This window comes from Artemia sp. Qi Xiang Cuo, chromosome 11, assembly GCF_049724085.1.
Source record: "Artemia sp. Qi Xiang Cuo chromosome 11, ASM4972408v1, whole genome shotgun sequence".
Taxonomy (NCBI): Eukaryota; Metazoa; Arthropoda; class Branchiopoda; order Anostraca; family Artemiidae; genus Artemia; species Artemia sp. Qi Xiang Cuo.
The window spans coordinates 10,199,090-10,271,178 of record NC_142804.1 but is presented as its reverse complement, the minus strand read 5'-3'; the positions used below and the strand labels follow the sequence as shown (position 1 = coordinate 10,271,178).

At 35.0% G+C, this 72,089-nt stretch overlaps 3 protein-coding genes across 4 annotated transcripts in view; all 3 read right to left on the bottom strand.

Annotated features, from left to right (window-relative positions):
- LOC148946623 (uncharacterized) overlaps window positions 1–12,492 on the bottom strand; it is an 18,985-nt gene extending 6,493 nt beyond the window's left edge. The window contains exons 1-2 of the mRNA XM_089096280.1: window positions 12,465–12,492; window positions 4,045–4,188 (exon numbers count right to left, since the gene is read on the bottom strand). Coding sequence (XP_088952406.1) covers window positions 4,045–4,188; window positions 12,465–12,470 — 150 coding nt within the window. The 5' untranslated portion in view covers window positions 12,471–12,492. The remainder of the gene's footprint in view (window positions 1–4,044; window positions 4,189–12,464) is intronic.
- Window positions 12,493–22,540: 10,048 nt separating this feature from the next.
- LOC148946622 (ragulator complex protein LAMTOR5-like) lies at window positions 22,541–51,092 on the bottom strand. Of its 2 annotated transcripts, none has more exons than XM_089097063.1 (4): window positions 50,963–51,092; window positions 28,738–28,799; window positions 24,759–24,870; window positions 22,541–22,666 (listed from the first exon to the last, which is right to left on the bottom strand). In XM_089097063.1, exons 1-4 carry the CDS (start codon window positions 51,031–51,033, stop codon window positions 22,603–22,605), a joined length of 309 nt encoding a protein of 102 aa, XP_088953189.1. In that variant the 5' UTR covers window positions 51,034–51,092; the 3' UTR covers window positions 22,541–22,602. The 2 variants fall into 2 exon arrangements, with proteins under 2 accessions (XP_088953189.1, XP_088953190.1); XM_089097064.1 differs by lacking the exon at window positions 50,963–51,092 and adding an exon at window positions 50,170–50,216.
- A 10,355-nt stretch (window positions 51,093–61,447) lies between these two features.
- Window positions 61,448–61,852, bottom strand: LOC148946621 (uncharacterized). Its single transcript, XM_089096368.1, has one exon. It carries the CDS (start codon window positions 61,850–61,852, stop codon window positions 61,448–61,450), a length of 405 nt encoding a protein of 134 aa, XP_088952494.1.
- Window positions 61,853–72,089: the final 10,237 nt, after the last annotated feature.

The following is a 72,089-nucleotide window of genomic DNA, read 5'->3' as shown; positions in this document are numbered from 1 at the left end:
AAACAACAACAAAAACCAATAAAAAAAACAAAAATTAAAGGATGAATAAAATTCAATAAAAGCCAAAAATCATAAGAATTAAAACCAAATACCTAACAACCATAAACGTGAGTCATTTACCAATATCCGCGATTTGCAAAAAATCCGGAAATTTGTACTGCCATTGACGGATACTAGCGAATAACTGAGAAATAAAAGAAAAAAAATAATCATTCACTCAAAACAAAACGAAACAGCAATTGAATGAGTTAGAGAACTATGTCATCTGATTTCCGGTTTCAATAATTGCATTCCTTGCAGACACCCTTTGAGACCTAAATGGTTGTTGACGTGTCTGATTATGTGACTGGGAAAGTGGTAAAAGGTTTATATCGGGGACTAGTAAAGTATCGGCTTCTCTTTTGAGAAGCCGACACCCCAACATTGGGGTAACGATACTTCGAAACTGTTGTAAAAGGTAATTGGCCCTCTTTTAACTGATTCGTCCAATTTATAGAACCTTAGTTTTGGTCAAAATTCAGCATTTAAAATTTAACAGAAATGTCAGCTTTCAAGATTCTTTGTCTGTGAGTTACTTGGGACAGGAGGCTAATATGGGACACTATGTCACTTTAGGTACAGAGGAGACATGGAGCCGACTATATTTAACATACGGTAAGAGTTATATATTTTTATCTACGTCAAACACAGAAGCTACAACCCCATAAACAAGAGTAAAAATTCTGTAAAAGTGGAAATTCTACGCAGAAAGGAAGCTATTAATAAGAAATCCAACTAAAAAACACACACATGAAAATTGACTAAAGAAAGCATAATGGTGCTAGTGCCGTAGCTGGGGTTTTATTTTATTTTTTTTAGTTTTATGTATCTTTTCAGGGAGGGGGACTGTGTGAATAAAACTTATGTGACAGATCTGAATAAAAAAAAGGGCAAATATACACATGGTGCCTTATGATTCACCGAAGTGCAACACAAAAATCCCTTCAATGCAAAAAAAAATGATTCAGTCATGCGAGAAGAAAATTTCTCTTTTTTTTTTTTTTTTTTTTTTTTTTAACAGGAATTGTTTGAGGTGGTGTTATATCACAGTTTGATTAAATACATCAAATATTATGAATCGAACAAGGCTAACACAAAGTACCAAAATTTGTGTTATTTTTTTAATCTTCATTTATTGAAAAAAAATATATATAGATTGGATAAGATATGATAAGATAAGATATTTATTTCAAAAGGATCACTATCACAAGCCCACAAAGGGCCGAATTTAGACTTCGGAGTCGAAAATATAAATGGTTGCACTAAAACTGGCAAAAATGAAACAACAACAACGAAATAGAAAAATCATAATGAACAATCATTTAACAGTAAATAATTAAAACTGTAAAAAGTCAATTAAAAAGTTAAAAAGATAAAAACTGGTCAAACTAAACTTACAAAAATACGAATCGGAAAAAGAATTAGAACGGACATAAAAAAAGGAAGGGGGGGGAGGGAATAAGCGAATATACACAGAAAAAAAGAGCGAGACAGAAATGCATATAAATTAAAAGGGACACTAAGAAAGTGTCAATAATCCAACTACAGTAAGTCAATAAAAGAGTTAAAAAATAAAAACTGGTCAAGGAGGGGGGACAAAAAAAGGGAAAAAAAGAAACTATTGGGACATTTTATTCATTTTTCCTGTAATAAAGGGGACGAAAGTTCTTTCGTATCTCAAAGTAACGCAGTGACTGGGGGACAAAACAGGGATGGGATCAGAAACAGCTCGAGGCGGCCGTAATCTGTATGGGGAGTGACGTTTGGGGAAAATACTTGCCGTCCGAGGGTTTGTTATGGCATTTTTTGCAAAACAGAGGCACAAATTATTTCTTCGTCTCTCGAGGGTCTCTAGGTTTGAAATATTTAACAAACGCAAATATGGTATCTTGCCCTCTTTAAAAATAATTCTTAGAGCTCTCTTTTGGACATTTTCAATTTTTGTGTTGCTTCATTTGAGAGGCCAGGGTGCCACACAGGACAAGTGCACTCTAATTTGGGACGAACAAAAAAAATGTATACCTGTAGCAAATTTGATTGGGGGCAACTGAATTTGTTTAAAGGTTTAAGAAGGAAAAGCAAGGAGTTTGCTTGTTGGAGGGTATTACTTATATGGACATTCAATATTACTTTGGAAAAAATAGTAAGATTAATGAGTTTAATAGATGTGACAGAGGTTTCAGGAGGAATAGGAGCAAGAAAAGGGGGAGGGGATTTAAGGAAACTTACTGAGACTATTGCGGAGTTAGAAGGGTTAACTGTCATGTCAAGGGAAGACGCCTCACATGCAATATCCTGGAGTATACCCATTAGGTTGCTAAAAATATTTTTATGGCATATCTCTAAAACTCCCAAGTCATCGACAAATTTACATCTATTGTCATAAAGGATTGAAAGGCTATTAATCATACGAGAAAAAAAGAGAAGGCTTAGAATAGTTCCCTGAGGAATTTCATTAAATATGGGGAGATGATCTGAGAAACAATTTAGATATTTAACTGCTTGAGATCTATTAGAAAGAAAAGAGGCAACGAGCTTAACAAGGAAAGTTTCAATGTGGAATTCATTTATAAGTTTATCTATGAGTAAATTGTGGTTAATCAAATCAAAAGCATTTTGAAGATCAATAGAAATTAGATTAAGCCAAGTGTTAGGTTTTTCAAGTAATTTACCCATGGTATCAACAAGATGGAACAGGTAATGAGAGGTTGACGTGGATTTGAGATTACCAAACTGTCTAAGATCAATGAGGGGGAGGACTTTCATCTTAAGCCAGTCTGCGAGAAAACTTTCATACAATTTTGAAAAAATCGAGATGAGGGTAATAGGACGAATGCCGTCAAAGCCAGGCTTCCCATTTTTCTTTTTGATTGGGGTAATAAAGCCTTGTTTCCAATATTGAGGAAACTGTCCAGATTCGGTAATTTCATTGAACAGGGTGGATAGGGGTTTTGAGAGGTAATCACTGAAAGCTTTAATCAGAGGAACAGAAATATCTAAAGGGCAAATGCTTGATCGTTTTATTTTTTCAATTTTTTTTACAACATCAAGTGGAGAAATATGTGGGAGTGAAAAAGGAACAAGAATATCTGGAAATTCGTAAGATAGTGGTGGGAGACTCTGGACAATAGAAGCCCGAAACTTATTGAGGTTATTAGCTGTGGTCTTTGGAGGTTCATTTATATTAAAATTTAGATGTTCTTGACTCTTGCCGGTAAGTTTTTAATTTCAGAGTACCAGTTCTTTGGTTTATCATGGCACAAGTATTTAATTTTATTTTTATAATAGGCTCGGGCAGCTTTTCTAATTTGACTTTTTAATTCCTTTCTTAACTTATTTGCTTCAGCTAAATTACCCCTCTTAAATAAGCTTATTTTCGTGCGGATTAATATTTTTATGTGATTATTTATGTAAGGTTTATCACTGGAGCACTTTCGGATTTTTTTTCTGGGAAACATAATGAGTAGGAATCAATTAGTTTTTTGTGAAAAATCAAAATTTTGTCATCTAGGTTATTAGAATTATAAAGGTCTGACCAACTTTCACTGGTCAGCCATGATCCAAAAGAAAAAAGTCCTGTGTCACTGAGGGGACGGCAAACCCCAATGGAGGTAGTAAAGGAATGTTCAATGGCTGAGGAGGGAGAAAAAAGAAGACAATAGTGGTAACTGCCTCCTAGTGGTGGCAGTGCTTGCGGGGACTTGTAATACTTACTCATGAAGAGCTGAATCATATCACTCAGAACACCTTTTTCAACCAGGCCCTTAAGTTTGCTTAGCTGCAAACGTTTGTTCCGGAAGGCTCAAAATGTGTGACTGTTTCTTATTCAAGTCGTACTTAAAATTTCATTTGGGTTCAGGGTTGTCGATTGTTGATAATTTAGGGGAAAGGGGGATAAAATGTGTATTTTTCAATATGTGCGAGGGGGGGATTTCGTTGTTGTATTGTTTTCTTTAATTGAAATGCCAAGAAAATGCATTTTAACCATTTTAATTATTCAAGCACCTGTGTACACCTAGATCTATCTTCAACAGTTATTTCAGGTTCACAATCAGAATCAGCAGTCTTTTCAAAAGCTTGCACGTCTAAACAGGCCACCACGAACGACCGATCCTCTCTTCCTTTGTTTGGCTTGATATTAACCAAGATCTAAAACGATGATTAAGACTGAGAAGAAACTTTTGGCGAAACAATGGGCATTTTATATTATTAAAAGGACCTTCTTTAAAAACAAAAGTGAAGCACAACAGAAACACTAGAACGAACAGACGATGGGGACTACAACCCCTTTCCCAAAGCCTTCCATAACTACTCTAAAGTCAAATGCATTCTTGACCGGTTTTATGATCGGTATTAGGGATTTAGAAGAGGGGAGGGTCAGATACCCTCTTATGTTGAGAATACTTTCTGATCATTTTGAGTTGTAATATCGTCCCCTTTCGTCTCATGTTTTTTTTTTTTTTTATTCCTTTTAGTTTATAGTATTGTGTTGAGTTTATTGTAAAAATAAAGGGATTGTATATCCACCACGGCTAGGCCCCTTATTAGGCTAAAGTCTAAATTTTGTATAACATTGATTTGAAAATATACAATCTTCACGTAAAAATGTTGCTGCACTTCAAGTGGAGTCAGCCTCCACTAAATGAAGGTGATTTCAAATAGTTAACCATAATGCAGGACCTTGTATCAATAAAATTGGCTAAAGGACTTATATTACTACTACTACTACTACTACTGACAACTCACCGCAGCATCAAGCAGCCTGAGGCCAACACAGCTACGCACATTCCTTCTCCAGCCCAGAAAAATTCAAAGCCTCCCTCTTTACACCCTATTTGGAGGTTCCTATTTTCCTTAAATCCATCCTTACAACATCCTCCCACCCCAACTAAGGGTGACTTGATTTCCATCTAGCCCTAAACTGTTGACCAAAAGAGCAATTTTCGGCAATCTGTCCATCCTTCATGCGCAGGATGTGCCCTACACGTCTCAAACCCTCTTTCATTATAGCCCTAGAAAGCAGGATGGAACCACACTTTTTGTACAGCCAACTGTTCGAAATACGGTCAGTCAGCTGGGCTCCCAAAACAATCCGCAGGCAATTTCTCTGGAAAACCTCCTCCATATCTTCTCTTCCCCCTCTAGCAGATCTTTCTCTATTTTTAGAAAATGAAAAAATATATTGAGGGCAGGATAACCCACCCCCTTCCGATATACGTAATAGTATTTGTTTTTTACTATTACGAGGTATATATATGTTTAATATATTTATGGTAATAGTATATGTTATATACGTTTGCGAGGTATTGAGTATGCTCTCTTCAATACCTCGCTCTTTACGCTAAAGTTTTTTTTTAGAACTTTTAAAAAAGCTTATTATTCTAATTAAACGGCCTTTGTGATTCAGTAGTCATTCTTAAATAACTTGAACAAAAAAAACGTTAGCATTAAGTGCCAGGCATTGAGGACAGGATAACCCCCCCCCCATATAAGTAACAGTTTAATGCTGCTCCTTACTTTCAGCTGAAAAAAACTGTTCCATGGTTTGGAAAATTGTGAAAAATAATAGAGGAAAAATAAGAATTCTGACTCTCCCCATCTATGCCCTTCGGAGAATCAATGGACTGGCTACTACGCTTTTTGTGCACCAGATTCCCAGCTTGAAAATCCGGCTTTATAGTAGCTTACTCCAGTGCCTGTAATGCCATTAGCAAAGTAAAAAAATACTCAAAGGAAATTGATTATATTTATATGGGAAAGACCCATTTCAGTGCAATTTTTGAAATACTAGTGATTGATGATATAAACCGAGTGTGTTACACGCCAAGCCGCCAGTTTGGTTTCAAAAAGGGTAGCAGTATAGAATATGTGCACCATCTTATGTATAATATCCATATGGAGTGTGCGCGAATCGACTATTCTATTGTTATTCCAGGTTTAGATGAAAGCCAAGCATTCGATTCCGGTATTCAAAGCCAACTCCTTTTAAGCGCATATAACGGCAGTCTTGAAAAGTGGGTAGTCCTTACATTCTGTGATATGTGTCGAAAACTTGCCGTGAAAATCAAAAATAGTCTACCGATTGGGATAAAAACAACTTCTACTATTATCCCAGTTCAAATGAGGATTCTTCAATAAGCCATGTTTTCGCCACCTTGTTTCGATAATAGTATAGTCGAGGCTCAGCACGTCGGCTGTCCAAAGACAAAACCGTGAATTTCACTTTTTGACATTTTGAGTTGGGATATCACCACATACTATTTCTACTATACTCTTTCCATTGATGCAGTTTAAATTTGTCTATCGTGGCTTCTTCTATTATATGTCCATTTTGTAAATTGCGGTAAAACTATGAAAATATTGTCGGCAGTTTGCAGCAAAACCGTGAATGTGGCCATTGAATCCATTTTAAAACCGTGAATGTATTTTCACCAATTAGAATGCTTCTAAAAATGAAGAATTCATGTATTCACGATTTTGTCTTGTAATATTCGCAATTTTTATCTAGTGATAGTGTAAACTCTTCAATAGAAACTGTGTAAGAAATGTCCTTCTAATTTTAGAATTAATAACAAGTTGCTATGAATCCGGCTTAAGCCAATGCCTTTTCAGGGTATGTTGAACCCAATGAACTTATCTTTGTAATCCTTTCCCTGTACACAATTTCCTTATTTTGCAATAGAAACCCTTTCTTAGAAGGGTTGAATTTGGCTACGTTTGTTTGACAAATAAGGGAAACATATCTTTTGATATAGCGTGAGACTGACGATAGAAGTCAGTTGGGGTTTTGGCTTTGCTCAAGCTTTTCGTATGCATGTAGAATGTAAGTCTAATGTGTTCCTTGCTCTTTCTTAATTTTATTATGTTAAAATCCTAGTAAATGGGTATATATCCCTATTCTTTAATATTTTTATTAAATTCCTCTAAGCAGGAACATGTTGGCCTTAATATTTTAGTTATAATGTTTGCTATTCTTTAATAATAATAAATTTTACTTCTAGAAATTATATGAACAAGAATCGATGTTTGATTGTTAATAATAATTATTGAATTTTGATTTATAATGAAATAACTAACTAAAAATTTCTCTTCTTTAATAATAAAATATTAGTTTTTCTTATACATGTGTTGTCTTGTATATTTTACAACGATGATTAGGATTTTGTCAAGACATCTCTCTCACTTTGTACATTTTATCCATTGTGGCTTATTTAGTGGTTCTCGGGTCTCATGGCTGTGTTTGGTCATGGAGTAATCACCCTGAGAGGACCCCCCCCCCTTTACAACTGTGAGCCAAAAAATATTCTTGTGCGTACTTGGGTACAAAATGACTCAGTGGTGCGCGAACTGCACAAGATTGTAGAGAAAGTTAAAAGAAAGGACGGTTTGCTGACTGAACAACGTGGTGGGAACCGCTATATCAACGTAAAAGAAGAAATCAGACATCATATATGCATTTTTCACCCAATCCCATGTCGCTATAGAAGACAAAAGGCGCCCAATAGGTTTTATCTTGATTGCTTTCTTTCAGTTAATTCTATGTACAAAGACTTCCACAAGATATTTACAGGTGTAAAGCCTCAGTTGAAGTATATAGGAAGATTAAGTAGTAAATGAACATGTATTTGAAGAAGCCAATATCCGATATGTGTGACATATGCTTCGGCCATGACAACAAAGCGTAGAACGTGACATTACAGGTATTAAAACCTTGATGTGGGAAAGCGAAATATCAAAATCAAGAGTAGCCATAGGTGTCTATGCTGAGAGGAAAGTGTATGAACCGAGTAATAAAGAATTTTTTTTTTGCGTTGACATGCAGGAATAACTGCTCCTGCCCATGATGCTACAGAAAAAGGAGCATTTTTTTACAAGTCAACTCGTTTTCTTCAACTAAAAATTTTACCATGTGAATCCAAAACTGAACGAAAATTTTGTTTGCGTCGATTGGCACGAAGGTGTTCAGAAACTTGACGCTGACATCGTGGCAAGTGCATTCGTCGAAGTCATTGGGAACTTCTCGGGCGTTGAAATGTATGAGTTTTGGGCTTACAACAGCAGAGCTCAAAGTAAGAACTGGACCTGAAGCCGCAGGGATCAGAAGGAAACTCGTCTCAATTTTCTTACCACAGGCGATACTCACATGGCTGCTGATAGTCTGCATGAAAATATCGAAAAGAGACTTTGTGCAGTTTGATAGATAGATTACTCTGAAAGCCTTTTCACTGTTGTCAAAGAGTCCTGACGCACGGTAGAAGTACTACCAACACAAATTGTAGATTTCCGAACGGGGAAAAGCGAAAAGAAGTCGGGCAAGCTCCTGTTTAAAGTAACTAATACTGTGAAAGTCAATTTTTTTTCAGAGGACATTTTTGTTTTTTTGGAAACTTGCCCAAAGGCAAATTTTGCCAAGATTTTTACTCCAAATGTTATTTCTTGAAGAAAAGCACGAAGAAAAAAAGGCCTTTACCTGAATGTACTTTGTTTTACTTTTTCAACGATTTTACTTGGAGATTTAAATTATCAGTTTATCTTTCAAATCAAAAGTTCTTACCTTCTATACTCAAATAATAGAACATCCACGATTTGCCATGGCTTTCCGGGGCAAACCTAGCAATGTTAAATTTTCTCCGCTAAATTCAAAGTTTTGCTCCACCTTTCTTAGAAATCTCTCGGCAAAACCTGGAATGTGATTCCATTTTTTCTCATTATCTCTGTGTAAGAGTAAATTTTCAACGTGAGAATAAAATAGAGGAATCAGGCTTAACATTCTCATAGTATAATTTTTTTCCTAGAAATCGAATCGAGAAAAAAGATGGAGCGATTTTTAGTTTTTGAAATTTCAAAACCGTTTCTGAAAAATAAGAAAAAGCCACATTATGTCTTTCGACAGCCGACGTGGTTAAGCTGAGTTTTCTGTATCTTGGTCAAGATCTCTCTTTATTGGATTATCACGACAATATTTTATATTTAAATTGTTCTTTTTCCAGTTTTAAAGAGTTTTATGGCGTTGAAAAGCTTATTAGAAAGTAGGTCTGTCTTTCAACGAGACTAAAACAGAGTTCATTGTCTCCAATCATAAAGGAAGTGTTCTTGCCCCAGAAGTGAAGCTTTATGACAAGATATTAAAATCTTCTTCAATTATAATGATCTTGGTCTACCTGTGGGTTGTAATATTAAATTGACTCGTCTTTTGTTAATAGATTATTTTACTAGTAAAGTCCGAAAAGCTTACGACAAGATAACGGAAGCTTCATATAGTCGACGTATTCGGGCCCACATATTTTCGGTGATGGTTACACCACATGTGTTGGCACTCTCTCCTTTTTTAATTCTACTGTTTGATAAGAATAAACGTACAGTGCGTTCTTGTTACTACCGTTTTTGTAAATTTATTTTGCGCTTGCCTGCTTGGAAGCGTAACGCAACTATTATCAATCAATATAACATGCTGGACCCGTACTTGGTTGTCCAGGAAAAACTAGAGAACTTTAATATGAGTTAAATGGAAAAAAAACAGTGTGAGGATTTGCGATATTAGTGTCCATTTGGCATTCTGCTTGTATATATTTGTGCATTTCTTATTTGATGGTTTTTTTTTTTGCAGGTATCTTCCTTTTTATTACTCTACTAGTGACATTATCCCTTATTTAGTGGGAAATAAAGTTAATTCAATCATTGATCTTCAAACCTATTCTAGCATCATGAGCTCGCAGTACCTCTAGAAGTTCATTCATTTCAACCACATTTTCATCTAGGATGCTTAAATCATCAGCATAATCTAAGTCCAGGAAAGTTTTTCTTCCCCATTTGATTCTGTGTTCTTCCATTGCTTGTCCTGTGCTCCTTAAGGTAAGGTCTGTCAAGATGATCCACATAAATGGGAATAGATGACAGCCCTGCTATTCCTGATTTAATACGAAACCAGCGATTAACCTACCTTAACCACAGCAGTGTTATTCTTGTACATAACACTAATCACTTTAAACTATTTTCATGGTATACAATACAAGAATATGACTTTCGTTAAAGCTCTTCTATCAGCTGAATCGAATGCTTGATTACAATCTATAAAACTGAGGACTAAAAACATTTGGTGACTTAAAATGTTTGATGACAGGCAATTCTCAATTGTTAACCTAAGCCCAAGAATTTGTCCGACACTTCCTCTAACCTTCCTAAAACCGTACTTTTCTCTCTTAAAACTTTGTCAACAGTATCTGTAACTCTAAATAGTATCATCATACTAAGTAATTTGCTACCTACAGAAACCAGGCTGGTGCTTCTATAATTACTGCAATCGCTCTTATCACCTTTCTTATACAGGGGGTTCCAAAAATCGCAAGGTACTTTCCATGTTTCAAAAATCATATTCATAATCTTCAGTAAAGTGTTTCTAACCTAATAGCCACCATATTTAAGAAACTCATTTATCACACTATCATTATCTGGGGCTTTATTATTTTTTTTATTCTGTTAGTGCTGTCAAAAATTCTTCTTCAAAAAATAAATCTTCCTTCACATCCAAGGTGTCACAAACTTTTTCATTTTCATTTAGACGTTTTCCTGTAACTCTATCCCAGTTTAGTACATTCTTAAAATGCTCTGCCCATCTCTCTTTAACTCGTCCTCTATCACTAATTGTGAACCTGGTGGTCTCGGTTCCTATCTTTAACTTGGAAGATTCAGATTTACTACTCTTTCTCAATTTATTAACATGCCAGTACAATATTTTACTATTATGCCGTCTTGCTGTATTTTTCCAGATCCTCGGCAATTTTACCCATAACCTCCAGTTCACTCCTCCTTAGCTCATATTTTAATACTTTTTCCACTTTCTTTACATTTCTCTTATTTTCGCATGATCCATCATTCAGACAATTTTTGTACAAGCCCCTTCTCATCTCTCTTAAACATGAAGCATTTTCATTTATATTTACGTCTGCATTCCTTACTTTCTTCCCTAAGACGGCATCAAGAACTTCACAAATTATTTTCCAAAAATTATTCAATCTATCTTCCGAATTGTCAATTTTTAAACTCTCCAGTTTAGTATTCAACTATTCCTATAAAAGTTCTCTCAAATTTTCATCCTAGAGTCTACCAGTGTCAGAGCTTCCCAGAAGGCAGTTACCCTTCCAAATTTCAGCTTTAAATTATCCCTAACAACTACTAAGATGGCCATCTTTATTTTTAACATTAATAATAGCATGCCTATATACCCTAGCATCTTGTGTTGCTCTCGCCAGTCTTCAGTTTAAAATAATATAATAAATTAGGTTATCTGGTGGAGCATCCATCAAGCAGGGCACGTGACGCATATCTTTAGAAGGGCTTGTGGTAAAAAAAAGACGTAAATTGCAAGACTTACCAAAGTTAGATACGGATTTTTACTTAGAAATGTAATATCCTTCCAGGATCCAGGGAGGAGGTGGGGTTAAAGTATATATGGTTTTCCAATTTTTAGTAGATGTTAACGTTAATCAGATGCAGAACCGGATAAGTAGGGTCCATAAGAAGGGTACGTTCATTCTGTTACTACTATACTAGCATTATTTGATAAGTTTTTCTTTTGCTTTATTTGTCATTTTCTACTTTTCTCTTTTTTTCCTTTTATGTCATACTCCTCTTGTCATGTATTTTCACACCAGGTCGTAAAATTTTACATTAAAAGGAAAGTAGAAGGAGATAATTTTAGATCTTTCTTTGTCCTTAATATATATGAAAAAAAGCGTCTGAAGATTTGTTACGAAAATTAATAATTATTACTTCGATTTTATTTAAATAAGTCAGTGTTATAATTTCAAAGAAAATGAATGACATTCTAATATCCAGCAGGATAAAAATAGCAACAGAAGAATTTGAAAACTTATTTGATCGTTTAAGATTAGAAAGAAGAAAGACAGAGAGAGAGAGAGAGAGAGAGAGAGAGAGAGAGAGAGAGAGAGAGAGAGAGAGAGAGAGAGAGAGAGAGAGAGAGAGAGAGAGAGAGAGAGAGAGAGAGAGAGAGAGAGAGAGAGAGAGAGAGAGAGAGAGAGAGAGAGAGAGAGAGAGAGAGAGAGAGAGAGAGAGAGAGAGAGAGAGAGAGAGAGAGAGAGAGAGAGAGAGAGAGAGAGAGAGAGAGAGAGAGAGAGAGAGAGAGAGAGAGAGAGAGAGAGAGAGAGAGAGAGAGAGAGAGAGAGAGAGAGAGGGAGAGAGAGAGAGTGAGCTTAGTAATTTTGCTAAACGTATCTATATTGTGTGTTTCGCCCTACTCTGAGGCTGAGTGAAATCCTTGCTGAAAATAATACCAAGAATTATTTAAATTGTCCTTTTGATTGTTATGGACCAATCTTTGCAGGAACTCTTTAGATACCTTTTAATGTGTACACGCAACAGATAATATTTGTATAAAAAATTATGAATATTATATAAAGATCTCTTACTTTCATAGGAAACGTCTTGTTTCTCGTCAACATTTCCTTTGTTTTATCCCTAAATTCTTTGATGCAGTGGAAACAGATCTTTTGCCAGGCTATAATAAAATAGTTTGTTTATTTGTTTCTAGGGGGAACTTTTATAATTGCTTAAGGTTGTTATAGATTTAGATCTGTTTTTCATATCAACTGGATTATTCTGTAGATATCTCTGCTAACATAGTACACTATTAGAAAAGTCCACCGAAGGTGGAGGTTAAAAACAATTTTCAAACAGTTTATGATAACGAGATGTAAGTAAGAACCGACGCGGCTCAATAATAATCGAAGCTCTAAATAACAGAGTTTTCATAGGGATAGATACATCAAAAGAATTGAATTTTTATGCTGATTAAATAGGTAAAGCAAGTGTTTTCTTAACTGAGAGTAAGCAGCAACATTACAACTCAAAACTACCAGAAATTATTTCGTATATGAAGGGTTACTCTCTCCTCAATACATTGCTCTTTACGCTAAAGCTGTTAGCACTTTCAAAAAGGCTTCCTATTCTAATAAAACGGCCCCTGAGTTTCAGTATAAATTCTTAAGAAATTGGAACACAGTCAAGCTTTAGCGTAAAGAGCAAGGTATTGAGGAGGGGGAAACCATTCATATACGGAATATTTTCTGTTCGTTTTGAGTATTAATGCTCTTCCTTACTTTCAGTTAAAAAAAAAATCTTGTTTTCTTATCTAATTTCTGATCGTTTTACAAATATTGCCGTTAAATCTGTCTCACCCTCCATGAAATATACACCCCACCCCCCTCAAAGGAAACTCCTCCGTGGAAATTACATCCAAAACAAAGTACACACCTCCCTCCCCCCGTCAAATGCCCTCCAAACAGTTCCATTCATGCTGAAAACCCCCTCCCAGTAAAGTTTCTTGCAGACGATTCAGCAGGAAAAATCCTCCTTAGCATACTTACGTTTGAAAAAGACTTTAATTTCTGATCAGTTTCTCAATCACTCCGAAAAAGATCCCTCCCGTCGAATTTTTTTCCGGATATCAAAAGACGCAGAAAATATACCCCGGAAAATTCCCTTGGAACATCTCCACGTGTAAAAATCGAGTTGGCAAAGAGAATTTAAGACAGTTAAAAAAAAGAATGTGTAGAAAATCTGTCAAACCCTCCAGTGTAAAATTTCCCCTAGAAAATGCATCCCCCGGAAATCTCCCTCACCAAGGAAGATTCTCCCTATACAAATCCAACCCAAGCACAGAATTCCCCTCCCCCTGAAAAATGTCTGCATACTTCCCAATAACAAATACTATATGAAAATAATGGGCAAAGTTTATAACTTGCAGGCCTCTCCCCACGGACTGTGGGGGGGGGTCATTTTATCCCTAGAGACATAGTTGTTTGATCTTTTAACTATACTGAAAAAATGGTTATCTCAAAAGTAAAATCAGATAGCTTTGGGGGGAAAGGGGCGTGGAAGGGGGGGGGGGGGGCGATTTGCCCTACAATTTTTTTTGTTCACTTAAAAAGGGCACCAGAATTTTTAACTTCCGTTTGAATTCACCCTTTTCCGATCTTCAGGGACCTTTATTTCGATACGATCACCCCTAAAAAAAAAAACACACAAATAAACACACGTCCATGATCTTTCTTCTGGCAAAAATAGCAAAATGCCACATTTTTGTATAGAGGAGCTTGAAATTTTTACAGTAGGATTCTCTAGTAAACTGAATCTTATCGTGTCACTTTCATTAAGATTCTTTGAATCTTATGTGGTGTTTCACTACTGTTTCGAAAATCAGAACAAATTCTCTCAGGCTCTCAACTTTCGATGGGTTACACTAAAATTGATGAATCTATTGTATTTGGAAAAAATAAGATGATTCTTTTGATGTATCTATTGATATCAGAGCGATTCCAGTTTTTAGAGTTTGGATTACTATTTAGCCGGTTCGCTCCTTACTTACAGTTCGTTACCACGAACTGTTTGATTCTAAATATGTAAGACCAATGTAGTAAGAACAAGAGTAATAACAACACAGCCTTGCTCTCATTTTGAGGCAATGCTGTTGAATATTTCTAGTATTTGTATGAAAAGAATGAAAACAGAGGAGTACAAGTTTAAGAAAACATAAAAAGACCCGTGCTTCCTCTCCAATGTATCGCAAACTTCGCTATATTCCATAGTTTGACATCTTGTTCATATGATTCAGTTATACTTTTCTTGTTCATTTCAAGTTCAAGCCACCGCAGGTTGTGATGTGATTTTCTCTCAGAGACAAGCTACTTATCTGTATTTTGCATCGCATATATTTTTTAAATACCCAAATCAGACACCTTGCAACAGTGTAGTGGATAAGGCCACGCCCGGAAACAGTCGGGACGGAAGTTCAATCCCGCCTGTTGCAAGAAAAAAACCAATTACGTCATGGAGTAAACTAATTTTTATTTATTATATTTTGTTAAATAAGCTATTTAAGTATTCTCAAATTAATTCTGTTTTGAATTTCAATCAATCCATTTTTTAAAGTATTTCTAGAATTGAAATTTTTGTACTTTGGTCAAATGTCTCATTAAATCAAATTAAAGAAAAAAATCCCTCTATTAAATTTCAAATACCTTTGACACGTTCCCACAACTTGTCTTTATTACTTTTTGGGAAAAAAAAATATGATATAATACTTTATAATGCATACTTTTTTCCTGACAAAACACGTAGAAAGTAAAACAACAAGTCCTTGTATTCCTTTCTATAGTTTAATTTGTGGCTCTCAGTCAAATGTGATATAATGAGAGAAAATCAATCAAAATAAATCAAAGTATTAATAAGTGCTAGTTCAGTGTTTACTAGTTTTATTTTATTATTATTATTATTAGGGCGCAAGAAGAGGGATTAAGACGGTGAATATATTTATACCTTGTAAATATTTTGCCTGTTTTAATAATAAACAAATAAAAAAATAAAAAAAATCAAAGATAGAAGCGCTATTTAGGTGGAATTGTCTAAGACAGTCTTATGGATAAAAATGATTCTGATTTTGACAATAAAAGTAAATAAACCATGTTGCCCTTAAAACCTACATAATTCAGGACTGTTTTTCATCTTCTTGCCAAATTTACTTCGCTCTTTTGATAACAACACATCAAATAAATATTAGAGCGAGGACACATTAAATTAGTATCACTAAGCTTGATTTTGATTGATAAAGCCTTTATTTTAAAAAGGGAAAAAAAGAAGAAAATAACAATGATGCTGAGCTTAGTTTTGGCCATTTTAGATAAATTCTTTTCCTTATTATTGTCAAACATGCAAACTAGTCTTACTTAATACATCAAAAACTAAATTTTTGTTCCAAATTAAGAAAAATCCCATATTGACTTTAGAGAGTTTAATTCTGCAATTTGTTTTTATAGAAATTTTAGTTAATTTATGGATGAATATTTAAGTTCTAGAGTATCTAAAATTTTTATTATCTCAGTTCACGATTTATCTGGGATGGATGATTTTTCGCCTAACATAGTTCATTTAATCACCTGGAAAGACTTCCTGTTTGATTACCATGCAATGAGAGAGCATCATTCGAATTAAAACAATTTTTTATACAGCCTTTACGGCTCCGTCACAAGTGATGATAAGCCGCTAGTCTTGGTAATTGCCATGCAATTTACTTTTAAGGTATTTATTATACCTTCTGTTGGACAACTCAAGAGAGGGATTTTCCGGGATTACTCCTACTCGGAGGCCATCCCATATGGCGAAGGATCGTCGAGCGAAACTTGCTTCAAGTATTTTTGGCGGGGTGTGCCCTGTACTATTTAGTCCTGTCTAGCTGGACTTTGGTGAGCTAATCGCAAAGCCTTTATTTTATCTGGAATCAGTTTAAGAGAGGACATATTCCATGACTGGTCTGCTACAAGACGTGAATAGTGTTGAAATGGACTCTTTAGAAAGGAGGCTTTTGCATCTTCGGATGACTCCTAGTTTCTGGGAGCAGGGGGATCTCACATGATATCCGACGAGATATCATAAGATACGATATACTCAGTCCACATGACAACGAGATACCTCAACCCACATGATATCCGACGAGAAATGAACTCCAAGAAAACGTAGTGTATCAACTTGTGTTGTTGCCTCTCCTTCGAAAAAAGAAGCAGGATGATCTTTCACATTCCACGCCTTCAAAATTAAGAGCTCTTTTGTTGTTGATGCATTGAAACTGAAAAACCACTTATCTGCCCTCACCTCAATTGTTTAAAAATTGCTCCTCATGGAGATTTCTTGGATATTGGTCTAACACGAAGGAGATCTTTGTCGTCGTGTCATCAGCAAGGTTGTGAAATATTTTCACAAGGCTATGGTTTTATGGATTTTTTCCTGGACTGTTTATGAACACCAGGAAAAGAAAACACTTTTATCATAATTAAGGTAAATCAAATCATATAAGGGTTAACATAAAGATGAAAGTTTTTGCTTCAAAATGAATAAATCAGCAAACACACCGTCCTCTGTCTGTTATGACATTGATTTTAAAATATTTCTGCATAACCCGAAATTGCATGAATTTGAACTTGAGTAAGGTTTAAAGTCAAGAGTTCTTTATTTGTCTCACTTTTGATGCAACACTTGGTAAGTAAACCACTCTTGTTTTTTTGCAGGATTTCATATGTGGTAACCGTGCCTGTAGCAAAATTGTACGCCACCCATGTTTAAATAGGATTTTAATATTTGTCACGGACAGTCTTTTCTCTTAATGGAATTTTTATTCCTATGCCATATCCAATGGGTACCAACCATATTTCCAAAACTTATCAACTGTGAAGTGCGCAACATACATTGCCTGTTCTAAATTCGTTGCTGATCTGGATATATCTATTAAAGCCGTCCTGGCTAAGTGGCTGGCGAGCTGGGTTGGCAATCCTGTAACAGGTTCCATTCCTGGCGTGGCCAACAATTTGGTTTAGGACGGGGGTCAGCGGCGTGACTCTGTAAGTTCATCCAGCGTCGACCCAGTTCTAACCGAGTAACTGGAGGAATGTGGGGAACGTAAGCAGGAAGGGTGTGCGAAAGCGCAAGATGGCTGGCCCCCAGCCCCCTTTGCACTTCCTGGCTGAAGGGTCACGAAATGGAGATCAGCACCGCCGGGTTGGACCTTGAGTGTATAGTGCTATTATGCTTAGTTACTTACTATTTATCTTTTGGGAATGAATTTAATATATTCTCTTGCTTTTAAAAATTAGTGGTGTTCAAAGCTATTACAGCCACTTAAAGTAAATTATTGGGAACAAAGTTAAACAGATGGCTAAATTTTCATTTATGGAAAAAAAATAACGGAAAACGCACAAATTACATAGAAGAATGTTTTGATCGTTACATTTTATCGGGGGGGGGGGGGGGCTTAAAGGCTCCTTTTAATTTAAAAAGTATTATTAAAGAAAGGATCGGTATGTAACTCGATTTCGTGACGTTTAAGGTTATTAAAAATTGCTATCGGGCATATCTGTTGAAATTGCTGACATCATGCATGGTCCGGTTTGAGGCTGTTGCATGTTTTGGCTCCTCTGAACGTGACATAAGGCATAAGATAATAATCTATTATTTTGCCGGATTTTAACTATATGATATGAAAACTGACCCCCTAATTTTCGATAAAGAATTACTCGGGACCTAATTTTATTTAATTTCTTGAGTTTAATTTTAGTGTTCGTGTAGTACTTCGTTCTAGCTTAATGGCCATTTATTCCTCCGTATTTCACAAAAGTAATTCCTTTAAAGCAGTAAGCCATTAATTGCTTTAAAAGCCGCTTCAACCCTTGCTGAATTTGCCAAGTCAACGATTTGTTTCGTGTATACAACGTAAAAATGATACTTATATGCCAATCTATATAAATATAATAACAATATATTTGAACTCTGAACACATACAAAAACGCACCTAAGATTCCCAAAATAGCAAATAAAAGAAGTAATTTTTTTTCATCTTGAACCCTTACTGAATTCAAAGCATATTTGTCATTTAAACTTCAACCCTATCTCTTTTGACAATGAATAAAAAGACAATACACCACTGTTTTTTCCAAAACCCCTCAAAATTTAGATTTCCCTTCTAAAACCGTAGGCTTAATAACAGTTTTACCAAGATAGGTGTTAATCCCTTGGCTCTAATTATCAGATAAATATATTTTTTTACAGTTTAATACAACTCCCTCTTTAAATTCGTTGCTTAAACTCCGTCTGTAAGGATCTTTGCCCATCAGGGCTTGTGCAACCACCTGTACCAAGCCATCTAAAGGAGGAGGGTTAGGCGATAGGCTAATTCGCTTTCCCTGTAAAACCAGGATCATTTCAGAAATTATAACGAAAAGCCTCAGAATGTATTTGCTCTCTCAGGAAACGACTATCGATCGTCTCCGGAGACAATTTTTCACGCTGAACCAACCTTGTCATCTTGATTTTTGGATTGTCCTGACTTTAAATTTTGGCACCCGGTCGCTTAGAGGGCGTGATTAGAACCATCCAATCTTTCAAAAATTAAATAGCAACTCTTTCAGAAGCCAGGTTGACAGGCTTCAGTTCAATTTTTGTCGACAGCTACGAAGCTTCCTTCTTCGGTAATAAGAAGAGACGTGAATCGGATTTGCCCTAGTTGTCAGTAAAAAAGCAAAGAAATCTATATTAGAACTTGTACCTAAGAACGAAAGAATACTTAAGGCCCGTTTTGTAAGCTCACAGTCTAAACTATTGTTGCAGCCTATGCCCCCACAGATGAAGCTGATGCGGCCGTGAAGGATAGTTTCTATATTTATTTGAACAACCTAGTCAATGCAGTATCTGAGCATGAAGTATTAATTGTGTATAATATTTCGACGCCCAAGTTGGTAGTAGTTACAGATATGCCCCTAGGGTGCTGGGCTGACATGGTCTGGACATTGTCAATGATAATGGAGTGCGTTTAGTTGATTTGTGTGATAGCCGTAGCCTGATCGTTGTTGGCTCGTGCTTTCACCACCATGAAGTCCACAAATATACATAAGCTTCCCCTGACAGAGATACAAGAAGCAACATTGACCATATCCTAGTGAAAAGGAGATACAGACAATCGATAGAGGATTTGCGTACTTACCGTATTGTAGATCCATGTTCAAAAAATCAACTGGTAATATCCAGTTTCAAGATAAAGTTGAAGACTATGGTAAAATTTAAAACGTTTTAAGTCCTTTAACATCCAGAAGCTCCAGGACACGAGTATTCGACAAGCTTACTGTGTAAACCTTGCTAGCAGCTTTACGAGTCTTCCGACTGAAGGCACAACTCCAACAGTCGACAAGATTGGGGATTCTATTGTACAGTGTGTGCGGGGTACCGCCGAAGCAACCATTGGATATGTGAACAAGAAAAGTGAGCAGCGAATCGCTCTTGGAAACTGATGAATGACTGGAAAGAAGCCAAAATAGTGTTAGACTCTTGCGATAATGAGGCCACTGTCAAGTATAAAGACCATTTGAAATCCAACTATAAGGAAGCCCGAAACGCCGTAAAGCGGCATAGAAGGTCAGATCGATGGTTCTTTCTCGAAGCAATAGCAGCAGAAGGTAAGGCAGCTGCCCGTAAGGGAGACAGCGGGATAGTCAATCGAATCAAAAAGGATATACTGAAACTTCTAGCAAGCCGACTTCTGCGATCGAAAGTAAGGCTAGCCAACATCTAACAAAAAAAGGAAGACATTGACAAGAGATGGAAGAAGTAGGTCAGTGAGATACTGAAATTTTCCGCAGCCTACAAATCCCGTAGTCCTTTCAACTGAGCTGCCACTTTTACAGCTCGACATTAGCGGCAAATATATTATCCTGATTGAATTCAAGACTGCGTTGCGTAAACCTAAGAATGGCAAAGCTGCAGGAGCAGATGAATTACAACCTAAGCTCCTGAAATACGGAGCCCAAGTCATGGTTATTGTCAAGCTCTTCTAGAAAGGCAGAACTGTCGACTGCAATAACTAGCGAGATATCACGCTACAGTTTGCACGGATTGGAATCCTCAGCCAAATATTAATGAACCACAACCAGTTGAAAGTTGATGCAATACTAAGAGATGAGCAGTATGGCTTTCAAGCAGGCATGTCGTGTACTGATTTGACATTGAACTTGAGACTGAGCCCCCCCCCCCCTCAATCTAGCACCGAGCGCTGGGATTCAAAGTGACGAGCAAATAAAGACGTCCACGGGAGATTTTTCGAGAGAGGTCTCTTCTTCCAGAGAGGATCCGATAGGTTGGAAATAATTTCTTAAACCACACTACCTTTCCATTTACAGAATTTAACAAATGAAAATATAGAGAGAAAACCAGCATAATACTTTAAAACAAAGCAGTGGACAAAACAGAAAAAAAAGGAACAAATTTAAATATTAAACAATAGTAATAATATTAGACAATATAATAATAAATTGAAAGTATCTAACTGTACAAGCCATAGTTTATATAGGTTATTTTACATAGAGTGAAAAGAAGGAGCCTAAGATACACCCTAGCTCCCTCTCTTACCATCTTATATTGGGAAAGACCTAGCATAATCCACTAGACATCTTTTTGCACAATTAATCAAGGGAGAATAATTTGAAGAAGATGTTGAAGCTCACCGAGAGCTATTAAATTATCTATGCATTTATCACTGATTATAATAATAATAATTTTATTTTTGCCCACTCATACAAAAAAAGAGAAAAAGCATAGTAATACAAGAAAAGAAAAGGGAAAAAAAAGCAAAAACAAGAACACTCAATATCAAAGAAAAAAAATTAAGTAGTAATTGCTTCATTCACACTCGTATATCAGATGTAGAGGCGAAAACTCCATCATTGTTTCCAACGCCTTTTTTTCTGCCCTTGTTTCAGTAGACGGCGCAACGACACATGGGTCTACCCTATTTTGAGATATTAGAACGAATGTGTTTCTCTCGTAGGGCGGATATCGAAGCAAAAACTTGAGGTATTTGTAGTAGACAAACCGGAGTTTTAGTCTGTTAGTTTGCGGGAACCAGTCCCATAGCGGAGATACATAAAGCAGGTGAGGGAGGGCAACCGTTGAGTAAAGCTTTACAAGAATCTTCTTGTTTAAGCTAAATTTCAGAGAGACATTGGGGGGGGGGGGGGGTCAAAGTCAATTTTTCAAATTGTAGGGGGATGTGTTTTTTTTCGATTTTTTCAATGAAAATACAAAAAAGCATTGAAAAAAGCAATGAAAATATACCAAAAAATTCGTTTTTCAAAATCCACGGCTGTAAAGGGGTAAGGGGCAAAATAATAGGGGGCACGTGTTTCCAACCAGTTGACACTACTGGCTGCAGGTATGCCTAAGTACCTTTTTCAAATTATGTCCAATAATCAGACAGGCCAAAGATATTATCTTCTTCAAGGAGAATTCCCCGTTGAACCATTGTCTGGATTTAACATCTTTTACTGGTAGCTCTGATCTATGCTCCAACCGGCGTGGGACAATCTAAGCATATAAGTAACTCTGATATTCATATAATTTACAACTTTAGAATCAAGATTAACTGAAAAGTCAGTCACGCTACAGATTTTAAATTTACATCCATGCTTCTTAGAAAAATCAGAAGAGTAAACAACTGTGGCCACAATCAATGATATAAAATCATGGAGACATCCTTTGCTTACGAATAGGATATATCATTAATGACAGATCCATCCTCTACTGAGCCATCCATCACAACCATAAAGTAAATAATTTTTTTTCCGTCATATATTTTTTTTTCTAAGAGAATAAAATACTGAATAATGGACTATTATTCTTTCTTTTTTTTGTAAGACGAAAACTGGCAATTGTTCCTATGCAACAAATTTGCAACAATAGATCTGTCCTGTAGTCAAAAAGCAGAAATATACTTTAAAGTATAAAAACTTCGGCATACAATACCTTCTATGAAATTTGTAATTTAAAGGGATCTAGATTTTGATTATTCTACAAGCAATTAAGGTTCTAATTGAAAACCATCTTCTTACCCTAGCCCAGAGGAAACAAGATATACAAAACACATACTACCCTTCAGACAGTTGGGTTTCCAATGCTTGGGCCAGATTTCAAATTTATTAACGAAAAACAAAAATGGACAATGGGCACAAATATCTATCATAGTTCTTTTTCTTTCAAAACGGCCAAGATAACACCAGCAGATTGATATATGAGAAGATCCCTAAAAAAAAGTAGTGTCTTACAAGTATTTTAAAAAAGTGTGTTAAAGTAATGTATTTGAATACTCTTTTCTTATATTGAAATTCTTTTATGAGTATTTAAATCTGAAAATATTACTGAATGAAGTGAAAGGCTTTTTCGGCTCGATAATATCGATTCTTCGTCTGCGACAAATTTTTCGTTCTTACCAGAGGAATTTCATCTTACAAAAGCTTTAAAAGTCACAGAATCTTCAAACTCCTTGGACACATAGACAATCACAAAATCCAAGCAATCCTTGATAAGAAAGATAGACAGATGAACACCGAAAGATCAAATGGAGAGACATACTACAAACATAAATTCGTGATTGACTTAGTTGACGAATAATCGTTACGCTAAATTAATTTTTACACTCTGCTGCTCCGTCTGATGAGTTTTTTTCTGCAGTGACTCTTGCGCAGGAGTTGATAAGGAAATTTATGATAGTGATATGACTGCTAAAATGCAATTACTAAACTATTTCAATTAGAGAAACCAGAAGTTGAGTAGCCTAGAGCTGTAGGACATGATGAAATCTCTGTCTGCAAGTGAAACACTACTTTTTCATCACCTGCATCAGTTTCTCAACTCAAGAAGATACTTACACTGCAAAAAGAAACATATTTTATGATGATATATTTGAAATTTTGCAGCAAATTTTACTGTTACTGTTGACTTTTCCTGCTACATTGTTTTAATTTAAGTTCAAAGCTACCGTTATAGCCATGAATCGGTTTCAGATTGGCCTTTTATTTATTTATTATCAACCAAATATGGAAATGTTTTATTCACAGTGTTTGAATTATGAATTAATGAAAGGATATTAAGTGTTTTAGAATTTAAACAATGAAATACTTTTTAATTAATTACATACTAAACACTTTTTTCGGCAGATATTTCAGGATACTACTTAAGTATATCTGTCGTAGAGTATTTGGTATACTCAACGAATACCAAATGATGTATACCCATTAACCGAATATGAAAATTTTTTTATATTTTTAATTATTTTACAACACTTGTTAGGAAGTTGTAAAAATTACGAACTTCATTACTAATTGAAACTTAACCATTGAAAAAAGTCACCTATTTACTAATAATAGAATAAATGAAAAAAGACCAATCTTATCTGGTTGAAAAAGCAGTTCTGACTTTTTTTGTGTTTTCTTATGTGTCTAGTTACAGAGAATCTATTCAAGCATACATTTTAATATGGGATTTTCCAAAATCAGATTTTTGTTTCAAAATGAAAGTAAACAACACAGTTAAAAATAAAACAGGGATAAGTCACCTTGAGCAATAGGGAGGTTTTCAACCACCTCACTTTGGTAATATCTAATAGTACTATTGCAGGTGTTTTCTGAAAACAACAAATTTTCAATGGTTTCTAAGAACACAGAGTACCGTATTTTTATCTTCTTGGAGACCGATTAAATATCAGTGGTTACTAGCTATCCGTTTGCTGCATTGCAAAAAGTTTTCAGTAAACTGCAAGCACATTTTTAACATTATAAGTAGAACGCAGTAACTTCACAGTCACCTTCGCCCCCATCCCCAAAAAGGCTCTTTGTTGAATCGGACATAGTTTATACCTTTGGCCCAAATAAACAGGTCAGCACTTCATTCCATTGGGGACCCAGAGCTTGAGCTCCTGCACATGAGATCTTCCCTCACTCATGACGCCTGTGCTGTTTAGTGACTTAAACTCTACCCCCAAAAGAGGCAGGCAAGAAAAAATAAATCGCAAATAAACAATGATAGGGTTTAATAACCCACTTTTTTCTTTGACTTCTAGGATTTCATTCTATCATTTCTTTGGTTCAAAAGCCCAATATCTAGCCACGGTCATCAAAATTCCCATGCAGTCTCAAGCGCTGACAAAATCATTTTTCAGGCACTTACAGAGGGAAGAGGGAGATTATGTGTTCCATACTTATCGCCATTGAAATCTTAGAATTTAGAGATTCCTGCATTATTCACAGTAACATTTTTATAATGTATTTCACTTTTTAACCCCCTCCCCCCCATATGATTAAAAACTCATAAACATAAATTGCTAAAGAGTTGCTTACTTTTTCTCATACTTGATGCTCATCAAAGGGTTTCCTGTTTCTTCTAAACTAGACGCAGTTCTCGCAAACACTGAAATACTTCCAGCATGTTTTTCGCTTAGGACTCCATTTGCTAGATATACAACAACTGAGGATTAAGAAATGCAATAACGTTTGGGGATATTACATTTTAAATTCAAATGTGATTAACACAAAAAATCCTTTTTATCAATTTGGGACCAATGAAAAACATTTTAAATCGATTTTTTTTTCTCTGACTCTTTGAAGTCTCTTACATCCTTCATCCACAAATTTAGAAAAAGTAACCAGCGGCCTTGAGCACCCATGTACAGCGGCACCATGTACAGGCGATAAAAAACTTGAGCACCATGGCACCTTGAGCAGGCACCTTGAGCACCATGTACAGGCGATAAAAAACTGGTACTGAAAAGCTCTTACTGCTATTTCAAAATCCACGATTAAAAAAACGTATGCAAATGATAAATTTTTTTTTTAAAAAGGGTTTAGACCTCAAAGAAAAGCCACTGTAAGCTGTAGCAGGACAACAATTTTATCAATAGCTCATAATATATCAATTGGTATACATGATTTAAACATAAAAAAACGTTTTTACAACAAACAAATTGCAAAAGAAAAAAATTGACATCATCTTCTACAATTATTTTTCTTTTTTTCTTAAGGTTCAAAAACTTGAAGTATCTAGCTGAAAGTTATATTACGACTCTACGTTTTTTCTTAATCTTTACTATTAAAAATAGATGTCTCTTTAATAAGACAGTTCTTCTTAAAAAAAGAAACAACATGTGTGTTTTTAGGTTGTGACTCAAAGAATGGGCTTGCTGTTCTAATCCTCCGACTCAAGTCATTTTATTGATTCCTTGATTTTTAAGATCCCTAGAAATTCGATTTATTTTCCCATTTCCCACGTCAATTCAAGTAGCATATATTTCGTTTCGCTTCAGAGAGAGCAGCAGGATTTATATAACTGCGGCTAAGACCAGCGCCCATTAGACCAATGTCCACTCCGTTTATTGTCATTTTCGTACCTTTTCACAAAACCATTTTTGGCAATACAGACAGTTTTAATTCGCTTATGCCAGTCCCTATTCCACGAAAGGCAAGATTACTCCATGCACCATGGACTTTGCATGTAGTTTTCACACGAAGCGTGGAGTTCAGAACGGGTCTTGCATATCCACTTTGATGTTGACTATATTGTACTACAGATAAAACTTTGCAAATTCCCTTGTTCGAGTGTAAGGCAACTCAGCAAAGAGTGAATCTCCAATGAGAAGAACAGAACAAGATTCATGTAGCTCCAAATTTCTATTGGTAGAATGAGTCTACCAATAGAAAAAAATTAAATATTTGATAAATTGCGAATATGTTGCAGTCATTGGACATCAGGAAAAACAGCAAGACGCCGAAGGGGAATCTGAAGACTTCCGTTGGGTGATAAATTTAAAAGGAGAAGAAAAGAAGGAATTCTCGGTGTTGAAAAACAGGGTCTAAAATACTACTTTTTTAGAGTCTAAATATCACTTTTAAGGGTCTAAAATACTACCTCTGTTACTGCTGCTACTACTAGCAACTCAGTGCAGCAGCAAGCCACCTGGGCTCAACACAACTGCGCATGTTGCTTCTCTATCCCAATATGTTCAAATCTTCTCTCTTTAAACGTTCCCCCAAAGTTCTAATTTCATTTAAATCCTTTCTTACGATTTCTCCCCACCCCATTTGGACACGATCTGCTTTTCGTTTGGGACGATCTTTCACCATCTGTCATCGTTGATCGAAAAAGCATGTCCAAACCATATCTACGTTCCTCTCATTATAGCCCAAGAAAGTGGTACAGAACAGCAATTTCCGTGCAGCTTAGCCTACTGTTTGAAATACGAGCAGTTCGACAGGTATCCAAAACAATAAGCATACAATTCCTCTGGGAATTTTCTAGCAAATTTTACTCAGTCTTCCGAAGCACCTATGTTTTAGAGCCGTACTTAACCACTGTAAGGACTGTACCTTTCAATGTTCTATTCTTAATTTGCAGACGTATCCTCCTATTCTTCCAAACGTTTTTCCATTCTGAAAATTACGGGAAACCCGTTTTGACATTGTTTCTTTGTAACACCCCAGCCCTCAAATATAAGTCCTGGATACGCTCTTGCCTTTTCGACATACTTTCCTGTAACTTTATCACTGTTAATCACATTCTCAAAATGTTTTACTCAGTTTTTTTTTACCCTACCTTTTCTAAAAGAAATATCTTTTATGCAAGCAAGCGTTTATCCGATAATATAGACCATACTGACAATTTGTTACTGAATAATCAATAAAAAAAAACATCTGATTTAAATTTTGAGTAGCGCTCCTTTGAGGTGTAATTTTTATCAATGTCATTTCGCTCTGATTACGCTATATTTTCACATTTATGTATTTTTACCCAACCCAACTTTATTTGCAATTTTTGCATTGTTTGTATAATATGGAGTGCTTTAAAAATCAATTACAGCAATCACAGAAGAAGAAAAAGAGAAACATTGTCTTTATGTTGTTTTCGAAAAGCAGTGTCAGTTCACCAAATATTAATATTGCTTTAAAATTTAAACCTCAATTGTGGTGTTGTCAGCTGTTCCTGTCCTACAGCACCAAAAGAGTTCTTTGACAACAAGGTGGCATTTTATTAAGAAATTTAGCGTATTGGATTCAAGAGACACAGTAGGCTAGTTAATACCATATAAATAAAAAAAGGTCAGGATTATAAAATCTGTTTATTCCATTCATCCATTGAAAAATTTAGCCTGATTCTCCATTACAGAAAACCTTAAAGAATTTATCCTCTATTATTTTCCCATTGTTATTCTACGAATAAAACTTCCCCAGAAGAATACCATGGATTTGTTTGAAGTTATGTAGTAGTAGGAGCTTTAGCTTTTTATAAAGTATCTTAATGAGTGATACAAATATTTTGGTCGCGTTTTCAGATCATATGTATTATACACAGAAAAAAGCCTTTGGCTTTTTTTAGCTGGAAACTAGTAAAGAACAAACCAGAGGCGATCAGGCGGTGAAATCACTCAAATGTGAATTCATACTCTAGAAAAGCAACTTTTCAAATAAGACATTTGCTATATCATCTATTATTTAAAGATATATCTGTAATATCACCTCACATGTGGAGATGTTGTTTATGTTGAAAATTGTATTTCATTTAATATTGTATTTTGTCACTTAAGAAAAAGCGGATGTAGCAATTTTCTTTCAAATGAGCGCTTAAACACCTCTCTGGGATATTTCAGTACCTTATTAGTTACAAAAAAAAAAAGAAAAAGAAAAGAAAAGAAAAAGGGGTAAACGTCACTGCTTACCATGCAAAAAAAGACTATCCTTGCTGCTCAAGATGGGGGACTCTAATTCTCAAGATGTAATACAAGACTGTAATACAAGGGAGACTGTAATACAAGATGGGATGTGGGATGTTCGGCTATTGAGATCCCAATGCTGCAGTTTTTATTTTAATCCAACACAATCTTTTTAGGTTTTCAGGCTATTTTCAAGATTCCCACAAATTCATACAATTTTACCATTAAAATACGTTGCAATAATAATTATCATTCCTGAACCAATTTCAAACGGCTATTCTCCCTCATCTGACAGTTTTTTTTTCAAAATATTTTTAAATTTCTGGTTGCTAGGGGCTAGAGTTTGTTCACTACTAGGTTGCAGTAGGTACTGTAGCCATTAGGTTCCAGGACATACCTCAACCATGGAAATATAATCCATTGGCTACCAGTGATGTCCCACTAAAAATATATGGGTCTCACAAAAGGTTACATATTTGTTTAGTTAAAAGAGAAGCACTGTTGTACCTGCAATGCAAAGCCCTTGCTATATGGGTCTCACAAAAGGTCTCACAAAAATATATGGGTCTCACAAAAGGTTACATATTTGTTTAGTTAAAAGAGAAGCACCGTTGTACCTGCAATGCAAAGCCCTTGTTTGTCAATAACTAATACTCCTTTGACTCCTGGCGAGTTCGACCTGGAAGTAGAAAAAGTAAATAGAGAAGTGGATTTTGCGCTACTTAAATCGATGGATAAAAGACAAGAGCTCTATGAAAGGTCTACTAAAACTGGATCTCAATCAGATAAAGATATCTACAAAAGTTATATTAGAAATCTTAACACCCTTCTAAGACAGGCTAAAAAGCTCTACTTTGAAAATAAATTTAGAGAAGCAGAAGGCAATCCTGCAAAACGTGGAGAATCATCAAGTTGGTAGTGAACCCTCCTGCTGCCCCGACTATCCCTGACATTCCTGATGCTCACTCGGATAATCAAGTTGCTAATATAATGTGTGCACATTTTACAGATATTGGTAAGAGTGTATCTGATAGTGTTATGCAGTCACCCAGTGATGGCTCTTATAATGATTTTCTCGATGAGGCAGCTGAAGTCTCTATATTCTTAAGACCAGTAACTCTTGCAGAGCTTGAGACGACGGTGAAGTCAATGAAGAATTCAGCTGCTGGGTTGGATTTTTTCAGTGTTAGAATTCTTCGTTCAGTTTTCTCTATTATTTCAGGTCATTTGTTGTATTTGATTAATTCATGTTTTAAGAGTGGAGTTTACCCGGATTGTTTGAAAAGTGCTCATGTGGTACCCCTGTTTAAGAGTGGTGATAAGAATGATATGAATAATTACAGACCAATATCAATGCTCCCAATAATATCGCGTCTGGTGGATTTTTTAAATAAAGATTCTTATTATAAAGCTCCCAATAATATCGAGAATGGTGGATTTTTTAAATAAAAATTCTTATTTTCACCCTACTCAGTTCGGATTTCGTCATGGGATGTCAACAGAGCAAGCTTTGCTTTTTTTTAACAACATTTGTCAATGATTCGTTGGATGCGGGGTTGAAAGTTGCGTCTCTATTTCTGGACATTATGAAAGCATTCGACTCTGTTGACCATAGCGTATTATTATCAAAATTAGAGCATGCCGGTATTCGTGGTAATTTTCATAGTTTGATTTTGTCTTTTTTGAGTGGAAGGAAACAGTGTGTTGGGGTTAGGAGTATTCATTCTGATTATATGAATGTGAGATGTGGAGTACCACAGGGTTCTCTGCTTAGACCCTTGTTGTTTTTAATCTATATTAATGGTTTGAATGCGTGTCTTAAAAGGATATTTAATCATGTGGGACCTGCAGCTAGAAGGTCAAAGATGATATTGCCTAGCTTCGCTGATGACACACAGTATTCTGTGGCAGCTGTGACTGAGGCAGATTTATTTCTGCTTTTAAATACAGGAATGAGTTGTATTGAAAGATGGATGAGTGTAAATAAATTATGTTTGAATCATAGTAAAAGTAAATTTATTCTATATGGAAGAAGTACTAATTATTATCCTTGGATCCATGGTATTCAACTAGAAAGTGGATATCTCCAGAGACATAGTTATGTCCAATATCTTGGTGTCCAAGTTGACGAGTGTCTTATGTTTAAACCTCATATTGAATCACTGTGTACAAAAATTGCCAGGAATGTTGGAATGCTGCGGAAACTGAAACATTTTTTCCCTCCTAAAATTTTAAGAATGCTGTATTTCTCGCTGGTTCATCCGTATTTGTTATATTGTGTAAGTGTTTGGTCAGCGACATTTAATACTTATCTACTGCCACTGAGGGTTCTACAAAATAAAGCTGTTTTATCTGGAATACGAGGTTCTGACTCGGTTCGAAGGCAATACGACGGTATTAAGATTCTGCCACTGTTCAGCCTAGTTAAGTTTTACACGGCATTATTAATGTTTAAAAGTTTTAATAACCTGCTACCTGCATGTTTCTCGATTGCATTTACTGAAGCTCAACACAGGTATGAGACAAAGAATGCCCATTCAATACAAATCCAGTTCCCTGTAACAACAAGGTCTGCATTTTGTATCCGTTATCTGACCCGGCTGTATGGAACAAACTTCCCGAGGAGGTAAAAAACAAGACAGATCTGGTTGAAATTCGAAATTCCCTAGGGTAAGTTGTTTTTCTCGATATTTAAGATGTTAGTCGTTGTGTGCAGAGAATGATTGGTTGAATGTTGTTGGTGAGATGATTGTTTAGGTTTTGAATGGATGAGTGATTTATTTCCTTTTTTATTTATTTTTTTTTCTCCTCTCTTATTGTGAATGTTGTGAGTTGTGTTGGGTTGTTTGCGTGGATGGTTCTCAAGTTCCCACTTTTTTGTTGGAGGGATGGGAGAGGGAGGCGAGAGAAGATATTTATTTGTTTTTGGGTTGGACCCTTTTTGGGTTATATTAGGGTCCGAGGAAATAAAAGATAATAAAAGAAAATATTATATATATTTTTTTTTTAAGTGTTTTTCTTTTTTTTCGGGTTTTTATCCTGCATGCAGTAATGCATTGGATTGTGTTTTTTAAATGAGATGTTTGTTTATGTATTTATTGTAACCCGTTTGTAATTGTGTAATTAACATGTAAATATGTAATTGCCAAACAGTATTGAATACTTAAGCACACAAAAATTATCAGATATCAAAAAGACTGCAAAGACAAATTTGATAATAATCGAATAATTCTAATAATAGAATTTATTTTTATTTAAAACCAAGGGAGCTTGAACGCGTACAATTTTAGTTACTTACGCAATGAGAGTGGAATTCACATAAAAGCATAATTTTGAGAAAGATGTAGCCCGTTTTCAAATAACTTCAATTTTAAGCATTTAAATTTTAAACTTCAGTATTAGTGTTGCTACTCATAGGCAGCGCAATAGCGCTACCTATGAGTAAGTAAAGAGCGATGGGGGCCCAATGTATTATTATTTTATTTTTTTTTCTTAGACTAGGGCACTTTGTATCGAAGGAAATCTCGTAGAAACTTCGAAGTGGGCTCATTCGATTGGAAATTGAAAGGGCTAGTGTCCTTTTTAATAGTTGAAAGTGATTGGAGGATAATTAACCCCCCTCCCACGCCCACCATTTCCCCAAACACATCCAATCAAAATTTTGAGATAGCCATTTTGTTTAACATAGTTGAAAGGTCCGGAAATTATGTCTTTGAAGATGATAACCCTCCCCCCCCCCCAGAGCCCTCAGGGCAAGGGTTATAAGTTATGTCCTTGGATCATATAAGGTTTATATTGAAAGGATGAGCGTATAAACTTCGGAGCAGGCTCATTGGATTGATAATCCGAAGTTCTGATGCCCTTTTTAAGATTCAGAGTGATCGGAGGGTGGATAACCCCCCCCCCCCCCTCACACCCCGTATTTTCCCGAAATACATCTGATTGAAAATTTGAGATGGCCATTTGTCGTCGTAGAAACTTCGAAAAAGGCTCATTCGACTGGCAATTGAAAGGGCTAGTGCCCTTTTTAATAGTCAAAAGTGATTGGAGGGTACCTAACCCCCTCTTACGCCTATCGTTTCCCAAAAGACATCCAATCAAAATTTTGAGATAGCCATTTTGTTAAACATAGTTGAAAGGTCTGGAAATTATATCTTTGAGGATGACAACCCCCCCCCAGAGCCCTCAGGACAAGGGTTATAAGTCATGCCCTGGGCGCATAAAAGGTTTATACAGAAAGGGTGATCGTATAAACTTCGGAGTAGGCCCATTAGATTGGTAATCCGAAGCTCTAATGCCATTTTTAAGATTAAGAGTGATCGGAGGGTGAATACCTGCCCCCCTCACACCCAGTATTTTCCTAAAATACATCAGATAGAAATTTTGAGCTGGTCCTTTGTTGTCGCAGAAACTTCAAAAAAGGTTCATTGAATAATATATTGAAAGGGCTAGTGCCCTTTTTAATAGTTAAAAGGGATTGGAGGGCAACTTGCCCCCCCCCCCCCACGCTCATCAATTCCCAAAACACATCTAATCAAAATTTTGAGATAGCCATTTTGTTCAGCATAGTTGAAAGGTCTGAAAATTATGTCTTTGAGGATAACACCCCCCCCCCACAGTCTTCAGCACAACAGTTGTAAGTTATGCCCTGAGGGCATATAAGGGTTTTAAGGAAAGGGTGGTCATAAAACCCCGGAATGGGTTCATTTGATTGGAAATCAAATGTGCTAGTGCCCATTTTATGATTCAAATTGATCAGAGTACACCCACACGCCCCCTCCCTCTCGCCATATCAATTTGTTCAAAAATCGTCCAAAGATCATACGATAAGGCCTTTGGGGTTGGCAGAATCCCCCAGAGTCTTGGGGTAATGGTTGTAAGCTATGCCCCAGGGGCATATAAGGTTTTTATGGAAGGAGAGGTCGTTTGAACTTTAGAAGAGGCTTATTAGATTAGAAATGTATAGTTCTAGTTCCTTTTGAAGAGTTAAACATGATAGAGAGCAACCAAACCCCCCCCCCGCCCCAACCTCCCTGATAGCATTTTTTCCCGAAAGGCATTCAACTGAAATTGTGAGACAGCTATTTTGTTACCAATAGTCCAAAAATCATATACAATGTCTTTAGGGTGGACACAAACCCCCAGAGCCTATGGACAAGGATTGTAAGTTATGCCCTGGGGCATATAAGGTTTTTATGGAACGGGTGGTCGTATAAACTTCGGATCGGATAAAGCTCATTTGATTGGAAGTCGGAAGTTATAGTGCCCTTTTTAAGGGTCAAAAATGAATGGGGGAAAATTAGCCCTCCTCCCAAGCCTATAATTCCCCAGAAGGCCTTGTTGAAGGGTCCAGTAATTATGTCTTTGGGGATGTCAACCTCCACACAGTCCTCAGGACAAGGGCTGTAAGCTAGGCAATTCGTTCACTGTTTACACATAGTATATGTTATTAAGAGATGTATGCATGTTTGAACTCTACTTTCCATGAAGACGAAGGTAATTCAGATGAGCGCCTTTCAGAGAATGTAAGAGGAGTGTTGAACTAAATCAAAATACGTTATGTATATAAGGATTGTCAAAAGGGTGTAACACAGTAATATCTGAGTATATTAATTTGGAAAATTCAGGAAAAGATAAGGGATATGATCAAAAAGGCAATATCTCCATGCTACAAATACTACTATGACTACCACCACTACTGGTGTCAAACTAATTCATTTACAGTACTGAGAGAAAAATTAAACTAAATCAAAAGACGCTATGTGCATGCAAATTGTCAAAACAGCGGATCTCAAGAATTGATTTGGGTATTAAGTTGGAACTTCCAAAGAATGCTTAAAGGGAAAGATCATCATAGGCAGTGCGATAGCTCTGCCTAAGAAAAGAGCGATGTGGGCACAATGTATTATTTATCTCACCAAAAGGCAATATGTACAAAATAATGCTAATACTACTGATACTGCTACATTTACTACTGCTACTTCTATTGCAGCTACTTATAAGGTTAAGAGCATTGAGATGAAACTTTCAAGAAGTATGCAAACCTGTGAAATTTTCAAGGAATTTCGAGGGGGGAGGTGAACTGAATAACAACACGCCGTCTGTATGCATCCTACATCTGTCTGTTTGCATCCTAATGCTACTGCTTCTACCCATACTACTACTCCTGTTAATATTATTACTACTTCTATTACTACTACTGCCAGTAAAGCTTAGGCTACTACAATTAATTCTACTGCTACTACGACCACTAGTGCTATTAAAACTAAGGATATTAAGGCGACAAATTTGGGGTATATAGAAACTGTATGGAAGTAAATCGAAACACACTATGCCCACACAGGTTGTCAAGCAGATGCATCAGAAATGTTTCAGGAACGGTTGATGGTATTAAGCTGCAACTTTCAGCGTGTATTGAAGGGGACATTGAAGAAATCAAAGGTGCTATGCGCATGCTGCAACTAATGCTGCTACAGTAATTGCTACTGCGCAAGCTAGGGGAATTAAGGTGAAGCTTTTAAGGAATATTTAGGCGGGTGATGAACTAAATCAAAGCAAACTATGAATATGTGGACTTTCAAAAAGGTGACAAAGCAATATCTGAAGAAAAATTTATAGCATTAAGTTAGACCTTTAAGGATAAATTATGGGAGATTTTGAACTAGCCAGAAGTCACTATGTGTATATTTTTAATATTACCACTAGGCTACAGTTGCTATAACTAATGATGCTAAGGGTACTAAAGTGAAACTTTTAGGGAACGTTTAGAAAGAGTTTCAATTAAAGGAAAAAACTGTATGCATGTAGGTTTTCAAAAAAAAAAATATAAGCAATATCATAGGCAGCACCACTCTATAATACCTTGAAATATCGTTGAAACTTTTAAAGGAGCTAATTCGATTCAAAATTAAAGTTATAGTGCCCTTTTCAAGAGTAAAAAGAGATTGGAGGGCAAGCAGCCCTTCTCACAAGCCCATTCATTTTCCAAACACATTCAGTCAAAATTGTGAAAAAACTATTTTGTTCAGCATAATAGAACGGTCTAGCAACTATGTCTTTAGAAATAGGCTATTGGGCATGTCAACATGTAAACATTTTTTTTATTCTGTGCCGCATTTTTGTTTCTCGCAACATAAAAAAAATAATGTCCGTTGACAATTTAATATATTAGTCTTTGATCCGGATGGCTTTATCTTTCAAGGAATGTCACACAACTATTGCAGTTGGTTTAACTGTGGTTTCTAGGGTATTTGGTCCCACTGGTTCATAACCGTGTAGAACAGCTCGATTGTTTTCCTATGAGTACAAAATTGGTCTATAAGGGCATCGTTTCAGTTTATTCTTTTCTGAAGCTGTATAATTGAAAGGAAAATATAATAAACCTGACATATTTGAATTCTAAAGCTAAGAAGTTTTTGGTTATATTTTTTGTTTTTCGCTAAAGAAATATGCAACAAAAGCTAGGGGTTTTTATCTCAAAGGAAGTTCATACTTTTAAGTATATTTGCGATTTTTACTTTTTATTCAACATATTTTTAAGACATTGTGTTTTCATTTTCAGATGTTTCTATGAATTTTTATTGTCTGATATTTCTAATTATTTTAAACAGTTTGCTATATTTTTGACAACAGAAATTTTATATTTGGGGGGAGTTGTATATTTTTTAAGTTTACCTGTAAATTTGTCATAAGAACAGTGTGTCGCTGTTTTTTACACAAACAGCACACACTGATAAATTGAGGATTCAAATAAGAAATGAAGCAATTAATTGAGCTTAATATTTTGCTTCGTAATCCTATACCATCCTGTGGCTCAAAATGGCGAACAGAAAAGGGGGATATCCAATTATATTTAGGAAAGGAGATCAATTGCGGAAATATCGGCTATAGGAAAGGAGTGGAGATGCGTTCTCTTCTCTGAGAGTATGGTTCTCTGAGCTAGACATTATCTTTTGAGCAACAAGCGAATTAAAAATGCCCTACATAATTGTAGATGAGCAGGGTAGACATAATTTCTGGAACTGGAGATAAAAAAAGGGGATAGGACAAAAATGTTGAAACACGTGATAGAAGTAATAGCAACAATTCTCCAAAGGCAGAAACAAAATTAATCAGTAGCACACCAAAAGCGTCACTTGCAAGGGTGTACTTCAAAAAAAAAAAATATATATATAAATTACCATTAGTATTCGTCTACTAGAGGTATCTCCAGAGGACCAAGAGTCCAGCCCCCTACGCAGAAACTGCGTACATACGGTTATGTAATAAGCTTTCACAGAGATATAGATATTTATAAAAATAGACATATGCAGAGGATCTGATTTGGATCTGACATAAAATACATTAATTAATAGCAGTGAGAATACATTTGCAAGCACTGTTACAAATAATCTTTTTTTGGACATTTATAAGCATATACGTTCATACCCATTATATACTTTCATTATGATATGACAATTACAAAAATAGACGTACAAAGATAATCTAACTATCATATTCATCGTCAGATTTGGACATGTTCGTTGCTGTGAGAATACACCACGTAGGACCGGCTCCACATGCACGAGGACTGTCACAAAAAATTATTATAGTCGTACACTTACAATAAAGGGCCATTTTAGTGCGAAGACTGTTGTAAAATGAAAGCAAAGAAATCTGCTAGGGAGCCTAAGATGCGATGGCTAGTTTCAGCTGAGTTCCTTCTGTTTTCCCGTTCATTGTGCAGACCAGAGGAAAACAAGGGGAGGGCCATGACTTTGCATCCATACAAGCATCTGGAACAAACAGGCTATTTCAAATAATCCTTGAGCGAGAAGTCAGTCAGTGGAAGGCACCATGGGTCTTGTAGCTGCAAATATAAGTGTGCTCGAAGTTTATTAAGTTTTTTAATCGTCTAGATCTCTTCCATAAACGGAGATGATGATTTATTGTGAGATTTCAGCGAATGATCAGACAAAATTGAAGTTTTTTTTGCCATCAAATTTATACTTTCCTCTGTTAGAAGATCCAGTGCAGTATCTCAGCACTTGGCTGACCAGAAAAATCACAACTTTGCAATTCCATACGGAAAGCTTGTGAAATGAAATCTACACATGTTATGAAATACTGACAAGACAACTTGTTCCTAGCTTCGCAGATTTTATATGCATAGGTAAGCAGTAAATCTGATCTACAGCTACTTCAGCCTTTGCGGGAAAGATAATCAAAATAATGCAGGGTACCAACCAAGCTTTTTCTGTTCACGGCATGGTCTGCGAGATTTAAAAACCTGGTACCAGCTTCTTCATGACTAGATGACAACTCGTTGTCTCCATACTATTCAAGAAGAGCTGCAATAATTGCTTTATCAATACTATATAATAATAATAATGATATTTATTTATAACCCACAAAATACAATGATAAAACTGTAGAGTAAACAAAAAGGAAAAAAAACCATAAACATACGATTCTAATACATTATAAATAAATTAACTCAACTCAAAAATGGCCAAAGAGGGTCAAAAACACCAATCATTTGCTGAGCTTCATATATCTGCAAATAATTGTTTCAGTTGCGAGGGCGCATCAACAATGTCAAATTTAGAAACAATTCTATGGTTCCAGTACCACCAAGGCAAACGCAGTAGATCTTTACAACACTTAAAATATCCTAAGTGTGTTTTATTCATATCCTTATTGCGAAGGGGGAAAGAAAAACCAGAAAGATAAAACACCGCATGGACACAAAAATTAGAGTAAGGTTGGTAAAGTCCTTTTCGGTTATACCGACCATGATTGGGTGAAATTTTTCCGTAAAGAGCCCACATACTTTTCAGCTCACTGGACGTAATATGAGAGCAAGTAGTCGAAAGTGACGTGGAAAAAGGTACAACTTGCTCAACATGTTACAGATGCAAAACTCAAGCAAAGAGGTGATGCTGGTGGAGGAGTCCTAAAACACAAAAACCCATATTTGGCAGCATTAACTGAAAAGCCTACTGCACACAGTGCAGCTGAAAGCAGGTCAGAGTTTGCAAATAGACTTACTGAATCGATACTGAAAGAATTCCAACCCTCATCATATTACAACCTTGAGTATGGACAAATATTCCTCTACTATCCCTCTCCACATGCCCCAAAAGCTTCACGTTAATTCCCTTAACCTCTACTTAGGCTAAGCGAGCCCCACTTTTCCTGATATTGCACAAATACGTTTTTGACAACCATTGACGCAGGAAGCGTCTTTTTATTTGATTCAATTTCCCACTCAACTCGCCCAGGCAGCATTAACTCAATACCCTTAGCTGTTCCTGATATACCACTCATATGCCCTTCTGACAAAGCTGGTTGTACATACTGTCTTTTGATTTAGTTCAACATCCACAACATCCTCAACGTTCAATATCCAATATCCTTAGTTTCTCCTTATATATTGCAGAGACACCCTTTTGACAATCTGGATGCAAAATTTTTTTTTTATTTTTTTTTACATTTCCCTCTACTTTCCCTGAAAGTTTTAACTTAAAACCCTTTTCTTTTCTTGAGATATTGCATCTGAGGGATTTTGAAAAATGGATGCACTTGGATTCTTTTGATTTAGTTCAATAGTAGTAGTAGTAGTAGTAGTAGCAGTAATAGTGGGAGTAATAGTAGTAGTCAGAATAGCAGTAGTAGTAGTAGTCGCAAGTAGTCACAGTTGTAATTGTAAGTAGTCATAGTAGCATGTAGGATAGTTACCGATGCAATTACAAATAGTCAGAGTCACATGTAGTCGTAGTTCCAGTTAGTCAAAAGTAAGCACAGCCACTATTTCAAGTACCCACAGTCGCAATCAGTTGCAGTCGTTAGTAGCTGCAGATGCAAGTAGTTGGTGCAGTCAAGGTTGCATGCAGTCGCAGTCACAAGCAGTTGGAGTCACAGTTGCAAGCAGTCAAGGTCGTAATCAGTCACAGAAAGATTCGCAATCGCAGTTCCAGGTAGTGGCAGTTCCAAGTAGTGTCAGTCACAATTAGGAGTCAAATCTGTGAGTAGTCAAGACTGCAATTAGTAGCAGTCACAAGTATTCGCAGTCGCAAAGCATTAGCAGGTTGTCACAGTTGTAAACAGTGGCAGCTGCGGTAAAAAAAATAGTCGCAGAAGCAGTAGAATAAACAGTCACTGTAAAAGTATTAGTAGTAGAAATTGTAGTAGCGATGAGAGTTTCAATTTAATACCCTCAGTACGCCCTTTTGACAAACTGCATGTGTATACTCGGTTTTCAATAAGCTGAACATCCACTCCAACATCTCCTGAAAGTTTCAGCTGAATACCCTTAACAAGTCCATATTGCAGACGCAAGCTTTAAACAGCCCTATTTAGATAAACATACCCGTCAACATGCCACAAAAATTTCAACTTAGTACCTTTAGCTGTTACTGAGATTTCACAAATACGCGCTTATGACAGACCTGGATGCACACAGTGTCTTTTGATTTGATTCAAAATCCCCAATAATATGCTCTGAAAGAACTAACATAAAACCCCTAGCTGTTCTTGGGATATTGCACCTATACCCTTTAGACAACCTGGACATACATAGAACCTTTTGATTTAACTTGACATCCCACTCCACTTTACCTGAAAGTTAAAACTGAATTACCTCTTTTGCTCCTGAGACACAGTTCAATAGCAGTAGTAGCAGGAGTAGATACCCTGAAAGTTTCAAGTTAACATCCTCAGCCACTCCTGAAATATTACTGATCTGCCGTTTCCAACAACCACCATGCACAGTGCCTTTTCATTTAGTTTTACATTCCCCTCACGTTTCCCTAAAAGTTTCAACTTAATACCCTATTCAGGGCCTGTGAGTCCTGAGACATTGCATCTATGCCATTTTGACCACCTGGATGCACTTAAACTCTTTTGGTTTAGTTTGATAGTTGTAGTAGTAGCCTGGAATACCCTCAACCATTCCTGGTATATTTCTTATATACCCTTCTTACAACCTGTATGCATATAGTGTGTCCTGATTTATTTTTATGTCCCCATAATTTTCCCTGGCAGTTTAAACTTAATACCCTATTCCAGTCCTGATATCCTATCCCACCCATGCCATTTTGACAACCTGGATGCCCTTAAACTATTTTGATTTAGTTCACAAGTAGCAATAGAAGTAGCAATAGTAGTAGTAACATAAGTAGCTTTGAAAGTGTTAGCTTAATACCCTTTGCTGGGATATTGCTGATATAACCATTTGGCAGCCAAAATGTGCATAGCATGCCTTGATTCAGGTCAACATCCCTCCTAACATGCCCTGTAAGTTTCAACTTAACGTTGTAAGTTAAGATATTATGAGATATTATGACAAAACCTTTTGAAAACATGTATACATATAATGTGTTTTGATCTAGTCAAATGTTCCTCTTTAACATTTCCTGAAAATTTCACCTCAATAAACTTAGCCTTAGTAGTAGTGCTAGCAGTAGTAGCAGTATCAGTAGAAGTAGCAGAGGTAGGCTAGTTTTCAGATTTGTGTCTCTTAGTAACTCAACATCTGCCTAAAAATTAACTGAAAGATTCAACTTAATACCCTTAGCCTCAGTAGTAGTAGTAGCCATTGCAGTATTATTAGTATCTGCAAAGTGCCTTTTCGTTAGTTTACCTTCCCCTTTAAGATGCTCTAAAAGTCTCAACTTAATACCAAAAGCTCTTCTTGGGATATTGCTGATACCTCTTTCAACAAACTGCTCGCAATAGTTTTGATTTAGTTCAACGTTCTCAGCAACATTTCCTGAAAACTTCCCCTTAACATCCTTAGCCTTAGTAATAGTAGTAGTTGTAAGAGTAACAGTAGTGGTACTAAAAGTAGCTTACTAGTAGTATGAACATGATGCCTTTTTGTTAATTCAATATCCACCACAAAATGCCCCAAAAATTTCAACTTAATACTCTAAGCCTTTTGGTTAGTATAACATCCTCCTCAACATGCCCCAGAAGTTTGAAATTAATACCCTAAGCTACTCCTGGGATGCTGCTGATATGCCCTTTTGACAAATTGCATGCACATAATTGTATTTTGATTCAGTTTAATATCTCCCTCAGTATTCCCTGAAGATGTCAGTTTAATGCCCTATTCCTTGGTATAAGTATACTAGCAGCAGTAGTATTAGTACTAATAGTAGTAGTAAAAACAATAGTAAGCATATAGTCCCTCTACGTCAATTCAACATCCTCCTTAACATGCCCTGAAAGTTTCAACATAATATTATAGGCCTTTAGGTAGTTTAACATTCGTCTCATCATGTCCTGAAACATTTACCTCAATACCCTTAGCCTCTACAGCATTAGTAGTAGTCGCAGTATACATACTGCCTTTTAGTTAGTTTAACACCCCCCTCAGCATGCTTTGAAAGTTTCAAATTTATCCTCTGAGCCATACCTGTGATGTTGCTGAAATTCCCATTTGCATGAGTGTAGTGTGTCTTGATTCTGTTATCCCCTGAAATTTTTACCTTATACCATCAGCCTTAACGATAGTAGTACTAGTAACAGTAGTAGTGCCAGTAGTGGCAGAATACATATAGTGCCTTGTCTTTATTTCAACATTCCCTCAACATACCCTAAAAGTTTGAACTTAATACTCTAAGCTGTTACTTAAATGAGAACTATGATATGGAGAAATGAACTCCAAGATGAATTAGTTAGTTCAATATCCCCCTCAGCCTTCCCTAAAAGTCTCAACTTAATACTTCAAGCTGTTCCTGAGAGATTGCTGATATAGCCATTTGATAGCCTGCATATTAATAGTGTGTTTGATTTAATTCAACATCCCTTTCAGTATTTCCTGAAAATTTCACCTTAACATCCTTTAATAGCAGTAGTAGCATTAACAGTAGGAGTAGTATTAGCAATAATGGTATTAGTGGTAGTGTGCAGATATTCCATTTTGGTTAGTTCAACACACGCATCAACATTCTCTGAAAGTTTCACCTTAATACCCTTAGTCTAAGTAGATGTATGAGTTGTAGTAGTAGTAGCAGTAGTATCAGTAGTAGTAGTAGTAGCATTATATATATAGTAACTTTTGTTTAGTTCAATATCCCCCTCAATGTGCCCTAAAGAGTTTCAACTTAACACCCTAAGCTGTTCCTAAGATATTGCTGATATACTCCTTTGACAACCTAAATGCCCGTAGTGTGTTTTGATTTAGTTCAAAATCCCCTTAATGTTCCTTGAAATTTTCACCTTAATACTCGTAACCTTAGTAGTAGCAGCAGAAGTAGTAGTAATACTAACATGGATGCATAATGCCTTTTTGTTAGTTCAACATAACCTTCATGTTTCAAGTTAATAATCTAACCTATTCCTGAGCTAACGCATCCTTTTGACAATGTGCATGCATACAGTATGTTTTGAGTAGTTCAATGTTCCCATTAACATTTTCTGAAAGCTTAATACTGTTAGCCTTTTTGGAGACCTGGGATAAAACACCCCCCCTCCCCAATAACACAAAAAATCCTGTATAAACAACGGGCAAATTGCATAAATTACCACCCTTGCCCAAAGGGCTATGGGCGCCATGTAATCCCCAGGGGCAGAGTTATTGAGCCTTTCAACGAAACTGAACAAAATGACTATCTCAAATTTTGATCAGATGTCCATGAGGGAGGGCAACAAAGTATAGGAGATATGTGATCAAAATATCCAGTATATTTTTTTTTTTTTTTACTGTCTAATAAAAGGATTTATCCCTGTCCAAACTGTTATTTTTAACAAAAGGGGGCATGGGAGAGGGACTGGTTGCCCTCCTATCACTTTTGACTCTTAAAAAGGAAACCAGAACTTTCAATTTCCAATACAAAAAGTCCCCCCAAAAGGCTTCCACAACTCCTTCCATATAAAGTGGCTTGGCATGAAGATAAAAATTAATACACAAAGCCAGTTTTCTCTCTATTCAGGCAGTACTATTATGGTACCTATTATATGTAAGGTCAAGGTAAAGGGATGTCAAAAATCTTTCAGACTCACATCCAAACATAATGATTACTATAATAGCAATTGTGTCACAGCCATATTTAATGCCTGGATACAAGCCTAGTCAAAAAACAATTTTTTTTTACTTTTTTTTTTTTTTTATTGGCATTATGAACCAACCAATATTGCAAACCAAAAAAATGATCAAAATCTTGTACATAGACAGGGGTTAAATCCAGGCATTAGGAGGGTGACAGGAATTGCCTGAAACCCAACTTTCACTGAAACAATTATTATATAAAGAAAGAACAAATTAAAAAATTGAACAGACAATCAAATGGTATTACTCTTTTATTGTCCCATAGTGTCTAATTTAGAAAATCAATTTTGCACCAAGATTATCCTAAATAAACTTGGTAGTCTCATTTATCAAAGGCAAGTACCTTGCTCAGAGTTATCTGAAATTACATTGTGAAACTCTACAGTTCTCTGATTCAAAAGTTCACATTTATGACATTAAAGCCATGCGGGGTGATGTCTTGCAACAAAAGAATGCAAAAACTTATATCAATTTGTGAAAAGGTCATATAAAATTTTGGAAACTACTTAGAAAGATTATTTAAAACTTTTATGATTCGTTTTTTTACAGTGGCAATACACAGGTCTGAACTCATTTGTTTTATTAACTTACTTTGCAGATAAGGCTTCTATTCAGTTGAGTCACAGGCAGTCAGTGGAGTTGAATTAGAGTTTATAATCCAAATGTAATAGAATATGTCAAATTGGACAAAAGTGGTTATTTTGGAAACGTAAAAGGCAAATACTCAGCATGAATATTACTATATAAAATAAAGAAACACTTGTTTCAAACTACATTCTCATACAAAAAAAAATCCTAGAACTCCTCCTAATCTTACTCAAATTACTGAGATTGTTTGTTCAAAACTTAAAAGTAAAAAAAAATATAATCAAATCGAAATTACAAGATTAGGAACCAGTGCTCTATGTTCCTGCTCTCCATAAGGATTAAAAAAAAATCAGTTGAAAGTAAGGAACAACACTAAAACTGGAAACAAATAGAAATTATTCTATACATGAGGGGCTGCCCCTTCCTCATCTTTTGCTCTTTACACAAAAGTTTTAAAGTTCTTAAAAATACTTCTCATAAAAATACAATGGACCTTTTGTTTCAGAAGCTGTTCTTAAGGAATTGGGAAAGTAAACTTTTGGCATAAAGATGAAGGGCTGATGAAGAGGCAGCCCTCAATTTACAGAATAATATCTGTTTGTTTGAATTTTTATTTCAGTCCTCACTTTCAACTGAAAAACTTCTTTTTTAAATTTCTTCCTTTTTTTCAAATCATACCAGGAAATCCCTCTCCCCTGTGTAAAATTTCTCTGATAAATTTCCTTGGAGACTTTCCTTATAATAACTTCCAGACTTTTCGACTAAAAAAGGCCTTTTCAATTTCCAATCGAATAAGCCTTTCTTGAAGTTTCAACGACAACACATGGCAATCTAAAAATTTCTATCATATGCATTTCAGGGAAATACAAGGTGCAGGGGGGGTATACACCCTCCAATCGCTTTGAATCTTAAAAAGGGTACTAGAACTTCTAATTACGAATCCAATGAGCCCCCTCTGAAGTTTATACAACCACCCTATCTATAAAAACTGTATATGCCCCCAGGACATAGCTTACAGTCCTTGGCCCGAGGGCTGTGGGGGGGGGGTTGTCATCCTCAAAGACATAATTTCCAGACCTTTTAACTATGCTGAACAAAATGGCTATCTTAAAACTTTTATTGGATGTGTTTGGGAAAATGGTGGGCATGAGAGAGTGGTTAGTTGCCCTCTAATCACTTTTTGACTATTAAAAGAGGCACTAACCCTGTCAATTTCCAATTGAATGAGCTTTGTTAGAAATTTCTACAATAACAAATGGCCATCTCAAAATTTCCATTAGATGCAGTTAAGGAAAATACATGGTTTGGGGGAGGGTATCCACCCTCTAATCACTTTGAATCTTAAAAAGGGTACTAGAACTTCTGATTACGAATCCAATGAGCCCCCTCTGAAGATTATACAATCACCCTTTCTATAAAACTTTATATGCCCCCAGGGTATTGCTTACAACCCATACCCTGAGGGCTGTGTGGGGGGGGGGGGTTTGTCATACTAACTACGCTGAATAAAATGGCTATCTCAAAATCCTGATTGGATGAGTTTGGGGAAATGGTGGTTGTGGTAGGGGGTTTAGTTGACCTCTAGTCACTTTTGGTTATTAAAAGGGGTACTAGCCCCTTCAGTTTCCGATCAAATGAGGCTTTTTAGAAGTTTCTACAACAACAAATGACCATCTCAAAATTTCCATCAGATGTATTTTGGGAAAATACAAGGTGTGGGTCACCCTCTGATCACTCTGAATCTTAAAGAGGGAACTAAAGAGGGCTTGAAAGTTATGTGGATGACTTGAGATGGACTCGAGTATGGAGGGAGAGAGAAGATGTGGAATGGATGAGTAAAATTGAGTTTTAAATTTGAAATTTTTGATTTAAATGTTATAAAGTATAAAAAGTTTTAGATTGTAAATTTTTTTTAAAAAAATGAGGAAATAAAGTTGGTATTATGACAATTGAATTTAAATTATATTTTAATGGTTAGTGTATAAATTTTGAGTAGCCAAAAGGGTACTAAAAAGAATTTAATAGTTTATTTGTGGGTTATTAAAGAATGATTAGAATGGCGTGCATAAACATATTATAAGGGCATAGCATTTTACTCCTCCTAGGTTTGTTATGGGGTTGGGGAAAGGTTGGGAGGATGATGTATAGTTGATTGAGAACAAGGTTTTAAGAAAATTGTTTGCATATTATTAATGTATTTCCACAGTGAAAGGGGTGCCCTAAGGTGAAATGACACTATGCAAAACTGGGAATGGTATTTTTTGTGGTTTTAAAATTTATAGTAGTATACCTTGTCTTCATCAATTATGTTTGGCTACCCCAATTAAAATATAAAAGACATTTTTAATTACTGTAGGTAACATTAAAGTTTGAAATTAAGTGGTAAAGATTATTATGTCACCAAGAGGAGAGGAGATGGGATTTAAAAAAGAAAAGGAAAAAAAGAGGGAACTAGAACTTCTGATTACCAATCCAATGAGCCCCCTCCAAAGTTTATACAATTGCCCTTTCTATATAAACCTTAAATGCTCCCTGGGCATAACTTAAAACCCTTGCCCTGAGCGCTGTGGGGGGGGGAATCATCCTCAAAGACCTAATTTTTGGACCTTTCAACTATTTTGAACAAAATGGCTATCTCTAAATTTTGATTGGATGTGTTTGGGGAAATGGTGGGCATGGGAGGGGGTTATTTGCCCTCTAATCACTTTTGACTCTGAAAAAGGGCACTAGCCCTTTCAATTTCCAATCAAATGAGCCCTTTTCAAAGTTTCTAAAACAACTCCTTTAATACAAAGTGTCCTGGTCTAAAACCAAAAAATAATAATAATAATAATAAATAAAAATACATTGTGCCTATGTTGTTCTTTACTTAGGCAGCACTATTATACTGCCTATGATTTGTTACCACAAGTTGTTTAACACACTTATAAAATTCTGAAAACTGCTTTTAAACATTTAAAATACTGATTAACATTTCCTTAAGGTGTACCAGTAAACTTAACCCCGCCCCCCACCTTATTAATAGTCCAATATAAACCTTAAATAATATATTTGCAATGAAATTTCTATAGGCTGAATTTGCTGTTGTATTGCGTTTTCCATTAAATCAATTTAAAGACAAGACTCATGTTTGGAAATTTCATTGTATATGTACAACTTGGGGTATAGATTTTACAACTTGAGGTCAAGTGGGCCGTTTTAAAATGTTTTGAAGTAGCATTCAAAATTTTATATTGTTTCTTTCTAGACTATGGGAATACAGCACTAATATCAATGATTGTTTGGCTATAGTTAAAGCCTGCATTGGCATGGCCTGTATTTTAGACAATCTTCTCAACTAAAGAAATAGAGAAGGAGTAGATGTAGGAGCTTAAAAATAAACTTAGTGTAGCTTAGCATAAAATTCTAGTTGAGGGGCTTCTTGCTATCTAAAAAAGTAGTTGTTCTAGGTAAATTAAACTTTCCAGAATGAACCCAGGGCCTATGCCCTGGGAATATATTACCAAGCTGCTAGGTCTACCATTTTATTGTTTCTTGGGCTTATATTATTTTATATATTACTAATTTATTACCTATAAAAATTCTTTAAAAAAAAAAAAAAAAACATTTCTGCTTTCAATTTCTTTATTATCAGCTTAAGTTTTTGAAAATGTATTTTCTGGTATTTTGGCAGAATTTTAAGACATCTCAGGTTTTTTTCTGAATCTAAAAATAGATTTATAGATGTTTGAAATCCTTTAAATTAGGATTGAATAAGGCATGCAAGTCAAAATACTTTCTTGTGCCTTATTTGAGCAGAATATATATTTTGCAAGTTTTCATTTTTACAAAACAAAATTATTAAAGGTCATCAAAGTTCAATCACTCCTCCCTTTGGAGGGAGGAGTGAATGTACGCACTTCAAAACAACTTTCCAGGGCATAATTGGGTAAATAGGCCTATGGAGCAGTCCACATTTCTGACCTGCAAGTAAAGTGAACATAGGTCTACCACTTGATGCCTTTTTTATGCTCTTTCTGAATATAGTAATTGCTTTTGTTACAAATTCAATTTTAAGCCCTTTTTCCTTTGAAATAATAATTACTTATTCTAGTTTTTGGGTATACAAAAGGGTTGAAACATAGGTTTCATACTTACTATTTTATTATAAACAAATTTTGATAAAATTATATAATCCACAAGCACTGATTTGTAGCAATTAAATTGGAGAAAAAACATTCAAAACAATTTTGCCATTTTTCTTCTGTCAGATTTGATATTTTTCAATATTTAGTCAAAAAGGCAGTTGTTAAGTGGCTTAACAGAATAAGAAGAAAACATGCCAGAACTGTTTTGAATTTTATTTTATCCAACTTAATCATGACATATCAATGCTTGTGGATTATATAACTTTAATAAAATACATTTATAATCAAATAATATATCTGAAAGCAATGTTTTAACCCTTGTTATGCCCAAAAACAATGGAAAAAAAATCATCATGGCTCTTTAAAAAATTACCATTTTCAAGGATGCAATCAGTGCTTTAAATTGAATTTATGACAATAGCAATTATTATGTTCAGAAAGAGCATAAAAAATGCATCAAGTAGTATGTTCACTTTATTTGTAGGTCATAAATGTAGACTGCTCCATAATTACTGATAATTGATGCTATATATGCATTTGTTATAGCTTTATTAGCCTAGGTCAACTACTGGTAAATATTTTGCAGTTCATATTATTGACTTACAAATAAAGTAAACATACCACTCAATACCTTTTTTATGCTCTTCCCAAATATAATAATCATTTTTGTTACAAATGAATTTCACACCCACCCCTATATATACCAATTCAGGGTATATATTTGCAAATTAGGAAGGGTGGGGGTAAAATTTATTTCTAATGCAAACAAGAGGTAAGCTTAAACTTAACCAACATCACCCCCCCTCCCTAATGTGCAAATATATACCCTGAATTTGTGAACATAGGGGTGGGAATAACATTCATTTGCAGCAAAAATGATTATTATATTTGGAATGAGCATAAAAAAGGGCATTGAGAGGTATGTTTACTTTATTGTAAGTCAATAATATGAACTGCAAAAAATTTACCCAATTACTTTCCAAGGTAGCATAATTAAAACAGCTAAATGCAGGGCTGGATTTAAAGCTTTGATACTTCTAGGCTCAAGTATTTTTGCTGCTCCATTTTAATAAGATTTTTGGGGATATCCCCAAAAATTTGAGGATAGCCAAGGTGCTGAACAGAATGCAACTGATGAGCCAAAGTAATAAAAGAGAGAGGTGATACTGAACTCTCAGCTGCCATTCTTGGGATACATTTGACAGATTATAAGTGGCCATGGAATTCCTGTCTTGTGCTAAAACCCCTTTTTCTGTGAATAGGTAGCACAGCAGCCAAGTGCACCTGGCACTTTGACAATAAAACTCATCAGTCCAGTTTTATTAAGAAAAAAAAATTGAGTGATAATTTATTGTGCCCCCTGGCATTGTGTCCCTAGGCCCAGGCCTATTGGTACATCTTAGCCTGTCTAAACTATAATTTTTTCCATAATCTAGGCTCTGAAACATTAGGAATAGTTAACTTTAGGTTCCTGGAAGCTATACTATCTAAACTTAGTAAATTTCCAGGTGGTGCTATAATTTAGCTAGGATGAAAGTGAAAACATCATTTGATGCTTTTTTTATGCTCTTTCATAATTCGATAATTGCTTCTGGAGCTAATTGCATCTTCAGCCCTTAAAGGGGCCCCATTTTTCATTTTTGTAACCACACAAAGAATTTATCAACACTAGTTAAGTTATGGAAAAGTGGTTAAAAACACATCATTAGTTTATAAATAAGTTGTTCAATAGTAATATATTCCAAAAATAATTATTTATAACAATTCAAACCTTATTTATTAGGCAACTCAAATATAAACAATTTTCCTACTGTTTCAAGTTTTTCAAATGCTGTCAACAAAAAAAGTGCTGAATTTTGCAATTTGAAACTGTCAACCACAATTCAGGGGATATATTTGCATATTATGGGGATGAGGGGGTAAAATTCATGGTAAATTTGCAGTGGACCATATAATTTAGCTAGGATGAAAGTAAAAACATTATTTAATGGTTTTTTATGCTCTTTCATAATTCAAATAAAATACCTTTTGGGCTTCTTTAAGGGGTCAAGATGTAACAAGCCCTAGAAGCAATTATTGAGTTATGAAAGAGCATGAAAGAAGGCATCAAACAATGTTTTCACTTTCATCCTAGCTAAATTAAATAAGTAAATTTTGTTTCTGATATAAATCAGAGGTATGTTTAAACTTTACCCCCCCCCCCTAATGTGCAAATATATACCCTGAATTGGTATATATAGGGGTATAAGTTTAGAATTGTGGCTCCTGATATGGAGACATGTTAAGAAAACAATTCTTACTTCAAAATATGTATAATGATCCTAGTTAACATATTATCCAAGGGGAGAACCTTTATCATCAAGTCTTTCCTCTAAAAATCCTTCTTTTTCCAGCTTAAAAGAAAAAAATACAATAAAGCTCCATGCTGACAAAATGTGTAAATCTTTTGAAATTGCTGCTATGAATTGCCAAATAAATTGTTTTATAGATAGTGTTCATCCTGGTCATAGTTAATACCATTTTTTTAACGAGCAGTGGCGAAAATACAAAATATTAATACAACCTAACCTAAACTAACTTCAATTCAAAATCAATAGACTTGGCTGGGAACTTGTCCATTGAACTTGGCCGGAATGAACGCTATCTATAAAAACAATTTATTATAGTGGCAATTTCAAAAGATTTATGCATTGTATCTTAGAATGGAAGTTTATTGTTGACTTTTTTCTTTCAAGCTGGAAAAAGAAGGATTTTTAGAGGAAAGAATTGATGATAAATGTTCTCCCCTTGGATAATATGTTAACTAGGATCATTATACATATTTTAAAGTAAGAATTGTTTTCTTAACATGTCTCCTTATCAGGAGCCACAATTCTAAACTTATACCTTTTTTTTACCTCTATGAGGCAGAAACAAATCCCCCTTACAGAGTCTTGAAAGTAGGAAGCACCTTTTTGGGCCCTAATTTGGGGTGTTGACGAGTCCCTTGATGTTGCAGACCATTAGCAAAATATAATTTAGGGTGAAAATAGGCCCAAAATATAAAATTAAGCCAAATTGTGTTAACTAGGCTACGACCCATTCTATACATACACTTCATTGACATGTTCAATCAAAGCCCCTTCCATTATCACGTTTTTATTATTCAAAATTGAAGACTTCATTAGAGACTACTATATTAAAATTCCTTTAGCAAACATAGAGGACAATTTTTGCAACTTTGCACAAACACGCAAGCCTGTCAGTGGCCTTTCCCTACTAGGGGAAATAGTACTAAATAAGAGATATTTGCGTAAAGAGCTAACTGGAGAGAAGGAAACATGTTAAGGAAACAATCTTTACTTCATAATATGCAGAATAATCAGAGTAAACAAGTTTTTTTATGCAGCCTCGCTACACTTGCCCCCTCCCCTTAATGTGCAAATATATAGCCCAAATTGTATATTTCCTATCTTAATAAAAGGAGATTCTCCTTTTTTGTCTGCCCTCTCTTATAATTCCCTCTGTCAAACAATATCACAACCAACTCGTTATAGGGAAGGTCAAGTCTCCAACATTCTTGATCTAGTTATACTCCGTAACCCTGACCTTCTTATTAAGAATATTATAACCACACCTGTTGGTAATAGTTACCATGTAGTAATTATTTCAGAGTTATGTCTACCTACCAGACAGCCTTCCTCTAAGTAACAAAAGTATGCAAACTACAAAATAGTCTCTGAAAAACTTGCCAAAGTCAACTGGAAAAAGCTTATTACGGATGATATTGAGGACACTGGGTCAAGTGTAAAAATTGAAATTCGAAATGCTGAATAGTCATGCACCAGAATTTTTCAGGTAAAACAGGCAAAAAGTTTACCTTTTTTAACTAGTAAAGTTAGCAAGCTAATCAATAGAAAACACAGAGCATGGAACCACTATAGAAAAAATAAGACCGCAGAAAATTATCTAGTCTTCAAATCCTTTTGTAATCCAACAACAAACCAAATAAAGTGTTGAAAAGAAGGTTTGAGGAAAAACTGGCTGAGGAAGTTAAGGATAACCCTAAATCTTTCTAATCTTTCAGACGCACAATCCAAGATATCCTGCATGATAGTAAATCAGTTGCTGATCCTGAACTGAAAGTTGAAATTTTTAATAAAAATTTCTCTTCTGTTTTTTTTGTCCAACTCCAGTATTGTATATCCTACACTTCCCTTATATGATGTATCCCATAATATGGAACGAATTCTGATCAAAGATACTTTGGTTTCAAAGGAACTAACATCCCTCAAACTGATTCAATCTGCTGGTCCAGACGGCATTCACCCATATATCCTACACGAATGTCGTACAGTTTTGTGTCAACCTCTTTCCCTGCTGTTCAAATTATCATTAAATCTTTCTAAACTACCTCAGAATTGGAAAATTGCACATATCATTCCAATTTTTAAAAAAGGTGGAAAGGACCTTGCTGAAAATTATCAAACCATCAGCATGACATCAGCAGTTGTTAAGGTTCTTGAAAGAATAATTAAATCTGCAGTGGTTAAACACCTTGAAGCAAACACTGTTTTACATAGTTCACAACATGGCTTTCGTTCTGGAAAATCTGTTGACACCAATCTCCTTGAATCATATGATCACATCACGAAGTTGCTTGATATTAGGGTGCCTGCTGACATGACTCTGCTTGACTTTTCTAAAGCTTTTGACAAAGTGTGTCACAATCGACTTGCAATTAAATTGCGCGCAGTAAAGCTCGAAGAGAAATCCTTGCTCTGGATCCTTGATTTTCTTTCTTTGCGAAACCAATGTGTTCAGTTGTTTGATAACTCTGGAAATCGTATTCTTTCTTCCTCAACGCTTGTTCTGAGTGGAGTTCCTCAGGGAAGTGTCTTGGGTCCTACATTATTTAATATTTTCATCAATGATGCTCCTTCCTTTATCAGCAGTAAATCAACTCTTTATGCAGATGACTTGAAGCTTCTTGGACCAGCTTTGTCCTGTGAAGATCATGCCCTGCTGCAAAATAATCTTCAACAGCTGGGTCAACGGGGTGAGGCCTGGCTTCTTGAATTCAAGGTTGCCAAGGTCCATATCATTCACTTTGGCAAACAAAATCCTTGCCGCTCTTATTTTTACTTAGGCCACCAACTCTCCTCTGTAAATAATGAGCAAGATCTTGGTGTCACTATTGACAATGAATTAAAATTCAGCACACATGCTAAGAGGTCTCCTGCTGGGGCTAGTTCAACCTTGGGTTTGATTAAGCGTACCATTTCCACTCGTTCTTTTAAAGTCATCAGTCTTCTTTACAAGGGACTTGTGCGTCCTAAGCTTGAAGTTGGAATGTAACTTGCCTCTTCATATTTTAAAAAAGATATAAAAGTTCTTGAAGATGTGCAGATACGTAACACTAAAGGGATATCTGGCATGCAAAAGCTTTCCTACCCTGTAAGACTATCAAAGCTGAATCTCCCTACACTTGTATACCGGAGAAATAGAGAGGATGCCATTTTGGCCTTTAAGTTATTGAGGGCTAATATTCTCCCAGCATTATTCCCTGCTGTTAGTACCAATTCAAGAACTACAGCTCATCACCTGAAACTTGTCCCGCAGTCTACAACATGTAGAGTCCGTACTCAATTCTTCTCAACACGTATTGCCAACAATCGGAACAAATTATCTAATGAAACCGTTACTGTTGAATCGGCTGATGTTTTTAAACAAAGGCTAGATGCTGAGCGGTCCTCCAGAGAGTGTAAATGCAATTGGGATGCTACCAAAGATGGAGCAGCACCTGGTCACCAGTGATCCTTGCACACAACTAGTCATCATTCTGGAGCTCTACAAGGAGAAATCCTTAGGTTGCTCCTAGCTGCAATTTAAGGTAATAAAGCAATTCTTTCTTCATAATATGCACAATAATAATAGTTATCACATTTTGTATGCAGCCCCACTATAGTTTAACCCCCCCCCCCCTGATGTGTAAATATATGGCCCAAATTACATAATTCCTACCTTTCTCAGTTGTTTCGACCCATGTAGGCTACCTGTAATTTGAATCACCTGTGACGTAATAAAACTGGAAAAACAAGTTATGAGTGGCAGAATACATTGAAAATATATAATTTTGGCTATATATTTTCAAATTAAGGGAGGGGGGGGGGGGAAGTATAGCGAGGCTGCATACAAAATGGGTTAACCATGATTATTCTGCATACTATGCAATAAGAATTGTTTTCTTAACATATTTCTTTGTCTCCAGTTAATTCTCTTGGCAATTACCAAATGAGATACCCAAAAGGAATACCCAAAAGCAATATTTCCAATTCTCCCCAATGGGAGCGAACCCAAGCCTGTCTTAAAAAAAGGCTAGAATCTTGAAAAAATAACCAGTAAAATTGTGATTTAGCTGCTTCACCAGGCATCATGCTTACAGAAAAAGGTGTCAATAGAGCTAAATTTTAAAAATAGGGAGAAGGCAAGGGATTTTTTTTATATATTTAATAATGCTAAACATAAAAAAATATTCTATAGAATCTAGAATCTAGAATCTAGGGAGAATCTATAGAATCTAGAATCTAGAATCTAGAATTCTATAGAATCTAGGGAGAACTACTAACACCTCTCTTCCCTTCCCCACCAGTAATTGGTGTTCTTGACAATATTCGAGGAGGAGTAACCCAATTTAAAATTTCTATGTCGATAGAATGACTTAATTAATAATGAAGAATCCCAAGGTGTATCCTGCAATAACTTTTTTTTTGTACAAAAAGCAGAATTTTGGTAATAATCACTCACTTTCTTCTATACCTGGTCTATCAATAATCAAATCAATGGTTTTAATCACTAATTATGCACATACAATGGAGAAATTCAGGTAACTGGGCTCCAAAGTATTGCACTTTCTACAGTCTTCTGTCCAATGTCTATTATTCTGTATAATTTACCTGTTTTCTATATTCTATATCACTCCTAAACAACCCTCTAAGCTAAAATTTTGTGTACATGACTGGTTGTGTTTTTATTTGTATCAATGCATTTTCAAAACTTTATTGACATATAATAAAAAACCGACTACGCAAAGAAGATGTTACTATAGAACCGGTTAGGCTATAAAATTTACAGTAACATAATTGACAGATTGAAGAAAGGAAACTTTCTTAAATAAACAAAAGAAAAAAAGTTGCTTTACAAAGGTGTAGTCTAAATCTACGATTTGTTGGCTACTAAATATCGAAGTTGCAACTGAACTTCGTAAGAATATTACCAAAAATAATAAAAAAGACAGGAAGATAATCGATAATGATCAATCTTGTATCATTCTAATGAAAAATCTATAAGAAGGTTGTTAATTAGCTAATCCCATATGGTGACTTACGGCCCTAATTCTAGGTTATTCAGTTGCACTTCTTCATGCAAATCAACGTATACAAATCTCATCAACCCAGTGTGTAACAAATTTGATTAACCTACTTTCAGTTAACTATGATTTCTTAGACGAAACAAAGAGAATACATTTTTGGTTTCCATTGCCTGTCACTCCAAGTTTTACTAAGTGTTCCATTTTGCTTTCCCCAGCCCCCCCCCCAGCTTCCTTGGTTCCACCAGTGTCAGTTACACAAAATAAGCTCGTGAAATTTGGTTTATATGGTTGTGTAGTTTGAAAATACGTTGAATATTAGTTGGAAACTGTATTAGTTGGAAAATATTAGTTGGTTTTCCGATGATTTATTTGCTTGAATTTACGCAACACACAAAATCACTAGCCAAAAAAACATTAAGCAAGAAAATATAATGGTAAATGTTGTGAATCACTTTTTGGTGGAGACCCAAGACAAACTGGATCGGAAGCATGGTTGCTCAATGTAATGTGCTTGGTGTTTTTCTACGCTTCTTGTCCTTGAGTGACACCCTGGCAGTAATCTGACAGAAAAAGACATCTTTTCCAGGAAATATTACTTTTTTGGACAAAAAGAACACCTTTTTTGTCTACTTTATTGAAGTCTACTCTATTAAAGATTTACCTTGTTGGTTTATTACATTTGTCAAATTTAATAGAAACTTGGCTAATCAAATTGTTTTGCAACAGCAACGTTTAATTTGCCGCCTTTCTATGGAACAGAATAAGATCAGTTCAATTATATAAGCATGATCCTTATTGCATTTTTTGGTTTACTTTCATTTAAACGAGCATTATTCTTACGAAAGTTTGGTTGTAGCTTTGAAATTTAGGGTTCAAGAAAAGGTCTATTCGAACTGGATTTTCTGCAAGTTATTTTCTTTTGTTTGGTTCTGGAAGTATCCTTTTTACAATCCACCAAGGATGTCCGAGCAATACTTTTATTAAGTGTAGTGGTAATATCTTCGTCACTGAGTCAGTAATTTCCATATACATCGTTGTCAAACTTTGAAATTGTTTTGATGTCAACAGCAAGCTCAATACCTACGAACTCAGGTATGTGAGCAAAATCATAACTTAGAGGGGGATTTCATTTTAGGAGCGAGACTCAACTCCAAAAATAGATAAATTATATGAAAAATATTATCTTTTAGCGTATGTCTTAATATTCTGGGGGTGCTGATTTTGTCCGGTAAAACTTTCAATCTTACGGGAAAGCTCACTCATTCGACAGATTAACGTTGCAACGATCATATCTCCAATTGTTGGAATTTCACATGGTGACTATATTACGAATTTCAGGATCCTACGTTTTTCTTTCGATGCAGTGAACCACTTGCAAATGTCGAGGACGTTTTCATTGTATTTTTGGCATCTAATTAAACGTGTTCCAACTTCTAGCACCTGATATAAAACCTCCTTTGCCTTTAGAATGGTATCATGACTGAAAAGTTGTCGTCTTAGCAGTTAGTGTCTGTTCTTTGATACCATCGATCATCGATCGAGAAATAAAGCTCAAAACTGGATTTAGAATAATTTTCAAGTCGTCCATTATTTCATAATTGCACTTACGGTGGTAATATTCCATAGACAGAAAACATCCAATCATTGCCAAATTTGGTCGCCAGTATATATGCAGTCAATCACCACATAATCCGATAAAAAAAAAAAAAAAAAATAGATATTAACTGATCAAAGGCTATAAAATATCCAAATAATAATTCGTTCTGAAATACTTCGCCGTCAAAAGATATAAATGTGAATTAACTTTTCATTATTCCGAGAAAATCGTCTTCAACGTTTCTCAAGTTTTGCGGCACTTTTACCACCCATTGTGTCACACTAGGCACAAGATTGAGGTAAAAAGTTGTTACTATTGGTTTTAGACAGTATTCTTTCCAATTATGCCATTAAATCAATGACAAAGTTTGATGAAACGGCTAAATGTCGATTTTTCATCTTTGCCAAATAGGGCAAAATAGTGCAGATACGTGTTTTGCCAGTAATATATATATATATATATATATATATATATATATATATATATATATATATATATATATATATATATATATATATATATATATATATATATATATATATATATATATATATATATATATATATATATATATATATATATATATATATATATATATATATATATATATATATATATATATATATATATATATATATATATATATATATATATATATATATATATATATATATATATATATTTATATATGTTTCATTAGAAAAAGGTTAAAATTGAAATGGAAAATTTGTATAGATAAGAATTCTTATTGCCTAATAACGCAAGGCGCATGACTGTGTTTGAGTATGATATATGATGATGTAGTACATATATTTATATGTTGTATTATGGTTAGAGAATTTTTTATATGAAGTGAAAAATGTTTGACTATAGTATGAAGGGAGCAGCCCCTTGATGTCGTGGGCAATAAGAAATAAAAGAAATTTTTCTGTAGAGTAAGTTAACCGATTGAAACCATAGTAAATGAAACCTCAGAAAAGATAGGGCAAGTGGGTATAGGGAGAAAAATAAAAGAAGGCTATATTGGCTATGGAACGCAGAGGTCATGTAATTTATAGCGGTAGGAAGGTTCTTTTATTTTTTTATTTAATTGAGATTTTATACCAGCAGTTAAAGGTTAGAATAGTTAGAATAGTGAAAGGACAAGAAGCACAGCTATGTGAGAAATGTATGAAGGTAACGAATTTATTTTCCAGAAAATGGAAAGGAAACGAGGAAAAGAGATACATCCAGAATATCTCAGTATGGACCAAACACCAGATGATAAAAGAAAAATAAGAAGAAGAATTTAAAAATATGTATTACAAAAGGATTTTGCATATTTTTTAATATTATTTTTTAATATTATTTGTATATAAAATATAGTTTTTTGGTGCTACCCTGATTCCAAAAAGGTGCTTTCCGTGACATATTTTTTTCTGCTTTAGAGTACAGATGTCGTATATAGAAATGTAGAATTTCTATAGTAAGTGATTACTCTTCTTTACAGCTGGTTTTCCAATATAAACAAATGGTTAACTAATCGTCGGTAAATACGAAGGAAATGCGGATTTTCATGCAAATGACCCCCAAAATATAAAGACATACGCTAAAAGATAATATTTTTCATATGATATATCCATTTTTGGAGTTGAGTCTCACTCCTAAAATGAAATCCCCCTCTAAGTTATGATTTTGCTCACATACCTGATTGTACGTATAGGGCTTGCTATTGAAATCAAAACAATGTCAAAGTTTGACAACGATGCATATGGAAATGACTGACTCAGTGACAAAGATATTACCACTACACTTAATAAAAGTATTGCTCGGACTTCCTTGGTGGATCGAAAAAAAAAGGATACTTCTAGAACCAAACAAAAGAAAATAACTTGCAGAAAATCCAGTTCCTAAATAGGCCTTTTCTTGAACCCTAAATTTCAAAGCTACAACCAAACTTTCGTAAGAATGATGCTCGTTTAAATGAAAGTAAACCAAAAAAATGCAATAAGGATCATGCTTATATAATTAGACTGATCTTAGTTTGTTCCATAGAAAAGTGGCAAATTAAACGCTGCCGTTGCAAAACAATTTGATTAGCCAAGTTTCTATTAAATTTGTCAAATGTAATAAACCAACTAGGCAAATCTTTAATAGAGTATACTTCAATAAAGTAGACAAAAAAAGTGTTCCTTTTGTCCAAAACAGTAATATTTCCAGGAAAAGACGTCTTTTTCTGTCAGATTACTGCCAGGGTATCACTCAAGGACAAGAAGCGTAGAAAAACACCAAGCACATTACATTGAGCAACCATGCTTCCGATTCAGTTTGTCTTGGGTCTCCACCCAAAAGTGATTCACAACATTTACCATTATATTTTCTTGCTTAATGGTTTTTTGGCTAGTGATTTTGTGTGGTGCGCAAATTCAAGCAAATAAAGCATCGGAGAACCAACTTATTTTCCAACTAATACTGTTTCCAACTAATATTCAACGTATTTTCAAACTACACAACCATATAAACCAAATTTTAGGAGCTTATTTCGTGCAACTGACACTGGCGGATTCAGGGGGGCTGGGGTAAGCAAAATGGAAGACTTAGTAAAACTTGGAGCGACAGCCAATGGAAACCAAAAATTATTCTCTTTGTTTCGTCTAAGAAATCATAGTTAACTGAAAGTAGGCTAATAAAATTTGTTACACACTGGGTTGATGAGACTTTTATAAGTTGAATTGCATGAAGAAGTGCAACTGAATAAGCTAGAATTAGGGCCGTAAGTCACCATATGAGATCAGCTAATTAACCACCTTCTTATAGATCTTTCATTAGAATGATACAAGATTGATCATTATTGATTGTTTTTTTGTCTTTTTTATTATTTTTGGTAATATTCTTACGAAGTTCAGTTGCAACTTCGATATTCAGTAGCCAACAAATCGTAAATTTAGACTACACCTTTGTAAAGCAACTTTTTTTCTTTTGTTTATTTAAGAAAGTTTCCTTTCTTCAATCTGTCAAGTATGTTACTGTAAATTATATAGCCTAACCGGTTTTATAGTAACATCTTCTTTGCGTAATCGATTTTTTATTATATGTCAATAAAGTTTTGAAAATACTTTGGAAATCAAAACACGAGGAAAAAAGCCCCTAGGCAATTTTTCCAGATCATATCCACATGAAAATTTGGCAAAAAGAATAGAAGTGAATTAAAAAAAACAATTTGTATAGTAATTCTGTCAATTCCGCCAAGCTTGACATTTCCCCTGGAATATTCAGCCCCCAAAAATTTCCCTCTCAAGGAAGATTCTCCCTATAGAAATCCACATAAAGCACAACCACCCTCCCCCCCCCCTCAAAAAAAAAATTGTCTGTATACTTCCCAATAAAATATATTATACGTAAACGATGGGTGAATTTCATAAATTACAGGCAAATTTTTTTCAACTATACCGAACAAAATGGCTATCTCAAAATTTTGATCAGATAATTTTGGGAAAAAGATGGGGTTGGGAGGGGGTCGAGTTGCCCTCCAATCTTTCTGGTAATTTAAAGAAGGCAATGAACCTTTTGATTTGTGTTCGAATGCACACTCTCCCAATTTTATAGGACCACTATTTCGATACAAAAAAAAAAAAAATGAACACGCATCTGTCTTCAGGCAAAAATTCTACATTTTTGCATATAGAAACTTGAAACTTCAACAGTATTGTTTTCTGGTACGCTGAACCTGATGGTGTGATTTTCTTTAAGAATTTTGTAATTTTAAGGGGTGTTTCCCGCTATTTCAAAAAGCAGGTACATTTTCTCAGCCTCGTAACTCTTGATGGGTATCACAAAACTTTATGAATTGTATATATTGGGAATCAGCACAATAAGCCAATTTTTTTGATGTATCTATTGATATTAAAATTCTGTTTACTATTTTAAACAGAATTTGTGCCCAAATTCTGTTACTATTGTGCCCAGTTGCTCCTTGCTTACAGTTCGTTACCACGAATTGTTTGACTGTAAAAATTTCCAGAATGGGGCAATATATAATGTATGTGGAAGGGCTATGCCGTTATTGATGGATGCCAGAAGGTAACGGTTGATGAACAGTTAGCTTTCTAAGATTGGTACGTAAGAAATACAAAGTTTACGCTCATCATGGGGTATCAGCAAAGGGTGTGTTGCCGATAGATGAGCCGAGTGGAAGGCCCGGGTATGCAATGTCGTCTGAGGGTTTCATAAGAGAATCGTCCATATTTAGAAGGAAAGTAGAGGAAATTCACCAATTAAATTGAACAACATCGGTTTTCTCAGAATTGAAAGACAGCCAAATTTTCGCCTATTCATTTTTGAAGGTTTTAAAATTCTGCTCAATACGCTGGATCGTATCGCTAAGATTCAAGATGTCATCAGTATAACAAATAGGAGACACGTCTATTCAGTCAAGAATACAAGAACAAATACATATAGCCTGAGCGTCTAGGACACCATTATTGAACAGGGTTTGGGAAGTGACAGTTTATTGACTAGTCCCTTTCTTAAAGCGGATGGGGTTTTGAGGCATATTTAAGGGACTGGAATAGTTTGGTCTCTCACGAGAATCAACACAGCTGTATTGGGATGGATGAAGAGTCGACTGCAGGGAAGAACAGGATGTGACCTTTCAACGCACTCTAAGATTTCCATATAAATCCCTGAGAACACGGACAACTGAAGGGTTAACACCTCGCTTTATCATATGAAGAAGCAGGGACGAATGAATTAAAGAATCAAACGCACGTTCAGCATCATGTACTTTGATGATCAGACTTTCTTCCGATGATTCATCGTCATCATTGGTAGTGAAAACTGCTGTAAGAGAAAGGGAAAAACCAAGATTAGCCTGAAAATCAAACGGATAGGAGGGAACGTGACATTTCAGTCTTAGCTCATCAACAAAAAGCTCTAAAAGTGTACAGAGCGTAGTAGAGTTTGTGATGAGATAGAAGGAGGAACATTGCAACTCAAATTTTGCTTTTTGGGGAATCGGAGTCAGATCACCGATGCGGAACCGATGGAAAAAATACATGTATAAAATGCCATTTGCAGGAGAAGGCTGAGATGACGCACCAGAGCATAACTTCCGTTAATTATGTGTGGAGTGCTCACCTTGTCTATCCCATAAGACACTTTCTTTTTTAACATTTAACAACAAAATCAAGATCAAGAGATTCGTCAATGAATTTATAAAGCTTGTTATAAAATTACGGCTCTAAAACAGGATCAGGCTCAGAGAATTCATTCGAGAAATGGGGTACCCATTTGGACAAAAGAATAGTATTTGGGTCTGGCATATTGGAGGAGATAGTACGAGATAAAAGTTTCCACGGTAGATTGGGTGGATTCTTGACATTCTCGGAATAAAGTGTTTGCATTTTCAATCGATGAAGACCAAGTTCCCCAGCAAAACATTATTTTGTACTTTTCTCAATTCATTGACTATTCCTTGACGAGGGCAGTGGCATTCTCTCCATAATTTGTACCAGAACGTAGCCCTACCACAAGTTTCAATTAGCGGTAGGTTACCTGACCACCCAGGAACTTGGGAGCCAAAACAGATATCCTTAAAAGGAGCTGCTCTTTTTTCAGCGCGCGAAAGCGCATGGCAAATTTCTTCAGATTAAATATGAAAAGTTAATCTATTTTCATTATAAATTTAATGGAAGATTTTCGCAGAAGATGAAGTGGAACCCAGGTCTTGTCAAGGATGCTATGATAAGTTTCAATATACTGAGATATGTTGATTTTTTTTCCAATCACGACAAGTATACTTATACTGATGAACAAGACGAGCCTTTAATACTGGAACCTGAAAAGCTTCTCGTTCAAAACAAGAAGCAATAGCAAGGTAGTCTGAAACTTTAAATTAAAAAAAATACCCCAAAACAAAGTATATCAAGATTATACGACACAACATGGTCAAGGCTATATTTGCAAAAGGAAGAATGAATGTAAGTAAACCAAGCGGATTTCTGTTGAACTTTAAAATCATCACCAAATATTTCGTTTAGTGAAGAATCACGGACAGAAGCTAAAGAAAACTGTAATTTAAATCACAATTAAAATCACCAACGGTCAAACACGGGATTTTCAGTTTAAGGACATCACGAAGACTTAAGCTAAGTTTACTAACTGCCAGTGTGAAATCCCTCTTCGAATCTTCATCTTTATAGTCTGTGGGTAAATACACATTTATTACTATGCATTCATTTACTCGTACAGCTAGAAAACTATCACTGAAAAAAAAAACTTGAATTAAGATTTGATGCTACATAAGTATCAATACCACCAGAAGCTCTGCCTTTAAAAGCATTACGCTATGCTGGAACTGAATAAGTATTTAAAGTTAGTATTAATATCCAGTAAACCAAGGCTTTTGTTAGTAAGGAAATGCTCAGATATGGAAATGCTCTTCCAAACCCATCAGTAAGGAAATGCTCTTCCAAACCCATCTGATGAAAATTTTGAGATCAGATGGACATGATTTAACACAATGTCTATCAAAATTTTTATCGGGTGCATTTGGGGAAAGAAGGTCCATGACAAGACCTGGGTTCCATTTCATCTTCTGCGAAAATCTTCCATTAAATTTATGATGAAAATAGATTAACTTTTCATATTTAATATGAAGAAATTTGCCATGCGCTTTCGCGCGCTGAAAAAAGAGCAGCTCCTTTTAAGGATATCTGTTTTGGATCCCAAGTTCCTGGGTGGTCAGGTAACCTACCGCTAATTGAAGCTTGTGATAAAAATTCTGGTAAAAATTATGGAGAGAATGCGACCGCCCTCGTCAAAGATTAGTCAATGAATTGAGATAAGTATAAAATAATTATTTGCTAGTGAACTTGGTCTTCATCGATTTAAAATGCAAACACTTTATTCCGAAGATGTCAAGAATCCATCCAATATACTGTGGAAACTTTTATCTTGTACTATCTCCTTCAATATGCCAGACCCAAATACTATTCTTCTGTCCAAATGGGTACCCCATTTCTCGAATGAATTCTCTGAGCCTGATCCTGTTTTAGAGCCGCAATTTTATAACAAGCTTTATAAATTCATTGACGAATCTCTTGATCTTGATTTTGTTGTTACATGTGACACTGTCACAAAAGCAAAACCTTGACTCAAAAAGAAAGTGTCTTATGGGATAGACAAGGTGAGCACTCCACACATAATTAACGGAAGTTATGCTCTGGTGCGTCATCTCAGCCTTCTCCTGCAAACGGCATTTTATACATGTATTTTTTTCCATCGGTTCTGTATCGGTGATCTGACTCCGATTCCCCAAAAAAGCAAAATCTGAGTTGCAATGTTCCTCCTTCCGTCTCATCACAGTCTCTACTACGCTCTGGACACTTTTACACTTTTAGAGCTTTTTGTTGATGATCTAAGACTCAAATGCCACGTTCCCTCCTATCCGTTTGATTTTCAGGCTAATCTTGGTTTTTCCCTTTCTCTTACAGCAGTTTTCACTACCAATGATGACGATGAATCATCGGAAGAAAGTCTGATCATCAAAGTACATGATGCTGAACGTGCGTTTGATTCTTTAATTCATTCGTCCCTGCTTCTTCATATGATAAAGCGAGGTGCTAACTTTTCAGTTGTCCGCGTTCTCAGATACATCAAAAGAATTGGCTTATTATGCTGATTCCAAATATATGCAATTCATAAGGTTTTGTGTTAAACTATACTGTTGAAGTTTCAAGTTCCTATATGCAAAAATGTAGAATTTTGCAATTTTTGCCTGAAGACAGATGCGTGTTCTTTTTTTTTTTTTTTTTTTTTTTTGTATCGAAATAATGGTCCTATAAAATTGGGAGAGGGTGCATTCGAGCACAAATCAAAAGTTTCATTGCCCTTTTTAAATTACCAAAAAGATTGGAGGGCAACTCGCCCCCTTCCCAACCCCATCTTTTTCCCAAAATTATCTGATCAAAATTTTGAGATAGCCATTTTGTTCGGTATAGTTGAAAAAAATGTTCCTGTAATTAATTAAATAAAAAAAAACTAGTTTTTTAAACTTAAAGTAAGGAGCGATATTAAAACATAAAACGACCAAAGATTATTCTGTGTATGAAAGGGGCTATCCGCTCCTCAACGCCTCGCTCTTTACACTAAAGTTTTTTATTTTTTTAAAAAATAAAGATGTGAGACAGATTCAAACTTTAGCGTAAAGAGTGAGGAGTTGAGGAGGGGAAACCCTTTCATATAGGGAATAATTTCTGTTCGTTTTAAGTTTTAATGTCACTCCATACTTTCAGTTTAATAAACTTGTTTTTTTTTTATTTAATTTCTGATCGTTTTTTAGTTAATGTAGCTTTTATTTGCATAAAAATTTTACATTCCTTTTGCTAAATGGACGTCTTTACAAATTAACTTACGTAACTAACTTCTATATTCGTATATTTTTCTTCAGGCAAAAAATACAAAGTTGCAGATTTTTGCAGATATAAGCTTGAAACCTATGTAATAGGGTTTTCTGATACGCTGAATCTGACGGTGTGATTTTCATTAAATTTCTTTCACTTGTAGGGGATATTTCCCCCCTCTTTAAAAAACCGAGTAAATTTTCTCAGGCTCGTAGCCTTTGATGAGTAATACTAAACTTAATAAAATTTATATATTTAGAATCAGCATTAAAAACACATTCTTTTGATACATTTATTGACATGAAAATTCCGTTTTTAAAAGTTTCGATTACTATTGAGCCGTATTGCTTGTTTTTTTATTGTTTTTTTTTATTACGTACATGTTATTACGCATATGAGGGGGTTCTCCCCTTAGTCAATACCACGCTCTTTACGTTAAAAGTTAAAAAAAATTTTTATTCACAAACCCCTGAATCACAAAGGCCGTTTAATTAGAATAGATAGCTCTTTTGAAATCATTAAAAAAAACTGTAGCGTAGAGAGAGAGGTTTTGACTTGGGAGATAACCCCCTCAAATAAGTTATAATTTCTGTTAGTTTCAAGTTCTAATATTCCTTCTAACATTTCAGTTGAAAAAACTTGTTTTTTTTTTATTTAATTTCTGATCGTTTTTTAAATAATGCTTGGAAATCCGGCGCCCCCTTCATAGAAATGTCCCTTACCCCAAAGAAGCATCCTCCACGGAAATATTCTCCAGAGTAACCCCCTCCTCTAGCCCCCCCCCACCAGAAAAAATCCTTCCTGAAAATGGTTGTATACTTCCCAATAACCAATAAATAATGCTTGCAAGTCCGGCGCCCCCTTCATGGCAATTTCCCTCCCCCCATGAAAACTTACTTCATGAACAGGTCCTCCAACATAACCACCGACCCACCCATACCACCCACAACCAGAAAAAAACCACCATAAAACTTCTTTATACATACCAATAAACAAAACAATATTTTAACATTTGGTAAAGTTCACAACATTTATCCCAACCACTGGGAACTTAGGGGGATTAAGTCATCCTAAAAGACATATTTATCATATTTTCGACCATGCTGAACAAAATGGCTATCTCAAAATTTTGATTGGGTGACTTTGGGAAAAAAATAAGCGTGGGAGGGGGCCTAGTTGCCCTCCATTTTTTTTTGTCACTTAAAAAGGGAACTATAAATTTTAATTTTCGTTCCAATTAGTCCTCCCACGATATTCTAGGACCACTGGGTCGATACGATCACCCCTGGGAAAAAAAAACAAATAAACACGCATCCGTGATCTTTCTTCTGGCAAAAAATGTAAACTTCCTCATTTTTGTAGATAGGAGCTTGAAACCTCTACAGTAGGGTTCTCTGATACGCTGAATATGATGGTGTGATTTTCATTAAGTTTCTATAATTTTTAGGGGGTCTGTCCCCCTTTTTTCGAAAATTAGCCGAATTTTCTCAGGAGTCTAACTTTTGATAGGTAGTACTAAACTTAATGAAAGTTATATATTTGAAATCATCATTGAAATCTAATTCTTTTGATATATCTATTGGTATCAAAAACCCGTTTTCTAGAGTTTCGGTTACAATTGAGCCGGGTCGCTCCTTACTTACAGTTCGTTACCACGAACTGTTTGATGAAATTCACCCATTGTTTACGTATAATATATTTTATTGGGAAGTATACAGACATTTTTTTTGGGGGGGGTTGTGCTTTATGTGGATTTCTATAGGGAGAATCTTCCTTGAGGAGGGAAATTTTTGGGGGCTGAATATTCCAGGAGAAATGTCAAGCTGGGCGGGTTTGACAGAATTACTATACAAATTGTTTTTTTTCCTCGTGTTTTGATTTCCGGGAAATAATTTCCACGAAAGGGGGCATTTCTGGAGTGATCGGGAAACTGATGAGAGATTGAAGTCTTTTTCAAAAGAAAGAATGTATAGGAGAATTTTTCTGGCTTAAACGTTCGCAAGCAATTTTCCAGGGAGGGAAAGAATACGATTTATATATATATTAAATAAAAACAAACAAGTTTGTTTTAACTGAAAGTAAGGAGCGACATTAAAACTTAAAACGAACAGAAATTACTCCGTATATGAAAGGGGCCGCCCCGTCCTCAACGCCTCGCTCTTTACGCTAATGTTTTTTATTGTCTAAAAAAATAGAGTTGTGAGAAACGTCAAACTTTAGCGTAAAGAGCGAGGCGTTGAGGAGGGGACAGCCCCTTTCATATACGGAATAATTTCTGTTCATTTTAAGTTTTAATGTCGCTCTTTACTTTCAGTTAAAAAAACTTGTTTTTTTATTTAATTTTTGAAGGTTTTTGAATAAATGCAGGTTTTGATCTTGGCTCACAGTACATGAATAATTAAAAAAAAATTTTCATATTAATTTACTTTTATTTGGTTAAATGGCTTTCTCGAAACTTGTTTCATTTTATTTACGAACTTTTTTATTAGTAATAAATATACGTAACTTACGAATTAACTTACGTAACGAACTTCTATATTCATATATTTTTAATACGTATATTAGGGGGTTCGCCCCCTAGTCAACACCTTGCTCTTTAAGCAAAAGTTCAAATATTGTTCCAAGTCTTAAAAAATGACCGCTTAATCACAAAGGCCGTTAATTAGAATAAATAGCTCTTATGAAAGTACTAAAAAATCTTTGGCTTAAAGAGTGAGGTATGACATTACCCAATCATATATGTAATATTTTCTGTTCGTTGAAAGTTTTGATGTTGCTGCTGTTGCAGTTGAAAAACTTGTTTTTTATATTTAATTTCTGATCTTTTTTTAAATAATGCTGGGAAGTCCGGCGTCCACTTCATAGCAATGTCCCTTCCCCCATGAAAACTTCCTTCATATATATATATATATATATATATATATATATATATATATATATATATATATATATATATATATATATATATATATATATATATATATATATATATATATATATATATATATATATATAATATATATACATATATATATATATATATATAAATATATATATATAATATATCGTACTTATGTAATATATATATATATATATATATATATATATATATATATATATATATATATATATATATATATATATATATATATATATATATATATATATATATATATATATATATATATATATATATATATATATATATATATATATATATATATATATATATATATATATATATATATATATATATATATATATATATATGTTCTCTGTTGCGGCTCCCGCCGTGGACAAGAAATTCGCGCCTTGTTAAAAATTTTAAAATTGCGGACCCAACGGTAGCTATAATTGAACAAATTAAACGGTACAACGAGAAAGTCTCTTCCCACCCTTGGTGCCGTTTGCTAAGGCAGTAAATCCCTGTCCATTTAATTTTATTTGCACATCTCTTGTCATATTTAGTCTTTTTACCGTCTCGTATCATATTTAGACTAGTTGATTGAGTCCGTTGATTATGAATTGAAGTTATCAATTATTTTGCTCTAGGTTAGGTCAGTTGAATTGAAGTTATCAATCATATTACTTATGTTTCTTCAGTACTTGGGAGTTTAAAAAGTAAAATTTCTTACGTACCTGCAGTGCAGTGTATAATTGAGTTTTTTTTCTCGTCTTTGTAATTTGTTCGATTATGTGTAATGTGTTGTAATTTATTTTGTGTGTGTGTTTTTTTTTTCTTTTTTAGTGATACTCCGTCTTTTGTACCTTTTTTTGACGGGAATAAATAAATAAATAAAAATAATAAATATATATATATATATATATATATATATATATATATATATATATATATATATATATATATATATATATATATATATATATATATATATATATATATATATATATATATATATATATATATATATATATATATATATATATATATATATATATATATATATATATATATATATATATATACCGCCTTTAAAGTCATATGAGATACTATGAGAATCCTTTTCGGGTATTACCTAAATATTGCGTGTTATGATCAAACAGTTCGTGGTAACGAACTGTAAGTAAGGAGCGACCCGGCTCAATAGTAACCAAAACGCTAAAAACGGAATTTTGATACCAATAGATACATCAAAAGAATACGATTTTAATGTTGAATTCAAATATATAAGTTTCATCAAGTTTAGTCCTGCCCATCAAAAGTTACGCGCCTGAGAAAATTTGCCTGATTTTCGAAAAAAGAGGGAAACACCCTCTAGAAGTTATAGAACCTTAATGAAAATCACACCATCAGGTTCAGCGTATCAGAGAACCCTACTCTAGAGGTTTGAAGCTCCTATCTGCAAAAATGTGGGAATTTGTATGTTTTTGCCAGAGGGAAGATAACGGATGCGTGTTTTTTTTCCCCAGGGGTGATCGTATTGACCCACTGGTCCTAGAATATTATGAGAGGGCTCATTTGAACGGAAATTAAAAGTTCTAGTGCCCTTTTTAACTGACCCAAAAAATGGAGGGCAACTAGGCCCCCTCCCAGGCTCATTTTTTCCCCAAAGTCATCCGATCAAAATTTCGAGATGGCCATTTTGTTCAGAATGGTCAACAATATAATAACTATGTCCTTTAGGATAACTTAATCCCCCAAAGTCCCGGGGAGAGGGCTGAAAGTTATGAACTTTACCTAATTTTTACATATAATATTGGTGATTGTGAAGTATACAGACGTTTTCAGGGGGGGGTAGTGGGTCGGGGGCTGGGTCGGGGGTTATGTGGGAGGATCTTTCCATGGAGGAAGTTTTCATGGGGGAAGGAACATTGCTATGAAGGGGGCGCCGGATTTTCCAGCATTATTTAAAAAACGATCAGAAATTAACTAAAAAAAAAGCTTTTTCAACTGAAAGTAAGGAGCAACATAAAAACTTAAAACGAACAGAAATTATTAGGTATATGATTGGGTTCGCCCCCTAGTCAATACCTCGCTCTTTAAGCCAAAGATTTTTAGTACTTTCATAAGAACTATTTATTTTAATTAACGGCCTTTGTGATTAAGGGGTCATCTTTACAGAATTGGAACAAAATTCGAACTTTAGCGTGAAGAGCGAGGTATTGACTAGGGGGCATACCCCCTAATATATGTATTAAAAATACATGAATATAGAAGTTCGTTAGCATGTTAATTCGTAAGCTATGTATATTTATTACTAATAAAAACGTTCGTAAATAAAATTGAACAACTTTCGAGAAAGCCATTTAACCAAATGAAAGTAAAATTAATATGCAAATTTTGTTTTAATTATTCATGTACTTTGAGCCAAAATCAAAACCTGCATTAATACAAAAACGTTCAAAAATTAAATAAAAAAAGCAAGTTTTTCTAACTGAAAGTAAGGAGCGACATTAAAACTTAAAACAAACAGAAATTATTCCGTATATGAAAGGGACTGTCCCATCTGCAACGCCTCGCTCTTTACGCTAAAGTTTGACTCTTTCTCAAAACTATTTTTTTAAACAATAAAAAACTTTAGCGTAAAGAGCGAGACGTTGAGGAGGGGACAGCCCCTTTTATATACGGAATAATTTCTGTTCGTTTTAAGTTTTAATATAGCTCATTACTTTTAGTTAAAAAAAACTTGTTTTTTTTTTATTTAATCAAAATCCAGAATCGTTCTAGCAAAATCGCGTCTGTTACTATCAATTTATTATCAGGCATTACCAAAATATTGTGTGGTATTATCAAAATTTCGTCTGATATTATAAAGTATTTTGCGCTACCAAGGGCGCCAGCAGAAAATTTTCCAGGGGGGCCAGACGCCAAAATAGCAGTGGTGGTTGGGTGAAATTTTAGGCGGTTTAGGGCACCAAACTGCAAATTTACCCTGAAGAGGACAAATTTGCAATCAATTTAAAATCCTGAGAAGCTAATTGATTTAAAAGTATCAATAACTATATTTTAGGCTTCCCAGTTGCAAAAGATGCAATGCCACACGGTGGTCGTGCTGAATTCAACCAAGTTGATTCCCTTTATTTGTAATGAAATTAGGCTACGTTTGGTGGTCTGTAATTGCGTGTCAGCTATAATGAAGGGGGGGGAGTCATTGTTTAAGTAGGGGTAGGGTAGATTCATAAAAAAGTACATTTTAATGGACAAACTGCTTACTCTTCACGAGGCTTCAGATAAACGTTGAAAGAGGAAGGGGGGGGGGGAATGAGAATTAATTAAATTTTTCTCTACACGGCTGATATGTTACATTCCCATACCTACCAGCACAGAAGTGGAAAAGGCAAGGCAGGTCATCATCAGCCCCGACATAAAATTTCCTTGGGGTGGCAAATACTGCCAGGAACTTAGTTTTCAGCAATTTTAAATGGTAATATTTTTCATTTTCTATTTATACGAAGTACTTCAATGTATTTAAAAAAATATATGTAATGTATTTATCGATAAAAAAATCCTATTGTAGAGGTTGTGTTGGCTTCAGCTATGTAGAAGATCAAAAGTCTCACAGAATTTCCATCTACACAAACAATAATACTTTTTTTCATCCAACCAAATTTTTATAGTAATATTGACTGGGACTTTTCACCAAAATTACTGTTCATCGCGAATTTTTTAAGTAGCCTATATTCAAACTTTATCCAAGATCGAAATTACAAATTTAAAGGTAGGGCGGTATAATTATGCGTTGATTAGTATACTAATCAACGAAAAATTATTGATTTACACATTTTAAAAGCAATTGACCAGGGATTTAAGGGACCGGTATGTCAAATTATATCTTGGTAAGGCCTGGGTAGGGTTTGGAAAACTATCAGAAATTAAACAAAAAAGAGCTTTTGAAATGAAAGCAAGGAAATGATTTGAAACCTATTTGA

What these genes read in the sequence shown, in the direction of transcription:
- LOC148946622 (XM_089097063.1), bottom strand. Translation starts at nt 51,033, where the DNA reads ATGAAGTCTTCAATTTTGAATAATAAAAACGTGATAATGGAAGGGGCT. An exon ending in ACAAGGGCTTTGCATTGCAG is followed by an intron (nt 24,871 to 28,737) that starts GTACAACGGTGC and finishes TTGTATATCTAG; the next exon opens with CAAATGGAGTCCTAAGCGAA. An exon ending in AGCATCAAGTATGAGAAAAA is followed by an intron (nt 22,667 to 24,758) that starts GTAAGCAACTCT and finishes ACTTTTTTTTAG; the next exon opens with GGATCTTCTCATATATCAAT.
- LOC148946621 (XM_089096368.1), bottom strand. Translation starts at nt 61,852, where the DNA reads ATGTATTTTTTCCATCGGTTCCGCATCGGTGATCTGACTCCGATTCCC.